The sequence below is a fragment of the Cupressus sempervirens genome, chromosome 10, assembly GCF_028749045.1.
Source record: "Cupressus sempervirens isolate cs-2001-9-10 chromosome 10, ASM2874904v1, whole genome shotgun sequence".
NCBI classification, from domain to species: Eukaryota; Viridiplantae; Streptophyta; class Pinopsida; order Cupressales; family Cupressaceae; genus Cupressus; species Cupressus sempervirens.
In genome coordinates, this window is record NC_143127.1 from 973,194,351 (window position 1) to 973,266,439 (window position 72,089).

Consider the following 72,089-nt stretch of genomic DNA (forward strand, 5'->3'; position numbering starts at 1 on the left):
CAAAGATCCTTCAAGGGTTTGGGTCCTTGAAGAGATAACCAACAACTATTTCTAGCTCCCAGATTAATATTTGTTTTAAATATTCAATCTTCATATATCCTCCCATATAGTGTCTATTTTACCTTTACCTCTTTTCCCAATGTGATACACACATCTTTAAGCAATGTGGGATAAAGCACTTTTTTGTCCTTTAGTCACTTAAATGAACATAGTACTTTTAAAATAAAGTGACAAGTTAAATGAACTTTTAAAGTCACTTAGCCAACAAACCATATAATTGTTAGGCATTAAAATAACTTTCCAAACAAACTTAGATAAGCATGTGCAATAGCTCATTGGAAAGCCCTTGACGAGAGGGTTCCAACCCAACACTGAGATATCATGAATACTGAGCTCTATTTACTTACTAAAAATAGTAAGCATCTAGACAACCTACCATAACTGCTCTGATGGGTCTAAAACTAGAAATGTCTAGGCCAAATCTCAAACTAAACCCCATAAAGAACTTTCTTGCCCCAAAACCTAGGTAAAGTGAGCTGGCAACACTGAGTTATAATGTCCTAGAAAAAGAGGACATTACAAAGCCTCCCTTCTCAAATATTGCTTGCCCTTAAGAAATCCACTCATATCTGTAAAAATCAAATGCCAAGACATCATACTCACCTCGAGAATGAGGTTCTACTCCTCAGTCGATATACTTGGCATGCATCTTCCCAAACTCAGAATGGTGAAATAGTATAATACAAATCAATGTGCCAAATAATTGAATGCCAAGATGCCAAGTCTCACTATAAATGGACACCAAATGCCATGTGTTGCTATCCTGTGTGCCAATACCCTTAGTTAGGATGAAAGCCTCCCTCCATGAGTGACCTTGTGAATCTCTACTATCAAGTGAAGATGGGAGCTCAACAATATACCAATATCGACCCCGAGATGATAGAAACCCAACTCTCCAACAAGATCCCTGATAAAAAGCAATACATAGGGATGCTCCACCTAGATTCCAAGTAAGAACTCATGCACTATCTGAGATACCATTGATCAACTCCTATAGTATCTGCACCACTGTACCAGTGTACCACTCCAACAATATCTGTACCAATGAAAATGGTAGATCCAACCAATCCGACTCCATCACTATATCACTCAGGTGGAAACAGAGTAATCCTAATCTCTAGAACTCTGATGTGTCAAAAGGGTGAAACACACAGATCATAGTCACAACATAATCCACTAGCTGTAAGGTAGTATTAACACTTGGATCCCCAATCAACCAATGCATAATGTCAAACTTGTCACCACCTAGATCCCAAAAAAATTGAACCCCACATCCATTCACCATATAGAGTGAAAAATACCTAGTAGCATCTATAACACAAAATCTCTCTATAGCTCATGCTAAACTCCCATGGATGTGATAACTAACCAAACCATCATGCCAACTGACACCATAGTCATCCTGTAACCATGTACCCATAGGAGAACTTTGTGACATAGAAGTAGCAAACTATGTTGGATACATATCAACATGATGTATAACTGATAGCTTTCCCTACAAGTAATCCCCCAAAAATAGCTGAGTTGGATGCTTGCATCCACTAATCCCACCTTCCAAAGATGGTGAATACCCATCCCACAAAGGATGATATAATTCTAGAACTAACCCACACCAATGAATCTTCAAGTCCTTTGTGCGTGGGTCAAAAGAAAAATGATGAGCACTCCTCACTATGTATTCACAGTAAAATGCTCCAACTTCTATGAATGGCTCATCATTAAAAATACTTGAATCAAGCAACTAATCCCTTTGACTCTAAAAATCAACAAGATGACATCCAAAATCAGCTGTATGGAATAAAGTGATAGGTTTGCTTCCAAGAGATGGAAACAAATCAACATGAGAGCTATACTCCCATCCAGATGACACTCTGTGAATGCCTTGTGTGGATGACAGATTAGCATCATCTACTACTTCACAACTCTCAGGAGAATCCACCATTGTGACACAAGAGCTACTAGTAAATTGTCTTGTATCAATTGTCACGGCACTAACCTCAGTAGAACTCAATACAACTAGTGGTTCTCTACTATTCTCCACCAAGATACTCATCCTAGCTAAAATATCTATGATAGATGTAACCACATCCCTACTGCAGGATATAAAATTCTTATCAACTACCTCTATATGTAACTCTAATATATCTGTAGTTGGTGGAGACTGTGCCAAACTCAACTCCTCTATAAGTTTCTCAATCTATAATTGTGACTCTTGAAGGGCCAATTGGGAACTCTACAAAGAGTTCATAGTCACCTTAAGCTCATGAGTGAGCTTATCAACCATCTCTTCATTTCCCTACAATGCAACATAACAAATATGATCCCACTCGAGAAGAAAATCTCTATCTGCAAGTAGTTGTAGGTAATTTTGCTTCATCATTCCAATCACTTGTTAGAGTACATGTATCTCTATAAGGGAAAAAACACTATCACCATGCTCATCTATCAAAGGAGTACTCCAACCATAGGTGGCCAACATTTGATGAGCAACATCAAAATGCTTAACGGTTGTGGCAACCATCCTGTCATTAACCTTTAATTGGCTTGCTAAATGATGATCCCCTTGTGATGAAATAACTCCACACAAAACTTCCAATTTGTCATCTGCACTGTGATATGAGGCTGAATCAATGTCACACACCATATAATAAACAACATCGTGTATGCTATCATCTAGGAACTCCTTAATATCTAGGGTTTTGTTGCTATGCACCTCATAGGATGGCTCAACTAACGAGGTAGAAGCTATTGATATAACAATATTTTCACACTCTTCCACTTCCAAGGTGGTTGTGTGTCCATCCACATCATGATTTTGGGATTCATTATCATCAAATAGATTTTTTGATTCATTTTCTAAGGTCTAATTTTTTCCCTCCATAAGGTCAGCTGTATGATGGTCACTAACTACTAGGAGTTCATCATAGAGGCTTCTAGATACTATAGCAACCTCTTATTCCTCTTTCCTTTTAGTAATATTATCAAGTTGATCAATGACTTCCTTATGTAAATTTTTGTACCTGGCCTCTATAAGGAGATCTCGAGCCAAATCATAGCATTTATTTCTTATCATATCCATCTTGTTTTGTAGCCCTAGCTAAAAGTCCATGTAATCAATGAAAGGAATTTCTTTTTGAAGCTTTGACAAGAATTTGTTATAATGATCGTACATTCTCCTTACTTTAGTTTTAATATCGAGTTGAAAGTCCATTTGATTCAACCCCCTTATTATTTTGGTTTTTGTGCTATAGGAATGCCCTTTTGATACAACTACTACTTTGAAAGGTAATGCATTGTTATAGATTAACACACACCATTGTAATGATCCTAGCTCGAATTTTGAGTTTCTATAATATTCTTTACTAGTCTGGAGTAAAATTTCTGAATTGGGTCTCAGGGTAATTTCATCAAAAAATTTATTAACAATCTAAATATACCTCTATAAATGATAAGGAAATTCATTCAGAGTCTATGACGCCCAGGATTATCACTTCCAGCTTGCAACCTACCCCCGAGTGGCCACTGTTGGTGATAATGCCAAGTCTACTCCAAAGAAGACCGTAGCTGCACTTCTATGATAACCTATTGTGAACTCTTGTACTATTGTGGACATGAAGAGAAATGGACAAGCCTGCAATCCACCTAAGTTGCTACTACATATGGATGGTAGTTGACTCTCAGTCTCAAAAAAATGTGAAGATCCTGTGCTTAGACTTTTGACTAGGGTAGTAATGCTTGCATCTATTCATATACCTGACATCTAAACTCCAACAAGGTGTACAATTGTTGTGAGTTGGAGGAGATACTGCTCAAATGTGACTCATTGTACTATCCTTGTTAATAATTTACTACTTACAACAATTATTCTATTCAATTTTTTATGCAAGCAACTTACTGGTATATTTGTGAACAGATGTAATCCTTCCTTACTATCATACCAGTATAATATCACTGTAATATCCCTTTCCACAAAATCAATTCTTGCTCCAATACACCAAGATAAAACTATGTAATAGTAGTACCAAACTTAGATAGAAGTATTTAAACACATATTTTGCAGAGGTTTATATCATAGGAGTAACATTTGAAATTTGAGTTATTAATAAACATTTTATAGATACCTCTCAACATGTGAAAGCCAATCACCATATAATAGGATTGCTAGTACCAAGGGAAAACTAAAAATACATCCCAAAACACATAAATATGAGAATGCACCTAAAGGTTATAGTCAGCTCTGATTTGAGACTCTCTGGTATGGTTTTTTGTTAGCAGGTATCTCTAGGCTATGAATTTCCACACTCCACGTGAGTTGCTGTAGCTTCCAACCATGTGCCTTGTCACACTCCACACATATAAACTTGGACTGCCCAAGCCCGAAAGTGGTAATAAGAAGGACACCCAAGTGGAAAGAATGTGTTCAACATGCAAATAGTATGAATAGATCTCTACTCACAGGCAATGGGAAATGGTGTCACTCACACTACACTCTGACTATGCCTTCCTCACATCTATCTTTCCATGTTTGAAGATCTCCTTCCACCATTTTTTTCATGCATACTAGCCAAAAACAACCCTGACTCAACCAGTTATCTGCCTGCCTATGGAAAGGTGATGTCGCCTGAAGGGTATCGTGGTTTGCAGCTCACGTTTCAGAACCACGACCTATTCAAGAAGACTGTCAGCGAAGTCCTAAGTGTGAATATCTTTATTGTCCATTGTCACCAAAATGCCATACACAGGTCAAATTCTTGTTTACTATTTGTGGGAAAAGATCAGGTTTGGGTTCAACAACTTCTAACTCACAACTGTGCTCTAAACCGAGTGGATATTCTGCCTGGGTATGAGAATATCTTGCTGAGAAATGACCCCGATGTGTTCCCAACATATTAAATTGTACAGGGACATTGAATGGTTACACTTCAACTAGGTAGAGTCTATTATTTTGCCCTCCTGTACACTCCTTTCCTAGAGCTAAGGCTGGAAATGATGTTCCTTACTGAAAACATAGATGTAGAATAGTAGACAAAAAAATCACCAAGCTAAAACCATATGCTCGTACCTTACTCTTATTTTATTTCATTGAACTTCTCTCATTATCGATTCTCTGGTACCTCATAACAAGAATATCCATGCTCTATAACTATAGTATTATTTCCTCCAATGCATATTAAGAAAACTTTGTCTTTTCATATCCAACCTTTTATCAAACCACAGTTTTGCAATGAATATCTTACCAAACAAAAAAATTCAATTTCTTGACCTCACAGGCTGGCAAGATACTATAGCTTTGATACCACTATAATATCCCTTTCAGGATATTTTACCAAAAAAATAGTGATAAAAAGTGTAGATTTAAATCCAAACAAGAAACCAATTTTTTGATACAAATTTTAGAACATTAAACAACTTTTAATCCATAGATTTGCATACAAAGAAACTTAGAACACTTATTTTATTTCTCCAATAATTAGAAAGGTACATATATAAATCAGGAGTTAACACAACAATCTGCCAAAATATGTTACTGTATTATATAACAACAATACAATAACATGCAACAATCTAAGTAATCCGAATCTTATACATAGAAATAACAGTAAGATTGGAATTATAAATAAACCTGTAAGAAGGCTAGGTTTGCATCCAACCTTCAAAGATCCTTCAAGGGTTTGGGTCCTCGAAGAGATAACCAACAATTGTTTCTAGCTCCAAGATTAATGTTTGTTTTAAATATTCAATCTTCATATATCCTTCCATGTAGAGTTTGTTGTACCATTACCTCTTTTCCCAATGTGATGCACGCATCTTTAAGCAATGTGGGATAAAGCACATTTTTGTCCTTTAGTCACTTAAATGAACATAGTACTTTTTAAATAAATTGACAAGTTAAATGAACTTTTAAAGTCACTTAGCCAGTAAACCATATAATCTTTAGGCATTAAAATAATTGACCAAATGAACTCAGATAAGCATGTGCAATAGCTTGTTGGAAAGCTCTTGATGAGACACTTCCAACTCAACACTGAGATATCACGAATACTAAGCTCTATTTACTTACTAAAAATAGTAAGCATCCAGACAACCTGCCATAACTGCTCTGATGGGTCTAAAATTGGAAATGTCTAGGCCAAATCTTGAACTAAACCCCATAAAGAACCTTCTTGCCTCGAAACCTGGGTGAAGTGAGCCTAAATTCTTCATAAATAAACTGCAAGGCAAGTAGGGTGGCACCACACTCAAATTTTAAAAATATGCCATCGATCTCAAAAAATTAGATGATCCAGGAACAAAGCTAGGGATGACTCATTTTCCACTTGCCAAGTTGGGAGTCAATGTAGTAAGCTTTCTCCACATAAGCTTTTCTTTTACTATTGGAAGCTTGGACAGGACCCACTAGCACTTGTGGATATGTGTCACCAAGTCGCTACATCACCATGCATAAAAAGTGAGTAGTTTGTTTATGTGACATAATGACATTCATTGATTCCACTTCAATCTGACGATATGCATTTGATCAGTGTTTCAATATGACTGTGGTGGGTGCCTCCTTTTCTTCCTTTGGTCGCTATGTCACTACCATTAAAAATGAGCAACTTTTCATAGCGACGCAATGCCCACCATTGATGTAAAATTGATCTGATGATGAGTAATCTACATTTATTTTACTTCAATTATGGTGGGTCCATGCATTCTTTCCCTTAGCCAGCATGTCATGTTAAATAAATAGTGTACAAATTTTGATGGTGACTTGGTGACAATCATTGATTAACTTTAATCCAATGGTCATGATGTTGGATACAATTGATTAATTGTGTGTTGTCTTTGATGTTACACAAATTTCATATCAATTGATAGATAATGCTTACCAAGCTCACTTGGTCAGTGAAGATAGTTTTCCTTATCTATCGAGCGTTCACAAGTTTACTCTGAATAGATGACAGTGTCTACCGAGCTCACTGAGTGTCAAAGGAATTGAGGAAGAAAAGATTATTAATCCAGCTCACTCGGTTAACAAAGGGAAAGTTGGTTAGAGTTAGTATTCACCAAGTTCACTTGGTTGCCAAAGGATTTTTACAAGTTTGTAGTATTAAGCAAGCCTTTATTGGTTAACATAAAGTATCATTCCAAAGTTAGTTTATATCGAGCAGGGCCAGCTTTAAAAGGATTTTTTGTGTTTTGGCATATGAAGCTTAATTACTTTATGTATTGGTTCTATCTGACTATGATGATGAATATTATTTATTATAATTTGAATTTGGGCCGACTTGACAATCTAAAAGGTATAAATAAAAGGTCAAGTTGAGATTTCTAGTGTGTGTAAGTGTGTTGATTGAAATAAGAAGAACAGAGAGGGAATGAACTTGAAGGATAAGCAGGTATCCTTGTGGAGTAGAAAAGTAATATTCAATAAAAAAGGATCAAATTTAATCATAAAAGAGATATGGATTCAGTAAATTAGTTGCATCACAATCAGGTCATTTCATTGTTACTCTCTAACCATTGTAGCAGTGATCTAATATCTCTTGATAGAGTTGGCTTAACAGCCAGTTGTAAATCCTCTAACAAGGTGGCAATTCCATTGAATTTTTTTAAGACCTCTTGCAAGACCACTCCTAGTAGGGTGATTAAATCTTCTAATAGGGTCACATCTAACAGTGTGTTTTGAAACCTTTAATAGGGTTGGCTCCTAATAGGGCTCACTTCATAAGAGTGAAAAATAGTAACTAGTTACATTGGTGGTTTTCCCCACATTGGGATTCCACGTTAAATCCTGGTGTCTCATGTGTTCATTTTATTTCTCTTATACTTTCAAGTTAATTACTATTAATGTTTTAAGATCTGCCAAAAGTAATTCACGCTCTGTATTTACAGAGTTACAACATTTTTGTGTGTTTACTAAGTAACAACAGTAATCAGTTTACTCAGTCCAAATTTTATTGTTGACATCTAAGGGATCTAGGATTTATTTTAGTGGTAACTGATTCACCCCACCACTCCTAGTTACTCATATATTTCCAACAATTGGTATCAGAGCTTTTGGTGCTTGCAGGATAGCTTTCAATGACCTAAGCTAAAGATCAAGATGTCTTACAAGAGAGAAATTCCAAAGCTAAATAGAGACAACTTTTCAACATGGTAGGGACTCATGAGACTTCATCTAGCCACCATTAGTGATTCAGGCTGCAAATACCTTGATGAAGAATACAAAACTCCTATTGGTACATTATCTATTAGAGATCTTGCTGAGAAAAAAGAACCATAACATCATGATGATTGATATTGCATTTGCTCTCATCTATGATGAATTTGATGAGATCAAAAATTGTAAAGCTACTTTTGATATGTGAAACAAGCTAAAGGACATCTATGGTGGTGATGACAATTTAAGGAGAGCCCAAACAGAGAAAGAAAGGATGAGAAGAAGAGCCCCAAGTATAAGGGAAAGAAGGAATCCAAAAGTCACAAATCCTTCAAAGACAAAGGTAAGAAGACTTTTTTTATGGTTAAAGATTCTAATAACAGTGAAGATGAGATAGTATACATTGTTGTAAATGATGAATCTGATGAAGAAGAAGATAAGATGGAACTTATCTCTCATGTTAGTAAAAATGATACATGGATCATAGATAGTGGATGTTCACATCATATGACTAGAGAAAAAACAAAATTTGAACACTTTGAACATTATGATGGAGGTAGTGTAAGCTTTGGAAATAATTAACCTTGTTGCATAAAAGGGAAAGGTCGCATATCATTAACCAATGAACTCGTATGTGACAATTCCTACTGGGTTGAAGGACTAAAACATAACCTACTAAGTGTAGCATAGCTAATCAACATTCAATTCATGTATGGCAAGGAAAGACAACTAGATGAAAAAGGGAATCTATTTGGATCAAGAAAAAAAATAAGAGGTTACCTATTTTATCTTGATCTTGGTAATTGCTCATATTTTATTGCTCAAATGGAAGAAAGTTGGTTATGGCACAAAAGACTTTGTCATGTAAACTTTGATAATATGGTAAAGATAAGAAAATTCACAAAAGTAAGAGGTATCCCTAGTTTGAAGAAACCAGATGTTGGTTTATGCAAAAATTGTCAGATTGGAAAAATGGAAAAGACTAGTTTTAAAAGCAAAAACTATCAATCTGAAGATGTCTTGGAAATTGTGCATACTAACTTATGTGGACCTATTGGAATAGAAATTTATAGAGGAGAAAAATTCTTTATTATTTTTGTTGATGACTATTTTAGAATGATGACTATTATGTATCTTAGAGAAAAGTCAGAAGCATTTGAGAAATTCAAGTGGTATCTAGCAAGAGTAGAAAAAGAAATAGGAAAAAGATTGAAATTCTTAAGATTAGAAAAAGGTAGTGAATTCATCTCCAATGAATTCAATAATTTTTTCATTGAAAGAGGAATCAAAAGGCAAGTATAAGTCCCTAGCACTCCTAAGTAGAATGGAATAGCTGAAAGAGGAAATAGATCCATCATGGATTGTGCAATGACTTTAATGATTGAAAAGAATGTTGCTATCAAATACTAGAAGGAAGCCATCATCACTACAGTTCATACTTTGAACCGAGTATAGTTGAAGAAGGATTTACATAAAACTCCTTATGAATTATGGTATGGCTACAAACCCAATGTAAGTTAACTAAAAGTATTTGGCAGTAAATGTTATATCTTGAAAGAGTCTAGAAAAGGCAAGTTTGATGTGAAAGGTGATTAAGGTATATTCTTAGAATATTCCTACAGAAGTAAGGCATATAAATATTTGAATTTGTCTACTCATAAAATCATAGAAAGTGCACATGTGAGAATTGAAAAGTTTGTAGAAAAGACTAAAGAAGAAAGCAAATGGGAACCAGAAGATTACAAAAGATTTCTTTACTTTGAACCTGATGCATTTCCAGGCATATCTAACTATAAGGAGATTTCACCTCTCAAGTCTTCCATAGCTACCTAGTTGCAAGAAGTACAAACCAAGTCACAAGGACTCGAGTCACATTCTAAAGCCACCAAGTCTAAATGACCCGACCTTGAAGTTGAAATTCAAAATGAAGACAATGAAATTCATTCAGAAGAAAAAGAACCTATATTGGCCAAGTATGTCAGAAGGCATCATGCACCTAATCATATTATTAGAGATAAATCATAAGGTACTATGACAAGAAGCAAATTGAAAGGTACATGTTTACTTGCTAATTTTGAACCTAGAAGTGTTAAGGATGCTATAGAAAATGAAAGTTGGATTGAAGCAATGAATGAAGAAATAGAACATATAGAAAAGAACAAAACTTAGACTCTTGTTCCTAGGCCTAAAAATAAAAATGTGATTGGAAAAAAATGGGTATTCAGAAATAAGCTAAATGAAGATGGACAAGTATCAATAAACAAAGCTAGATTAGTGTGTAAAGGGTATTCTCAAGAAGAAGGAATTGATTATGGTGAGACTTTTGCTCCTGTTGCAAGATTAGAAGGTGTTAGGACCCTACTTGCATATGCAACTCATAGAGGATTTAGAGTATATCAAATGGATGTTAAATTTGCATTCCTGAATGGAATTCTTGATGATGAAGTCTACATTGAACATCTAGAAGGTTTTGTTGATCTTGACAAAAGGGACATGGTCTATAAATTACACAAAGCACTGTATGGTCTCAAACAAGCTCTTAGAGACTGGTATGAAAAACTACATAACTACTTGATACAGATTAGTTTTCAGAGAACAAATGATAACAATAGTCTATACATCAAGGAAGGACCAGATAACAAAATTGTGTTGGCTCAAAAATATTTGTGGATGATACTCTATTTATAGGAAATGATGACCCATGCAAAGTATTTTAAGAATAAATGAACAAAGAGTTTGAGATGTCCATGTTTGGTAAAATAAAATTCTTTGTTGGATTGCAAATAAATTAGAACAAGAATGGTATCTATATCACTTAATCCAAGTATGTAAAAGAGATACTCAAAAAGTTTGGTATGAAAGATTCAAAACCAGTTGGTACCCCTATGTGTACTAGACTCAAGCTTACAAAAGATGATGACTCCAAAGAAGTAGATCATACCTTATACATATCAATGATTGGAAAATTATAGTATGTAGTTCACATAAGGCCTGATGTTGCCTTAGCTATTGGGATAGTGGCAAGATTCTCTCCTAAACTCAGAGAAAATCATATGATGACAATCAAAAGAATTTTGAGATATCTGAAAGGTACTAAGGAGTATGGCTTATGGTACAAACTTGGAGGAAACCTAGACCTAAAGGTATTCACTAATGCTGATTGGGCAAGAAATCTCGATAACAGAAAAAACACAAGTGGTGGAGCTTTCTTTCTTGGTAAAAGGTTGGTATCTTGGACAAGCAAGAAACAAAACTGCACATCCCAATCCACTGCAGAAGCAGAGTATGTAGTAGCAGTAGTGAATTGTTCTAACATTGTCTAGTTCAAACAATTGCTAGAAGGAATGAAAATTGAAATCAAAGAGCCAGTAGTCATGTATTGTGATAACACCAACATAATTAAAATATCAAAGAACCCAGTGATGCATTCCAAAACAAAGCACATTTCTATAAAATATCACTTTGTCAGAGAATTGGTGTAGGACAAAGAAATTAGATTGGAATATGTTCATACAAAAGAAAAAATTGTAGACATATTCGCCAAGCCATTACTTAAGGATGCATTCTTGTATCTAAGAGGTAAGGTAGGGGTCATTTCCTTATCTGAAGCTCACTAAATAAAGTTTAGTGATGCATCAACAAGAAATAAGTCAAAGATCAATCAATTGATGCAGTATAATCAAGAGAATATTGCATATGAATCAATACTCAAGGTACATTGATACAAATTTGGCATGTGTTTTCAAAGAGGGAGAAGTTTACTGTCATGTCTTTATCGTTCTAAAATTTTGTAGAGGGAGAAGTTTGAAAAGAAGGTATGCAAAGGAAGAATACAACATAAAGAAGAAGTTCTTATCTAAAATCAAAGAGGGAGAAACTTTTTGTCAAAGGGAGTCTTGTTCTCAAAATTTCATGGTGCTATGACATGTTGTGTTGCCATCAATGCCAAAGAGGGAGATTGTTGGATACAATTGATTAATTGTGTATTGTCTTTGATGTTACACAAATGTCATATCAATTGACAAAAAATGCTTACCAAGATCACTTGGTCAGTCAAGATATTTTTCCTTGTCTACCAAGTGTTCACAGGTTTACTCTAAACAAATGACAGTGTCTACAGAGCTCACTCAAGCATCGAAGGAATTGAGGTAGAAAAGAGTGTTAACCGAGCTCACTCAGTTAACTAAGGGAAAGTTGGTTAGAGTTAGTATTCACTAAGTTCACTTAGTTGCCAAAGGATTTCTACAAGTTTTTAGTGTTAACCAAGCCTATATTGCTTAACACAGAAAATCATTCCAAAGTTAGTTTCTATCAAGCAGGGTTGGCTTTTGAAGGATTTTTCTTGTTTTGGCATATGAAACTTAATTACTTTATGTATTGATTTTAGCCAACTATGATGATGAATATTAGTTATTATAATTTGAATTTGGGTCAACTTGACAATCTAGAAGGTATAAATAAAAGGTCAAGTTGAGAGTTCTAGTGTGTGCAAGTGTGTTGATTGAATTCAGAAGAAAAGAGAGGGAACATAATCGAAGGATAAGCAGGTATCCTTGTGGAGTAGAAAAGTAATATTCAATCAAGAAGGATCAAGTTTAAGTAGAAAAGAGATATGGATTCAACAAATCAGTTGCATCAAAATTAGGTCATTTCATTGTTACTATCTAACCATTGTAGTAGTGATCTAAAATCTCTTAACAGAGTTGGCTTAATAGCTAGTTGTAAAAACTCTAACAAGGTGGCAATTCCATTAAATTTTTTTAAGACTTCTTGCAAGGCCTCTCCTAGTAGGGTGATTAAATCCTCTAACAGGGTCACACATAATAGTATGTTTCGTAACCTTTAATACTGTTGGCTCCTAATAGGGCTCACTTTAGAAGAGTGAAAAATAGTAACTAGTCACATTGGTGATTTTTCTCAAATTGGATTTCCATGTTAAATTCTGGTGTCTCATGTGTTCATCTTATTTCTCTTATGCTTGCAAGTTAATTACTGTTAGTGTTTTAAGATTTGCCAAAAGTAATTCACACTCTGCATTTACTAAGTTATAGTATTTTTGTGTGTCAACTGAGTAATAGTAGTAATCAGTTTACTCAGTCCAAATTTTATTGTTGACATCTAAGGGATCTAGGATTTATTTTAGTGGTAATTGATTCCCCCCCCCCCCTCTCAGTTACTCCTATATTTCTAACACATGATTCTGTTGACCTGGTTTTTCACCATTCTTGTTTTGTACACTCAGCAGTGAAAAACCTTGACTATGTGCCTTGAAAATTTTGAAATTAGGTTAAGTCCCTAGGTAAAATCCATAAAAAAAACCCTAATGTTTTATCTTTTTTTACCCTAGTTTTTGAAAAATTTCAAAAATACTATTTCAAACTATTTTTAGGTGGGACATTTTACCCTAATGTTTAACTTATGCAAGGATGATTTCATTAATTTTTGTCAAAATCTTTTATATCCTTGTTTTTAGTCGCAATTATTTCAAATATTTTGTTAAAAATATTAACTGCAATACCTTTTGATCAACCGTTGATCTTGGTCAGATAAACAAAGGGTGCTTCCCCACAACACTGAAATGTAAAGTTTTTAAAGTGGGTAAGCACCTTTATGCCATGTAGCCCTTGCTGACAATGAAGTTTCAGTGAGTTGGAAAGTTTTTGATTTGTCAGAAGTTGGTTAGAACCTTTCTACAGAATTGTTAGTACCTTTAATACATGTTCTAAAATTCTTGCAATGTCATTGGTTGGTCTTTTAATGAAGGTATCACTTTATATTCAATTTTGGTGCACCGTTGATCTTGTCAAGATCAAAGGCTAGCACTTAATTGTATTAAGAAAATAAATGAGAATTAAACAATGCAAACGAGTGCCAACAAGACATGTAGCACAATGTGACATCATGGGCCCACCTGTTTAGAGGGTAATAATGACATATCTTCCATGGCAACTATCAGATGAGTTGGATTAAAGTGAAGTTTCTCATTGGTCATTCCTTCTAACTTGATGTTGTAAGGGTGTAAGATTTCATGATCATTGATCTATGTAAGATCCATGGTCGGCACTTACCCGTAATAAGAAATTGCTCGACTTTTAAACAATGCGGGCAAGCACCCTTGTGCCATGTGGCATAGTGGGACTAGATTCTCGGGAGATCGCTAAGTCATGTCATGTTGTAAGGCCATAAGAATTCAAGTGCATTCATTGGTTGAATCTAACCTGTATGCCAAGTTGGGAGTGATGATGTCATGGGCGTGAAAACTATAACAATTAAGATGGCAATCAAACTTGTCAAAGCATGATGGTTAAAAGGTATTATTTTATTGGTCAAATTGGATGATGGGACCATAAAAGATAGATTTTGACCCACCGTTGATCTTGGTTAGATCGACGAAGGGTGCTTGCACACATTAGGAAAATGCTCACTAGTTAAACAAAGCTAGGAAGCACCGGCCTAACGTGTGGAAAAGGTGATGTCAAGGACCCACTTTCTCAAAAGATAAAATGGGACTTGCTTGTGTGGAAGTTTGTCCTAAGGCACTGATTCACATGGAGAGTTCCTATTGGTCAATCCAACTTACTATGTATCATCAAAATACAATAATCCATGATTGTCAATTCAACTATGATCAAGGGTTAGCACTTACCTACAATTTCAAGGTGCAAGAAATTTAAGCAATGCGGGGAAGTGCTAACATGACATGTGGCAAAGTGGGACTAGTTGTGACCAAAGTGGGATGATGTGTGTGAGGTTGGAATATTTATTTATTCAGTTATATTACACTTTTGATCTGTTGCCATAATTTTTTTTTATTTCTCTTCCCCATTGATCTGGAGGAATATCAACGACCAACACTTGCCCACAATTTCAAAATGCAAGAAGTTTAAGCAATGCGAAAAAGCGCCTGTTTGACATGTGGCCAAATTTTTAAAGCAATAAAGCAATTCTACTTTTTGAATTAGGGTCATCCGATCTACTAAAATCAACGAATGAGATTCAAATTTGACAACAACATGGAAATAATGGCTAATGGAAGTTAATACTGCTCATAACTCATTCGTGTGATTTCAATGCCCTAATATAGTTCATGATCTCACCATTATTGAATCACCAAAGCACAAAATGTTATGAAAGCACAAAGAACTTCTGGAGCTAGGGCACATAAATTCTACCAGGTGATTCAATGAATTGCAGCAAAAATTCCATAGAAAAGAAGCACAAATTTGGCAGGTAAGAGATCTGTAACTCATAAAATTAAGTATTTGGTGTTGTAAAAGTTTGAATTTTCCAAGATGCCTTCAAGAAAGGAATTTTTTGGATAGACTGATTACCTTAAGAGGGCTATGCATGATGATTTTTGTCAAACAATTCCCACTATCTTTAAATGAAATAACTAAGGGAAGAAAGTTGATGCCTAAGAACCCTAGGGTAGTTGTAGCTAAGGGTTTCTATGATAGAGAAAATTGGGTAAGAGATGTGAAGGTTTCTATGGGAGGTCTAGAATTGTTTAAAAAATGATTTTCTAAGAGAAACCTTGACACCCTTTTGAGCAATGTTTGGGAATTTAACATTGGGAAACTAGTAGTACTTGGGGTTTTCTTTGACAGTGATCTACTTACTAATTTAGCTAAGAAGTATGATCATATTACTAGATTTGTGAAGAATTATGTTGGAGACAATCTTTTGAAGGTTTCTCCTGAACTGATTAGACCCTAATTGTGTTGTGCATGAGACCATTGACATGGATGACCTTTAGGAAAGGTATGATGCACAAAGGACATACCTAAGTACAATGCCTCTGTAATAAGATTTTGCTAGGATTGATACATTACCTTTGGTTGCAGCCCATACACCAAAACCATTAATGAGAAAAAAATTTAATCCTAGGGCTCAGGCATTATCTTTCACCCTGTGTAGAATTTTTGGGTTGAACGAGGAGAAACATATTAAAGGCTCTGTTGTTTTTATTATGGCTTAGACATTACAATTTGGAACGAGCAGTGTTCTTGATTTTTTCACTTTTCTTGCACAAGAAATTCATAATGGTTTGGTGGGAATATCACAAGGAAAGGTAAACAAACCCTTTTGTTGGTATTCATTGCTCATGCATATATGTCTGTTTAAAGAAGTTACTTTCTTCTCTAAGGGTATGGAGTTGGAAGTAACAAACGATGGAGAAAAGAATCCAATCAAGTTATGGAGTGTTGACATAACTTCAAAGGCCAGAGATTCCAATTTTGTGAGATTTGACAGATATTTTGCATCTAAGCTTAGACTGCTTTTGAGAGGAGATAGTCCTAAGATTCCACAATCACTATTAGAATTGGTCAGACCCAAGGACCATGCAAAGGGGATTTTGGTTAGTCATAACTAGGGGATATAATCCCATACAATGTTTCTATTGTGATCAGAGTATATGGTTTCCTAGGGAAACCTCATCTGCTACCTTTCCATGTGCCTTTGAAGATAGGGATAGTAGAATTATTATGACAAATTGGGACTATTGATGAAATAGATTTTCCCAAGAAAGGTACTTTCTTCCCGGTTGTTATTGTGGCACATGATATTCTTTTTGTGAGAAAGGGATGGAGACATCTCAGTTTATTTTTAGATAGGTACAACATGGTGGAGTCCCATGCAAGATTTATTGATCTAGAGGGATTTTATGATCTTTTAAGAGAAAGGAAAAAAGTTGCTTACATGACATAGCAGGCGTATTTTCCTGAAGATGTTATAAAAAATATTTTCTCTTTACAAGAGCATGAAGTTAGGAAAGAAAAATGGATAGTGTTTAGCAAAATGTTGGAATTCATCAATGCTTTTGACTCTACCTATGATCCTTTGAAAGATAAAAAATATTGGGGAGCCAAAATGCATGTGTTGATGAATAATTTTTTTGCAATAATGTAAAAAATGAATGAGAAAAAGGCTAAATGTGCCAAAACCTATCCAAATAGGGCTACAGAGGTATAGAGAAGAATAAACATCATAAACATAATAGCTCGTAGTCAATATACTTTGCAAAAGAGGGCAGGATATGTGATGGTGCAACATATACAACAAGCTCCCCATCATGAAATACCAAGGCCAGAGAGCCCATCTATAGTTAGTGCACCAAAAAGGAAAAAGTTAGAACAAGGATCCTCTTCTTGTGTAGAAGAGTACTCCCTAAGCCAAATCCCAATTTGGATAGATGATGAAGCATCCTTGAGGGAGTGACTTAGACAGATTGGTGAAGGGGATGTCATTTTTACCACCACAAACTTGGAAGCTGGAGAACCTCAAGAGCCTCCTGCCCCCTCCTTGGACCTTATAATTGTTGATTATCAAGGTAAGGAGATAGACCCAATCATTTCTCAAGCTTCTAAGAAGTTTACTAATGATGAAAATTTTGTTAAATCTAGGGCTTTTGCACAATTTTTGTGGAGGAAAAACATAGGAAATTTTGAGAAAGCATGTGAGAAAATAAAAGCAGAGCAATTTGGCAAACCAGATTTTATTATTCAGAAAGTGGTAAAAGCCAAAATTTTGAATGACTTTTCCCAATTCACAGCTGAGGTTGCAAGGCAATTGTCAAGGAGTCAGGGGTCCTAATTTTGCCAGATTGGGACATAGCTAATGCTATGATTTTTGATTCAATTAGAATAGAAAAAGATATACAATAAAAAATAGAGAAAGAAATACTATAGGCCCACAGGGGAGTCAAATTCAGTGATAACCACTAGGCCCTAGTAATCTGGTCAATTGAGAAGAGACACAAAACTAGAATGTAGGAAATCTCTAGTGCATAGCATACTGGTGCACTTATAGTATTTAGGGATGGTGAGGTTGATAGCAAACAAATTTTTGGAATGGCCCTAGAAATGATGAAATTCAGCACTGTGGTGTCTCGACAGGAAGAGGATAAGTTTGTGCAACTTAATGCTAGATTTGAAGAAGTTTTGAACACATATGAAGATAGGGGTAAGAAGATACAATCATTGGAAAACTAAGTATCTCAAATGGAAAAATAACTTGGAAAAAGGAAGGTGGGAGAATCTAATAGGCCCATAATTGTATATCCCGGGCCACCTATTGAAATATTTAAGTCAACTCCCATTATTGAGATACCAGACACCCTAGAGAGGCCTCAATTCTACACTGTAGAGGAATTTGAAGAAGAAAATAATAAATTGTATGCATTGCATGTAGAGTTGAAAAATTAATATGAAGAAAAAATAAGGCAGGAAATAATGTATTTAATAGATAGAATTGAATGGCGAACATTTTTTGACTAGTTGGCAAGGATTTCAGAAATCAGAGATGAATGAAAGGGAAATGAAAATAGAATGAAACCCATTGTAGAGAAGTGGACTAAAAGAAATAATGATATTACTCTTATGCATGTATCTATCATCTAGTTGTCATGTCATTAGATAGAGAAGATTTTTGGTTTATTAGATAATTTGGAGAATTTTGATGACAAATAGGATTCATTTTAGAAAAGAGTGATAATTTGTTTCTCCAAATATATAGCTGAAAATTTTGATTTATTTCCTAGTGCTCTAAAAATTGTTGATAAAATAAAGAAAAAGGAAGAGTGGAAAAAGGAATTGGATGAAATATTTTGTCAAAGAATAAATAATGTCATAAATGTAACTGGACATTTATTGTGGGCAATGACCAATGAGGAGTTGGTTAAAGTGAAGTTATTCTATAGTGCCATCAAAAAAGACTTTGTTGAAATAGAAGTAGTTGGAAATTCTTTATTAATTGTATAAAGGAAGATTTTAGATTTTGACTAGCCTGATGACACTATTTACAATGAGTGGAAGGAACAATTTTTGTCTACAAAATAGATGGTAGAAGGTGACGAGGCAAAAGAAGATGTAAATGTAACTATTACCTTAACAGTTAATGAGGAAGATAAGGAAAATCCTGAAGTTGAAGTAAGCCTACATGTAACTGAAGAAGACACATCACTTTCAAGCCTAATAGCCACTTATTCCAAAGATTTAGAATAATAAGAGAATCAAATCATAGAGCTTTATTATTCCAAGAGATGTAACAGGAAAAGGGCCTACCAAAAGAATGTAATGATGTATAAGTTTTTCTGTTATACATAATTTTGTCTTTTTGTGGGAGCATGTAAATATCTTTTATAAAAGAACACCTATCAGTTCACTACCCCTAAAGCTTGTTGCATCTCACATTATATAAGTAAGATTCCAGGGCTAGAGAATGGTCCGATTTCTAATGTATTTTTTAGTCTTATACTTAGGACATTTTCAATCTAGTTATTGAGCAAACTTTATGATGTATCTTCTCTACAAATTCTCTAAGAATACATTAATGCTGAGTGATCTTGGTGTTTCTTTCTAGATTCATTATGAGTTTACTACAATTGTATACAATTTTCAAGGAAAATTAATACAGATTTGAGTTGTCACCATATCAGTTCTTGTTGAATTTTGTCTCCTTTGTTGTTACCTTGTTATTATGAGATTGTGTGAGTAAAGCTTGTTCAATTGAATGCAATTTATTTAGGTTGTATGTCAATTCATTACTGCTATTAATTCAATGAATTAAGTAGAGGCTTTAATGAATTTGATGGGATTGCTATGCTAATAGAAAGGATGTCTGTAAAGATGAGTTCTAGTAAGAATTGCTGATAATATTTGTTGTAATGCAACAAATCAGATCCATAAGTTGCAGTAGACTCCGAGTCCCAATGGAATAGGCATTGATCAAATTAATTCAATCTGTATATAGACAGATCATAAATAAGTATCAAGTCTAAAATCACAATCAAATTCAGTTTACTTTTCTTAAAGATTTTCAAAGGTGGTCAGCACTTGTTTGCATGGAATGTTTTAGCCTTAGTTAGCTACTATTGCTAGAGATACTTGCAAACCTATAGAAGAATTGTGACCAAATCTACTATATGAGATGTATTTTATCTAAAATGTCAAAATCATGTATGTGTCTAAAGATAGAAGATGAGAATTAGAATGAAACTAATATAATTCTCATATAATAACATTTAGTTTTAAATCATCCCCTGGGTATACCCATCCTAGTTTTGTAGAGCTTGAAGAGTAGAAAACCATCCTTAGTTTTGTTGAAGTTGGGTCTGAATGGTTTGCACATGTAATTGTTAATAGGAATTGGCTCATATACTATATATATATATATATATATATATATATATATATATTTATAGATTTAAAAATTAAAAAAAAAAAAAACAAGAAGAGAAGATCCAACAATGAAAACCAGATCTTTGGCGTTGTTGGCCAACTACTTGTTGAAAACTGGGTAATCCAATGACTTGTAGTTGTTAGACTTCCTGGACGTGAAAACTGGTTCGCCGGCGCTTCCAGGCGACACTGGGTTAAAAACTGATTTTTCGGTGGTCTTGTGTCGTAATAAATTTAAAAATAAAAATAAAAAAATAAATAAAAGAAGAAAGAGCCAACCTTGCTGGTTGCAACAAGAGGTTTCCTTGCTCCTGTCGCCCTTTTTCTTTTCACGCCCATCCTTCTTGGTTGGATGCGGTAGGAGGTTTCTTCGATCCGGTAGCTCTGGCCCTTTTCAAATACTCGCCAACACTCTCCTTGCATGTGTCTCTATTCATGATCTTCTCTCTTAATGATCATTTTTTTTAAAATCTTTCTGTTGTAGGTTTCACGTGCTTCCTTCATTTTCCACATTGCTCCTTCATTTTTCTGGCAGAATTACTCCATATTTGGCTCATGCGGCATGGATATTGCTCCATCATTTTTTCGACATCGCCACTCCATCATTCCACTACTTTTTAGGGAGTTTTCTTACCCTTCTTTTTAGTTGTACTTCATTTTCTATTTTTCTATTTCTAGTTTTAGCACAAACGGGACGTTTTCTTGCCAAAGTTGGGGGGGTGTCGTACCTCCGCATTCCCATTAATTATTTCCATTCCTACCACTTTCTCCTCATAATTTATTCACATAGGTTGAAGCCCTAATTACCATTATTTTACCTCTACAATTTCCATTGAAATGACAAATTCTGATTAGCCCTCCATTCCTCTCTGTTTGCCCTTTTGAATTCAAACTTTTCTACTATCATGGGTGGAAAATGTAAGCGGTTTGAACCAGACTCCATGGACAAGCTATTGGCAGACAATGAGGCCTACAAGATTTTTTTCCATGCAGGATGGCATCAATCTTTCCGTTGGCTATAGGGTTATGACCTTACCATTGCTAAAGAATTCACCCATGCCTTTGATCAACACTCTGTGACAATACAAGGCATTACCTTTCCTGTGACGGCACAAACAGTGGCCACTATAACAGATCTTCCCCAAATTGGTGAACTATATTTTTCCAATGCCAATACACGGGTTACAGAATTAAAGACGGGCAGAACCAATTCCCTATAGCGCAATGAGTCCGTGGAGGTTGTTAAGGGACAAGGAGCTAGATGCGAAACCCTTCCTTTGCCATGGGATTCGGTAACCCAATTTATAGGTCAATACATTACCTGTGAAGGCCTCTTTAATTTTTTTCATGCACTTCATTTATGACTCATGCTTCATTTGAGGATAGGGCAACTGGTTAATCTTCTGTATTATTTGTATTACTCCTTGAAGATAGCTTGCACTCAGTTTAGAGAAGGTCATGAAAATTCCCTTGCACATCATGGTTTAATCAAGCTACTGGTCATAAATGGTCTTCAGCTCTAGGAAACCCCCATAGCATGGGATGCATTTATTGACCCTACATATAATGCCCCTCAAACCTAGAAAAAAGAAACTGAAACTATGATTGCGGAACAACCCTCTCCAGAACATGACCCAGAAAAAAACCTTGTTGCTAAATCTTTGCAAACACCCAAAAAGGGCTTACGCATTTCTTCTAGTACAAAAACACCTAGCCCCTCTCCAATCCATCATAATCTACCACGCTCTGCTAGCCACTTAGAAAACCTAGCCAATGTTGCTCAAGCTGCTACAGATGCTAAAGCTGAGGTTTTGACCAGTAGCTCTAATAAGAAATGAAAAGAAAAAATGGGTAGGGAACATCGCCGTCAAATCAGACATACGAAGAAATAGAGGAATGCACCATTCATAGAAAGTTTGTTAAACTCTGCTAATGAAGAAGATAATTCTCACAAAGGTGATACTATTGTAGACCAGTGTGACCCTCAAGATGAATTGGAAAATCCCAACACAAACAAGGAAGGAGAAATCCTTGAAAGTCAAGCCAATAAGGAACTTGAATGTGAACCCATAGAACAAATGAGCCCTGATAAGGCCATAGAATCTCCAAAGAACTATCTTGATCAAGACATAAATCAACAGACACTTGATGCAGGAGATGAATCTGAACTAGGTGCTGTATGGCAAGATGATATAGTGCAAAATACCATCCAAAGGGCTTATGAATAGGGTGAGGATCATTTAAAGGAAAATGTGCAAGAAAACTCTGAAACACCTCAAAAAGAACCCCTTCCAGGAATTGCTACAGGAAATACAGAGAGTTCTTGTCGCCCGGTGACATCACCGTCTTTGATTGTTCCTCAGTGGACTCCAAAGGGTCTATCGAGTGCCTTTAGTCCTCTTCTTGATCCTATTCCATTGACAATGGCAATACCAGACATTCCTATGGTTACTGTCAATGAATTTCTATATACTTTTATGCAACTTCAGAAGGAGCTTCAACAACTCAGATCCAGGGTTGCAGAACAAGATAACATTAACAGTCCAGCTATAGTTTCAAAAGAGTTCATGGAGCACCCTGACAGCAATATCCCACCTGGTTTGTATCCTATTTTTTGCATGAGGACATGCAAATCCTTCAGTTGGGGGGAGATGATGAGTCCTGATAGTGCCCTATTTTTATTAATCTTTTGCCTCATACATTCCCCACTTCTATGGCATAAAATTCCCTTTTTGCTAAACTATTGATAGGAAATTAGAATATTTAAGTACTTCTCTAAAGAGGGAAGAATAGTTCCTAAAAGTTATTTATTTTCTGAAAATAACATATTGTGACTAATGCTGCTATAGGAGTTGAGAAAGCTGAGGATGCGTAATCGGCCATTCAGCTGGAAGATCCATTTTGAAGATTGTTGTTTTGTTACACTAAGAAACTAGTTTCGAATGGCTCACCTTTGGCCATATGTTATTATAATTAGACTAATCCGGTGGATACTTTTAGTAAAAATTGAAGTGTCTTCAAATCTCCATATTTTTGCACCATTAGAAAGATCTCGACATCCTGATTCCAACGCAACTTGAACGGAGTGAAAAGGAGTCCGTTCGTGCAAGTTACACTTGGTCAAAGTTTTGGTCAACAGGTAGACCAGAGGGCTAGATAAGAGGAAAAATTAGACCATCTCAAAAATGGTCAACAAGATTTCAAATTAAAGATCTCATCACAAGTTTTCCAACGGCGCTAATTTCATCGAAAACGGACTTCATATGTGAAAGATATGTCAGTTTGAATTTTGGAGGTAAAAGTGTCATTTGAATCTTGATGACATCATCATTACATCATGGGACAAGTTTTAAAAAAAAAAATGAAAAAAAATATATATATATAAAAAGGGTTTTAATGAAGTTTGAACCCGTGACCTTTAACCTCCAAACCCAAGGTGGTGGCCGTTGTACCGCATATGGCTTTTAAAATATTTCTGCACAAAATTGTATATAATGTTACGAAGCCCGCAAGTCATCATAAAGAAGGTTGCCAGCGGGTTTGGAACCCTCGACCGGAGGCCAGCCTAAAATTAGAGCCTGCCGTTGCACCATTTGTGTAACTAAAGATTAAAAGGCGAGATATATTATTTAAACCTTATCCTGAAAATTGTCCAATTTAGAAAATAGTTAATTTGTTATGGGTAGTTCCCATTTTTAAACCCCAATTTGTTATAGCCGAATCTTGTAAAATGGCTAAGGGGTATTTTCAGAGGGTAAGCTCCTAAAAATAAAATAATTTGTTTTAGCCTATTATAGGCTAATTTCATGTATAAAAAGGGGGTTTAGGAAACTCTTAGGGGCATTCAGGCGGTGATAACAGGAGAACGTTTAAGAGATTTTTGAAGACTATTTTGCACGTCGAGGGCATGTTATGCTGATGTGTAAAAGGGAATACGTCTTGGTGCATTTGTAATTGATTTTGGAGATTAATTGGATCGGTCGTACTCTATTGGAGCCGACCCGAAGACGTAGTCACGTTTGTGGCGAACTCCGAAATCAAACTCTGTTTGCATCTTCTTTTCTTCTTCTCTCTCAATTTTGTTTCTCACCTTAAGTTTTGATTTCATTGATGGTAAATGTATTAAGACTTTTGCTAAGTTGTGATTTATTTAATTTGATTTTATTTAAGCATTCAATACTGCAAATAGTCTAGATCCTGTTTATAGATCAGTGGTATCAGACACCAGTTGACTATTATTGCAGTTGTTTTTTTTTTTGAATCTTAACAAGATCCAGGATTCAGAAGGGTGAAGGCAAGCTTGAAGAATTTAATCCTGAGATCAGGAAGCGAAGAACTTTTCCAAAGATGTCTGTTGCTGGAATGGAGGTTCTTGATGAGATCAGTGAGCAGGAATTTCGAAGAGCATTCCTCGAGATGAAGGCTAAGGTGGACATTCTTTTTCAGGAGAGACAAGAGCGGAAAGAATGTGAAGACAAGAAAGGGAAACATCATGGAGATGGTGACAAGAAATCAGATCCACCCTCTTCTTCTTCTCCTCCCTCTTCTCCTTCTTCTCCATCTTCTCCTCATTCTACTTCTTCTAATCCATTTAAGGGTGGATATAAGCCTAAGATCAAACTAGATGTAAAATTTGACTTACCTAAGTATTGTGATGAACTTAATGCTGAAAAATTGGATGATTGGATTCAGCAAGTAGAAGTTTACTGTAGAGTTCAAAACCTATTAGATGATTTTGATAGGATCCAATTAGTGACTCTTCGGTTAGGAGGAATGGCTTTAACCTAGTGGGAGAGTAAGACTAAGGCAGAAATGTCACTACATGGTAGAGTCAGTTTAACTTGGGCAGGGTTTGTTAATGCTCTTAAGAAGCAGTTTTATCCCCTAGAACATATGCAACAGTTAATGATGGACTGGCAAATGTTTAGGCAAGGGAAAGATCAAACCATCCAAGAGTACACCCATGAATTTAGGAAAAGGGATATTGCTTTGAATGTTCCTTTGTACACCCAGGATACGTTGTTGAAGTACATAGGGGGTCTGCATTCCTACCTTAGACATTCAATTTTGGTATTGAACCCTTGTAATTTGGATGAAGTGTCTATTCAAACTACACACTTAGAGTCAAGGGGTCAAGGATCCTTTATTGATAAGTTTGATAATGATAACTCTGTAAAGAAATCTTCTAAGGTTGTAGAGAGAGGGAAAGGAAAGAAGACAACTATAGTCAAGAAGGATGATAAACTTTCTTGCACTCATTGTGATAGGAAGGGTCATGATGAAGAGCATTGTTGGCAGTTGCATCCTGAACTAAAGCCTAAGTGGGCTAAAAAACGTGTTCAGAAATTGAAAGGTAAGGAGAAAGCCACAAATGTTGTTATGGATCTTGGTTCAGATTCAGATGATGAGACTAAGATAACAGCTATGGGTTTGAAAGGTAAAGCTCTTATTTCCAGTGTTTTTGTTGCTAGTTGTGCTTCTACTTCTACAGTTAATGATGTCTTAGAAGATAAGAAAAGGAATGAGTTGTTTCATTTAAGGGTTGTTACTAAGAACACTAAAATTGATGCACTCATAGATAGTGGTTCTCAAGTGAACTTGATTTCTGAAAGTGTTATAAAGAACTTGGGATTGAAAATTACATTACATAAGAAACCTTATCCACTAGGTTGGATTTGTGAAAATGATAAGTTGCAAGTAACAAGACAATGCACCTTAAGATTCACAATCACTAGTAAGTTTGTGGATGAAGTACAGTTTGATGTGGTTCCATTGGATATCTGTGGGATAGTGCTTGGTAGCCCTTATCTTTATGACAGAAAAGCAATTTTCTACAGGGAAAAGAATCATTATCACTTATTTAAAGATGGCATTCAATATATTGTACATTCTCACAAGATTAAGACTGATCATTCTTTTGCAAATACAGGGAAATTAAAGAGGGTAATTAATGCAAGTAAAGAGTTAACTCTTATGTCTGTCAGTACAGGTGGTTCTACACTTGAACTTGGAGTAGCTAACCAGGGTCAGATGTTGCAGGATGCACCCACAATACAACATGAGGGAATGATGATTGAAAGCATTGATGGTTCCTTGGGTAAAGATGTTCCTGTTGTTAAGGATCGATATGTTGTTGACTTATTCTCTTTCATTTCTGCATTATTGTTCAGCTTGATGCTAGTCAATGTTTGTTGGTTAGTGGCTACGAAAACTAATGTAGATGCTTATGGAAGTGATAGAATAATGTTTATGATCAACAATGTTGTTGCAGTCTTTATTGTGCTTGTGAGCTAGGTATTTAGATGTACAGATGATACACGACAAGTGGGGAGACCAAGTCCTCACTTTATGTCAGAATAAATGTCACTTTTGGAGGTCCAAAAGGTCTTCAGTGGGGAGGCCTGATCTGGTGGATACTTTTAGTAAAAATTGAAGTGTCTTCAAATCTCCAAATTTTTGCACCATTAGAAAGATCTTGACATCCTGATTCCAACGCAACTTGAACGGAGTGAAAAGGAGTCCGTTCGTGCAAATTACGCTTGGTCAAAGTTTTGGTCAACAGGCAGACCAGAGGGCTAGATAAGAGGAAAAATCAGACCATCTCAAAAATGGTCAACAATAGATTTCAAATTAAAGATCTCATCACAAGTTTTCCAACGGCGCTGGTTTGATCGAAAACGGACTTCATATTTGAAAGATATGGTAGTTTGAATTTTGGAGGTAAAAGTGTCATTTGAATCTTGATGACATCATCATTATGTCATGGGACAAGTTTTAAAAAAAAAAATGAAAAAAAATATATATATATAAAAAGGGTTTTAATGAAGTTTGAACCCGTGACCTTTAACCTCCAAACCCAAGGTGGTGGCCGTTGTACCGCATATGGCTTTTAAAATATTTCTGCACAAAATTGTATATAATGTTACGAAGCCCGCAAGTCGTCATAAAGAAGGTTGCCGACGGGTTTGGAACCCCTGACTGGAAGCCAGCCTAAAATTAGAGCCTATCGTTGCACCATTTGCATAACTAAAGATGAAAATGTGAGATATATTATTTAAACCTTATCCTGAAAACCGTCCAGTTTAGAAAATAGTTAATTTGTTATGGGTAGTTCCCATTTTTAAACCCCAATTTGTTATAGCCGAATCTTGTAAAATGGCTAAGGGCTATTTTCAGAGGGTAAGCTCCTAAAAATAAAATAATTTGTTTTAGCCTATTATAGGCTAATTTCATGTATAAAAAGGGGGTTTAGGAAACTCTTAGGGGCATTCAGGTGGTGAGAATAGGAGAACGTTTAAGAGATTTTTGAAGACTATTCTGCACGTCGAGGGCATGTTATGCTGATGTGTAAAAGGCAATACATCTTGGTGCATTTGTAATTGATTTTGGAGATTAATTGGATCAATCGTACTCTATTGGAGCCGACTCGGAGACGTAGTCACGTTTGTGGCGAGCTCCGAAATCAAACTCTGTTTGCATCTTCTTTTCTTCTTCTCTCTCAATTTTGTTTCTCACCTTAAGTTTTGATTTCATTGATGGTCTAGATCCTGTTTATAGATCATAGATTGTTGTATACATTGTTATATATGGCCTGCGGCCAAAACAAACTATTGTCTATGTTTGGGAAACAAGCCAGCGGCCATTCAAGTTAGTTGTCAATATGGTTAAACACTTTAGATTATATAAGAAAATGTGAATCAAAAGACTCATGAGTGATAATATATGAAATTCCCTATTTTTGCATCATTTCTAAAATATTGAATTGAGAACGCAGAACTCCTGTAGCAGCCAGTTTTAAGTTAGTTCTCACCCTGCGTACCGGAGGAGGGCCCCCTCTTGGGAAACTTGGTGAGATTAGTGCAGTTTATTTTGTAGGTATTTTCATTGTTTGATTTCGTGTGTTCCTTTCAAGTTTTAAATTGTATGCATTTTCAAGAAGTCTGCTATATATTTGATTGAATCTATACAGAGCTTGTCGATTGATTATCAATTCAGTTGTCTGATGAAGTAATTGGTTGTGATAAGTTATAAAGAAATTGTTTGATATTATCCCAGCATTACATAAATCTATTACTGTTCACCACATTCCTCCTACCGCCTACATTCATCCTTAATACTCACAATATCATTTGTTCTATTCCCCTTACTATATCGCTTTAGTCCTTGAGCTAAAATACTCCCAATATTCATAACCTCCTGTCGCCATCCATGTTATTCTCTGCCTTCTTTATCATACTTCCTACCACATTCATCATACTCTTTGTTGCATTGTATTAAAACTAGTTAGTTAAAAACCTCCTATCGCTACCATACTTCCTGTCGCAGTTGAGTAGATTATAATCTTTAATTAAACCAACCTCCAATCAGACAACAACTTTTGCAATAAGCATTCATTGAGAATAATTATCTAAAAGAGTGTGATTAATTACTTACAGGTGCGTTAATAAATACATTGTTTAATTGTTAAAAGGTGTGAACTTTAGATGAATTTAATTGATTTATAAAAAGTATTGTTTGGATCTTAAAACTCATTTTGTAGCAGATGTGTGGTGTGTTTGACTTTTAATTGCTTTGTGTTTAAAGTTCATTTGTAGTAATTTGATTCTTAATTACTTTGTGTTCATTTGTAGTAAATGTGTGGTAGTTTAATTTATTACTAAGCAGTAATTTGCATTCACAAAACCATTGATTTATTACTTTCACCCCTTGAGAAAATAGCCGTTATATCTCTCACGAGTTTACGAATCCTGGATTGACATTTGTAAGGATAATTTCAATTGAATTATATCCATAAAAGGCTATCCCAGTGAACCTCAGTTGTACCCAACATTGAGCGTTTTGTTGTTCAGTAGTTTTAAAACACCAACAGATTCTTCATGTGCTCTTTGCTTTGAGTATGGTTCCATGTCACATGTAACTTGAAAATATTCTAACAAGTTGGAAAATCATATAATATTTTAATCCTTTCTATAACATCATAAAACTGAGCCTCGTTGTGTTTCGTCTTTTTCAGTAAGGCACTATGTCACTACCGGTGGAAAACAAGGATTTTTCGATCGTGACATTGTGACCTCCCATATTTCTTATAGACCTTGGTGCATAAAACACACACATTCTTAAATGATGCCAATGTGTGAAGGTAATTACGTGGCTTATTACTGATGAAGGAAATATTTGGGACCCACCTTTTGGAATTTTTGCCACATTCCCCTTTTCCTCAAGGCACTATGTCGCTACTGGTGGGATTCCTTCATTTTCCAATTACAATGTAGCAGTCTTCTTAAGGCTTTTGAAATTTTGGTACTGAGAAAAATCTCCACATTTCCACCATTATTACTACAATAAATGCTTCTAACAAAGAATTAAAGTCACACTACCACTTTAACAATAGGGAACATTTCAATGCCCGTCTGTTTTGTAATCTCCTACCTTTTTTAATTTCCAGCAAGGAACTATATTGCTACTAGAAGGGTTCTTGTATTTTCTGGTCGTGACATAGTGACCTATTGGAAAATACCAAAACCTAGTGATGCAAATTGTAACATATTCCAGCTAGTCCCTTCTCCAGTACTGATAGTTCTGACATCAACCATACTGCCAAAAAGTTTGGAACAATTAAAAACTCGATGCCCACTTTCTACTTTACAACACCGTCCTTCTATTTTGCAATGGTCGCTATGTCAAATAGGCTAAGATCCTCACATTTTCTTTATGTGACATAATGACCACTGTAGATCTTGCAAAGATCTAATGGTGTAAATAACTTTGGGAAAAAGAAGCGAAAAAGTGAAAACTTAAATAGATCCTGAAAGAATATTCCAATTTCAAAATAACTACCTGCCCAATAAATATTTTAAAAGCACAAGACCTAACGTGTTTATTTGGGACACAAAACTTATTCTAGTAGGTTTTCACATAGGGTTAAAAAAATTCAAAATCAGAAAACCAAACCCTAATAAGCAGGATATAGAACTTATTTGATTTTTTACACCTAATTTTTAGGAAGATTTTACTTAGTGAAAAATTAGACCAATAGTACCAGTGTCCTTGTTTTGATCTTTTCATTCCACTCAATTTCTTCATTCATTGCTTGTCTCTAGTCCTCATTCTCCAAAGAATCTTTTATAGATTTGGGCTCAAACTCACAAAGTAAACATATATAGATTTTGAGTCTTTTTCTTGTCATAACACTATATTATTTATCTCTAATAATTTTCTTAGGTGCATGATGTCTTCTCAAATATCTTGCTAGTACAGGTTCTTTCCTTCTCTCTTCTTCAATAGGTTCACCTTGAAAAATGATTTCAATCTCATTTTCTCTATCTTGTTCATGCTTTGGTTCATGTTCAACTTGCTCAGCATTATCATCCTGATGTTCGACTCTCTCTATTTGTGATTCAACATCATTTTGCTATTGCTCGACACCCACAGTCTATTGCTCAACAACTAACTATTGTAGCTTGATATTCCTAGTTTGTTGTTGATTTGTAACTTTGTTCTCTTGTTTAGGTGATGTACTAGAAGCACCATCATTCACATAAATGAATGTATTTTAGTCTTCAAATTCTATTTTGCATTCAACTTCATTTTTTTTGCATATTCATATACTTTAACATTTGCACTTTCCACAACTTTGTTAGTGTTAAAGTTCAAACACTTATAAGCTTTTCTCTTGGTGGAATAACCTAGGAATATGCCTTCATCACTTTTAGCATCAAGATTTCTATTTCTATTATCTTTAAGTATATATAATTTGCTTCTAAAAAAATAAAAATACTTTACATTTGGTGCATATCCATACCATAATTCAAAAGGTGTAACATTTGTGCCTTTCTTGACTTGTACTCTGTTCAAATTATAAACTACTATACTTACATATTCTCTCTAATATTTACATCACACATTTTTCTCCATCATCAATGTTCTAGCATAATCCATGATTGATCTATTTCTCCTCTTATCTATTCTATTTTGAGGAGGGTCCTAGGTGTTGACATGTGTCTTTTGATTCCTCTATCATTGCAGAATATGTTAAATTCATTGGAAATGAATTCATCACCTCTATCAGATTCTAAGAACTTCAAACTCTTTCATGTCTCCTTTTCAAATCTAGCCAAATACCACTTAAATAACTAAAAAACATCATATTTTTCTTTAAGAAATATCACAATCATCATTCTAGAGTAGTCATCAAAAAATAAAATGAAGTATTTGTCTCCACAATAGGTCCACATAAATCAGTATGAACCAATTCCAAAATATCATCAGATGAATATGTCTTCCTCTTCAAAATGGACTTTGTCATTTTTCCCAATTGACATTGGAAAAACCTTATTAGGTTTCTTCAGTTTTAGAAAACCTCTCACTCTTTTCATCTTACTAATGCTAATCAAGTTGTCAAAATTTACACAACATAACATCTTGTGCACTAACCAAGTATCTTCATATTGCGCAAACAAACATGCATCACCAGAAAAATCTAGATGGAAAAAGTTACCTCTTGTTTGATCACCAATTCCAATCAGTTCACCATCAACATCAAATATCTTTTTCTTTCTGTGATACAATTCAAACACATAACATTATTAGGTTTCTTCAGTTTTAGAAAACCTCTCACTCTTTTCATCTTACTAATGCTAATCAAGTTGTCAAAATTTACACAACATAACATCTTGTGCACTAACCAAGTATCTTCATATTGTGCAAATAAACATGCATCAGCAGAAAAATCTAGATGGAACAAGTTACCTCTTGTTTGATCACCAATTTCAACCAGTTCACCATCAACACCAAATATATTTTTCTTTCTATGATAGAATTCAACTCTGTAACCTAATTTTTTAAACTACAAAATACTCAACAAATTATAGTTGAGACCTTCAACCTAATAAACATTGTCACAATCGACCTTATCAGCTAGTTGTATTAATCCTTTATCTTTCACAAAACATGGTACATAATTAGCAAATTTAATACAACCACCCTTGTATGGTCCAATGTTCTCAAATTTAACATTTTCACCAGTCATGTGATTTGAACAACCAATATCAATTATCCACCTATCACTTTTAGTCACATATAAAATAATGTAGTTTCCTCATCTTCATCAGAATGTTCTTTCATAGCAACATAGACTACTTCATCATTACTTTCAGAATCATTATCAGTTTCTTCTTCAACAATGTAACAAGATTTCTTACCTTTTTCTTTGTAGTCCTTGTTTCTCTTGTTGTCTTGGTCATCTCTTCTCTCTTTGTACTTGCTTAATTTCTCTCTTATCATCCTTGTCTACTTTTTCAAGACATCTTGCAACAACATAACCAACTTTGTTGCATAAAAAATAGATTATAGGAAGTTTACCTTTGTATTTCCCTTTGCCTCTTGGAAATCTTCTAGCCATTGGTGCTTCAAACTCATAAAGTTCATTATCAAAAGTATTACTATCACTTTTAACATATTTTCCTCTTCCTTTCTTACTAAGGACTAATTATGATTTAAAAGAAGATTCAACAAAAGTAGGGGTGAAATTATCTCAGAAGCAACAATCCTACCAATCACACCTTCTAGAGTTAGGTCATTACCTAGATTACATCTCAATTCTTATATTTTAGAAACCCTAATAGCATACATAAGAAGTAAATTTCTCAATACCTTGCTGATTATAGTGTCATCATCAATCTTTCTATTGGTACCTCTTATAGAATTTACAACCTCTTTGATTCTTTCATAGTACTAGACTATATTTTCACCTTCTATCATTCTCATTTCATCAAACTTACCTCTCAAGATCTTTGATTTTGCTCTCAGGACATTCTTGTCTCCTCCATAGATGGTTTCCAGTGTATCTGACATTTTTTTATCATTCTTGTAGGTTTTAATGTCATCAAAATCGACATATCTTAGAGCTTATGCATGTTGGAAATGTAAGAGCAGTAACTAAGAGGGGAGGGGTGAATCAGTTACCACAAAAAAAATTCTTTTTCCTTAGATGTCAATACAAATTTTTATTGATCATGCAAAACCAGATAACCTGGTTAACACTATAATAATACTGATGCTCGGTTAACAAAACAATCTTAAGATTTATTAAACTATTTTATCCTTTAGTAACTTAGCTGTAGAAACATAAAGAATAAGTAAATTGCATGAACAAAGATGACACCAAGATTTAATGTGGAAACCCAATTTGGGAAAAACCACCTTGCAACTAGTCACAATAATTTTCACTCTTCTGAAGTGAGCCTTGTTAGGAGCCAATCCTATTAAAGGTTATATAACATACTGCTAAGTATGACACTATTAGAGGATTTGGACTACCCTATTAGGAGTGTCCTAGTTAGAGGTTTTCAAACACTTCGATCATGAAATGTCACCTTGTTAGAGGATTTTTAAAAATGACTATTAAGTCAACTTTGTTAAGAGATTTCTTTACCACTATAATAGTTAGAAAGAAACAAAATTTTGACCTGATTTATGGAGAAACTATTTTTGTAGATTCAAATCTCCATTCTGGCTTGACCTCTGGATCCTTCCTGATCAAATTTTTTTTGCAGCTTATCTTCCACACTTTCCTTCCCTTCCTTTTTCCTTTGCTCACACATCCATCTTTTTCATATTCTTCTTGTTATGATTTATCTTCACAACTTGACCTTTATTATATATCATAAGATAGGAAATGTTACGTTGAATACCCTTTCAAAACATCAATAAACATCCAAATAGTTAGCCTCAAATAATAAAACATTTTACAATTTCAATCTATTGTCACTGGGTCAACACTGGAATTAAATACTTAGTTGACACTATTAAATCTTCGTTTCCCAACCAAATGGTTAATAGTAATCTCCTTTGATTCCCAACCACTCGATCAATGTAGATCTCCTTTGATGCCTGACCACTCGATCATCAATACTATAAGTTGGTACCCTTTCATTAACCAACTACTTAGTTAATACTAACATTTGTGTAAACATCAATGACAATATACAATTGATGAATTATTTCCAACAAAATCCCTCTATGGAATTTATGGTAACACAACATGTCAACATAAGCCAATAAAAGTATGAGAAATTATATAATATTTTCAGTTTTGTTATGATTCTCATCCAAACTAGCTCCCTCTCAGATTTTGCTAGGATTTTCTCTACTTCTTTCATGTCACTTCTCTTCTATCATTTTCTCCCTCTTAGCTATACACTCCATCATCAAGAATTATCCTTAATCTCATTAATACTGAACTATTCACAATCTTCCATGTTACTCTTCCATGTTGACACTAAAATTTCCCTCTTCAACATCAATTGCCAAAGCATACAAACATATGAAATTACAATGTACCTTTTGTACTAATTCATATGCAATATGGTCTACATTTCACCACATCAACTTGATTGATCTTCAATGGATCTTGGTTGATGCCACGCTATATTTTGCTTTAGTGAGCATCAGATAGGGGAATAACTCCTAATTTACCTATTAGATACATAAATGCATCCTTAGGTAAAGATTTGGTAAATATATCTACTATCTACTACTTGGCATTCAAATATTCCAATCTCACCTCTTTCTCTTGAACTAGTTCCCATAGGAAATGATATTTGATTGCATTGTGTTTTGTCTTTGAGTGCATCACTAGATTTTTAGATATATTGATTGCACTTGTGTTATCACAATAAATAACCACTAGTTCCTTGATTTCTTCCTTTATTCATAACATCAATTCTTTTATCTACATTATATTAGAACAATTATATTTCTTTCTTGTCCAAGACACTAGCGTCTTTCCAAGAAAGAATGCTTCCTACCCAATCTACATTAATAAAGGCTCTTAACTCAATATTTTCTCCTTTCTTGTACCATAGCCTATAGTCTTCAATTCCTTTTAGATATCTCAAAATTATTTTAACTTCCATAATGTGATTTTATTTAGGATTAGTAAACAATCTTTCAACTATGCCAAATGCCAATACAATATCAGGTCTTGTGTGAACCACATACTACAGTTTCCCAATTATTGATCTATAAGTAATTTGATTTACCTCCTTTGAATCATCATTCTTTGAGATATTATGTCCAATAGATATAGGTGATCCAACTAGTTTGAAATCTTCCATTCCAAATATTTTCAATGTTTCCTTGATGTATTTTGATTGAGTAATGAATATCTCATCTTTCATCTGATTAACTTGTTGACCCACAAAAAATTCAATTTTTCCAAACATAGATATTTCAAATTCTTTCTTCATTTCTTTAGAAAATGATTTACATAAGTTATCATGTCCTATAAATAAGATATCATCTACAAATATTTTTGCAAGCAATATCTTGTCCTATGGTCCTTCCTTGATATACAATTTTCTATTATCATTTGTCTTCTCCAAAACAATTTTTACTAGATATCCATGAAGTCTTTCAGACCATGCTCTAGGAGCTTTCTTTAATCCATATAAGGCTTTATGAAGTTTACATACCATATTTCTTTGGCTTGGATCTATAAAACCTTCAAGTTGTTCAATGTAAACTTCTTCCTCTAAGACTTCATTCAAGAAAGATGATTTGACATCCATCTAATATACTTTGAATCACTTTTGTGCTCCATATGCTAGAAGTGTTCATACTCCTTCAAGTCTTGCAACAAGGGAAAATGTTTCCCCATAATCAATACCTTCTTCTTGAGCACAACATTTTTGTACAAGTCTTTCCTTGTTCCTTTTCACTTCTTGTTTCTCATTCATTTTGTTTTTGAATATCCATTTTATACCAATCACATTTTTTGTTGGACTAATCACCAGCCTTCCCCTTCAGGATTTGTGACATGGTTTAACCACTTCTTGTGTTCTATAAGTCTAGTGGTTGTATTGCACATTAACAAGTTGATCTTTTTGTGCAACGACAACTCTAGATTGTAACAAGTGGTATTAGAGCTTGGTCATAGGTTTGAATCTCCTCAAGTAACACTAAGGGGGGAATTGTTGGACTAATCACCATCCTTCCCCTTCAGGATTTGTGACATGGTTTGACCACCTCCTATGTTCTATAAGTCTAGTGCTTGTATTAGGTATTAATAGGTTGATCTTTTGGTGCAACGACAACTCTATCTTGTAACATTTTTATGCTTGGGTCTAGGAACAAGAGACCAAGTTTTATTATTCTCTATTTACTCAATCTCTTCATTCATAGCTTCTATCAAAATTTTATTTTCTAAAGCATCTTTTATCGATCTAGGCTCAACTTCACTAAGTAAACATGTACCTTTTAATTTATTCCTCATCAATATGCCTTCTATCTCTCCAATTATTTTATCAGGAGTATGATTCCTTCTGATAAATTTTGCAAGCCTTGGATCTTTCTTACTTAATTTTGAACTTGGTTCAATTGATTCTCCAAGATCTTCATCCTTTTTCTCAAGTTCCTTTGGCTGATTTGGTTGTAACTCAGGTAGTACTACCTATAACTCAGGTTGTACTACCTGGGGTTGTAACTTAGGTTGAAATAATTGCGACTTGGGTGTCTTTGTGTATGAGTTTTATTGAACTACCAATGAATTTCTAGGTGCACTTGGTTACTGATTAACTTCAACCTTTTGAGGTAAGGTTTCAGGTTTCTCTTCATAATAGAAATTTTTTCTATAATATTCAAGCTCTTTGTTGCTCTATTCTTCACTTCTTTCTACAAACTCATCAAATTTCACATGTGTACTTTCTATGACTTTGTGAGTAGTAAGATTCAGACATTTGCATACCTTGCTTTTATTGGAGTACCCTAGGAATATTCCTTCATCACTTTTTGCATCAAGCTTTCCTTTCCTTACATCTTTTAAGATATAACATTTGCTTCCAAATACTCTAAGATAACAAACATTAGGCTTATACCCATACCATAATTCACAAAGTGCTTTTTTTGTACCTTTCTTCAATTGAACTCAATTCAATGTATGAACTATTCTACTCATTTCTTCTCTCCATTATTTTGGTGCAACATTCTTTTTTGTCAATAATTGTCTTGCACATTCCATGATGAATCTGTTCCTCTTTCATTGTAGGATTCTGATGAGGGCACAATCCAAGACAAAAATGAACACAACAGTAAAGGGGAAATATTATTATTAGAAATGATATGATTCTGCACTTAGTACAACAAAAATAGACTCCATGACATGCACTATGGGCTTACAATGTCATCAGATTCTGGAGAAAACCCTTCTCATAGTACTTTCTGCCAAACTCCACCAAAAAATTCCTTTACAATGCTAGAAGTGATCTTAAGTAACCTAAATTAGGTTTAGGATTAGGAATACATTTTAGAATATGCCATTTGGAATCCACTAAAAAAATAGAAGGTTATAGAAAACAGGTTAGAAGTCGGTGTAAAATTAGAAAAATCTAGAAATAGTAGTCCAACTTCCAGGAGGCATAAGTTTTGATCCGGGACTCTTATTGAGAAATTGTTTACATTTGTAGAAAGATATCCAAGTGATCTATATCCCTTTTGACTAGCCTTGCTCATCCCCCATTTTTTGGGCCTATACAAGGCCATTTAGTGCCTCAAATCTTACTTTAAAGTGCTCTTAGGAGGATTCTAGGCAACTTAAAACTGCAATAACTTTCAAATCGTAAAGCCTTTTGACCTAATTTTTTTTTGGAGTTCTTTAAATTACAATTATAATCATCCCTCCAACTTACACCCTCTAAATCATCATAATTATGGGTCAATTATAATATAACCTATTTTCTAGATTGGCACATATCCCAAGGTGCTCAAAAACTCTAACCCAAAAAACCAATTGTGGAACTATGAGAGATGGAATCTCTATTTGACCCAAATGGGTATCCAAAAATGAAAACACTTTAATAGAAACTAACACTAAGCATACTTTTGGGTGATATAGGATTGCCCTTACACCATTGGATGCTCCTACATCAAACACCTAGGGTAGATTGAAAAGTGACCCTATTACTTTATAACTCATAGAGGAAAATCCAAATGGGCAACCTCTATTGTGGATATCCAAGTTGAGTCTTCTATTGGTCATCCTTTCCACTTCACCAGGTATTCTTCATACTGCCTATTTCTAGTACTTTGGCCCACATGACTATCCTGAATTTCTTCAATCTCTCCCTTCGTAGAAGTAGGAATTGGACATATCTCTAGCATCAACTCTTCATATACACCATCATCATGATATTCTATTAATTCTACAATATTGAAAATAGGAGAAATGTGAATCCTATCTGGAAACTCCACCTCATATGCATTTCCTGAGTCATGTTTCTTCAAAATTTTGCATGGGCCAAATTTTTTCATCTTCAGCTTGTTGTAGGTACCCACTAGAAATCATTCCTTCCTCAAATATACCATAACTTGATCTCCAACTTCGAACTCCTTATGTCTCCTCTTTTGATTTTCTCTAGCCTTATACTGTAGGTTCATCTTGATAATATGTGCTCGCACCTCCTCATGTAGGTTCTTGACATGTTTAGCAAAGTCTTCTACCTCAACACTTGTCATCTCCCCTTGTTCCATCTTCCTTAGCTTTGGTGCAGTCCTTGGACTACTCCCATACACAATTTGGAATGATGATTTATGAGTGCTCCTATTCATAGAATTATTGTAAGAAAATTTTGCTTGTTGTAGAATCAAATCCCATCCTTTGGGTTTATCTCCTACTAAACACCTCAAAAAATTTCTCAAACTTCTATTCACTACTTTTGTTTGTCCATCAGTCTATGGATAATTTGTAGAACTAAGCTTCAATTATATCTTTAACTTCTTTTACAAAGTACTCTAGAAATATCCAACAAATTTAGTATCTTTGTCAGAAACAATACTTTTTGGGAGACCATGTAGCCTCACCACCTCTCTGAAAAACAAATTTACAATATGCACTACATAATGAGTCTTGTGGCATGGAATGAAATGTGCCATCTTGGAGAACCTATCAACCACCACAAATACTAAGTCATTACCCCTTTGTGTCCTTGGCAATCCAAGAACAAAATCCATACTTATGTCCTCCCAAGGCTTCAATGGAATAGGTAATGGCTAATAGAGTACAATATTTTGACTAAATCCTTTGGTTGTTTGACATACTTGACAACTTTGCACAAACTTCTTTACATCCTATGATAATTGAGGCCAAAAATAATGCTCTTTAATAATAGCAATGATCTTATATTGACCAAAGTGTCTTTCCATCCCTCCATGTGCTTCTCCTTGATCAAGTTCTCCCTCATGGAACTCCTTGGAATACACAATTGACTTCCCTTGAACAACATACCATCCTAAATCATGTATTCTAGCCACCTAGTCCTATCTAGAGTAACAAGTTCTTTACAAGCCTTCCAAGCCTCTAGAAAGTTAGGATCCTTAGGGTACAAATTCTTGAGCTCATCAAACCCAACCACTTCAACCTTCATTACTATCAACAACAATTGTCTCCTACTTAATGCATCTGCAACCCTATTAGACCTCCCGCTTCTATGTTTTAATACAAATCTATAGCTTTGCATGAAATCTACCCATTTTAAATGTCTCTAATTCAATTTACCTTGGCTATTTAGGTACTACAATGCCTAGTGATTAGTATACAAAAAAAATTCTTTTAGAAACAAATAATGCCTTCATTTCTTTAACGCTTGAACTATTGCATAGAAATCTTTATCATAAATAGAATACTTCTTCTTTGCATCATTCAATTTTTCACTGAAATAGGCAATAGGTTTATCTTCTTGGCTCAACACAGCCCCAATAGCACTGCCACTAGCATCATAATCCACCTGGAATACTTTGTTGAAATTGGGAAGTGCCAACAAATTTTTCTCTATCACCTTCTTCTACAGCAATTCAAAACTCTTGGAAACTCCTATAGTTCACTTGAACACTTTTCTATCTCCCTTCATTGTTCTAGTTAAGGGTGCACATATACTACTAAAATTCCTAATGAATTTCTTGTAAAAACTAGCCAAACCATGGAATGACCTCACCTTAGTGGAAGACCTTGGAGTAGGCCATTCCAAGATGACCTTCACCTTCTCTGGGTCCATTTTGAGACCCTCAGCTCATACAACAAACCCCAAATAGACTAACTCCCTTTTGACAAAGCTACACTTCTTCAAATTAATCGACAATTTCTCTTCCCTCAACCTTTCAAGGACACTACAAATGTGCAATAAATGTTCATCCAAAGACTTATTGAAAATCAAAATATCATCCAGATTGACAATAAAAAATTTTCCTAAAATATTTTTTAGTACCTCATTCATAAGTCACACGAAGGTGCTTCACACATTGGCCAGTCCAAAGGGCATGACTAACCAGTCATATAGAATCTCTTTCATTTGGAATGTAGTTTTCCATTCATCTCCCTCTCATATCCATATCTGGTGATAACCACTCTTTAGATCTATCTTTGTGAAGTATTGAATTCCACTCAAACAATCGATAAGATGAACCATTCTTGGCAAAGGAAATTGACACTTGATGGTTATTCTATTTATAGCCAAAGAGTCTATATACATTCTCCACTCTCCATCCTTCTTTGGTGCTAGCACTATAGGTACTGCACGTGGACTCAAGCTCTCTCAAATTAAACCTTTCCTCAACAACTCCTAAACTTGTTTGTTTAGCTCCTTAGTCTCATTATGAGTCATCCTATGAGCAGCCTTGTTAGGCAACCTAGCTCTAGGGACTAAATCTATTTGATGACTAATTTTCCTTATTAGCAACAACCCTTCTAGAACATTATTAGTTATGACATCTCCATAATCACTCAATAGACCTAAAACTTCAAGTGGAATTTCACTACTACCTTCCTTATCCTTTCTAGGAGTTAAAGCATAACACATATGCTGATGTTTCATGTCATCCAAAAAAAATATTCCATCAACAAGACATACCCTAGAACTACTACATACCTTTTGACCCTCCTTTATCAAGGGCTTCAATTTGTGGCGAACTTCATCCTTTGTTAGAGAGTATGCATTTGCATGACCATCATGTATAGCATGCCTATCAAACTGCCATATCCTTTCCAATAATAAATGGAAGACATCCATTGGAATGATGTCATAGAGAGCCTTGTCATGGTGAATCCCAATCTTAAATTTTACCAAACATTGCTCACTAACCAAGACCTTATGATCATCCTGCACCGAAGAAATCCGATAGGGTTGGGTATGTTTCTCCCTCTTGAGCTTTAGGACCATCTCCTCTAACACCAAGTTGTCAGTGCTTCCACCATCAGCAATCAAATCACAATATTTACCCTCACACTTTCTCTTGGTATGAAATAAAATCCTCCTTTGTCCAAGTACAATCTCATCACTTAGTAAGACCCTTTCATTAACTAGAACCTCTCCTCTTTTTGCATCCTCTGAATGTGATGACTGTGCATCATCATCCACATGAGCAACCCTTGCTTGACCATTAGCTATCTTATCTGTCCTTCCTTGGCATTGAGGGTATTCAAAGGCATGATGACCTTTTTCATTACAATGAAAATATGTACCACAGAAGCCTCCTCTTCCTGAACCTTGTCCACGTCCTCTACCTCTTCCTCTCTAATATCCAAAGTTTTGACCCACCAATACCCCTTCCTCCTTGATTGTGCCCTCTTTACCTTCCATCAAACTTTTTGTTTAGCTTCTCCTCAACTCACAAGGGAAACTAGTAAGCCTCTTTAATGCTAGTCATTCTAACCAGACTTAACTCCTCCTAAATGCTAGATCTTAACCCATTAAGGTAATGAGAAACCTTCTCCTTGTTTATTTCTACATGCCCCACCCTAATAAGGACTCAATAAAATTCCTCTATGTATTCCTAGATAGATTTTCCCACTTTTTTTAACCCTTTCATCTTTTTGAACAAATCAAGCTTGTAATAACTAGGTTTGAACTGCTTCTTTAGTTTGTCCACTATGTGATCCCATCTTATGATTTTCTCCTTTCCTCTTCTATTTCTTTCCAACTGAATCTCTTGCCACTAGATTTTGGCATGGCCTTTCATTTTGGCCTTCAAAAACTTAACTATATCAAGTTCCCCAATATCCTCATAGTAAAAATATTCCTCCAACTCATTGATCCACTCAATCAACTCATTCGGGTTTAGATTTCCCAAAAATATGCTGACATCAATTTTAAGTCTTTTTCCAAGCTTTGAAAATGGCCCTAAAAAGCCTCTCCTCTGCTTGGTTTAGGACTTCTCCATCTCCTTCCCCTTCCTACCCAATATTTCCTTCTTCTTTATTTTCTTCCTCACTTTCGTCACCTACGGCAACATTCATCCCTCTACAAATCTCCTCCTACAATGCCTAGACTTGTCTTTGGAGGGCTCTAACCTCACAAGTAAAAACTCTATCCCTTCTTCCATACTCTCTTTGTGGAGGCATCTTCTTGTATCAAAACCCACAATCACATAGTCCTGGTGTAAACTACCTCATAGTCGGTGCTCTGTCTACACACCTAAAGAAACCAACTCTGATACCACTTGATGAGGGCACAATCCAAGACAAAAATGAACACAACAAGAAAGGGGAAATATTATTATTAGAAATGATATGATTTTGCATTTAGTACAACAAAAATAGACTCCATGATATGCCTTATGGTCTTACAATGTCATCAGATTCTAGAGAAAATCCTTCTCATTGTACCTTCTCCCAAACTCCACCAAAAACTACCTTTATAATTCTAGAAGTGACCTTAAGTTGTTAGATACAATTGTCTAATTGTGTGTTGTCTTTTATGTCACACAAATGTCATATTAGTTGTCAATTAGTGCTTACCAAGCTCACTTGGTCTGCAAGACATTTTTCCTTGTCTACCAAGCATTTTTGAAGTTTACTCTATGATGACAACATCTACTGAGCGCACTTAGGCATCAAAGGAAATTATGGCAGAAAATAATGTTAATCGAGTTAACATGGTTAACAAAGGAAAGTTGGACAAGAGCTAGTACTAACTGAGTTCACTTGGTTACCAAATGATTTTTGCAAGTTTGCAGTGTTAACCATGCTTCTATTGGTTAACACAAAAAATTGTCTCAGAACCAATGTTTACCAAGTAGGGCCGACTACTAAAGGATTTTGTTGTTTTGGCATGAGAAGCTTAATTATTTTAAGTATTATTTCTAGCTATCTATGATGATGAATATTGGTGATTGTAATTTGTATTGAGTGAACTTGACAATCTAGATTATATAAATAAAAGGTCAAGTTGAGATTTCAAGTGTATGTGCAAGTGTATTGATTGAATTAAGAAGGAAAGAGTGGGAACAAACTTGAAGGATAAGAAGATATCCTTGTGGAGCAGAAAAGTGTTATTTGATCAAGAAGAATCAAGTATGAACCAGAGTAGAGATTTGTAATCAAAAATTCAGTTGCATCACAATCAAGTCATTTCATTGGTACTCTCTAACCATTGTAGCATTGATCTAAAATCATTTAACAGAGTTGGTTTAACAACCAGTTATAAATCCTCTAACAAGGTGATAGTTCCATTGAAGTGTTTTAAGACCTTATGCAAGGCCACTCCTAATAGAGTAATTAAATACTCTAATAGGGTCACACTTAATAGTGTGTTTTGTAACCTTTAACAAGGTTGGCTTCGAACAAGGCTCACTTTAGAAGAGTGAAAAATAGTAACTAGTTACATTGGTAGTTTTTTCCATATTGGGTTTCTACATTAAATATGGTGTCTCATATGTTCATGTTATTTCTCTTATGATTACAAAATTAATTACTATTAATGTTGTAAGATCTGCTAAAAGTAATTCACACTCTACATTTACCAAGTTACATCATTTTTTTGTGTTTACTAAGTAATAGCAGCAATTAGTTTTCTAAGTCTAAATTTTATTGTTCACATCTAAGGGATCTGGGATTTATTTTAGTGATAAATGATTCACCACCCTCTTAGTTACTTCTTCTATATTTCCAACAATTGGTATCAGAGCTTTTGGTGCTTGCAGGGAAGGTTTCAAAGACCTAAGCTAAAGATCAGGATGTCTTAAAAGAGAGAGATTCCAAACCTACACTAAGACAACTTTTCACCATGTTAGGGACTCATGAGACTTCATCTGGCCACTACTAGTGATTCAGCCTTGAAATACCTTGATCAAGAATACAAAACTCCTACTGGTACATTATCTGTTGGAGATCTTGCTAAGAAAAAGAACCGTAACATCATGATGATTGATATTGCATCTGCTCTTAGGAATATGAAACTCCTTTTGATATGTGGAACAAGATAAAGGACATCTTTGGTGGTGATGACAATGTAAGGAGAACCAAATCAGGTCTTAGAGGACCATTTGATCATATGAGAATGGGAGAAGATGAAAATGTTACCAAATATGTGGAAGGAATCAAAGCTAGTGTCAGTGCAATCAGAGCTTCTAGAGGATAAATCAAGGAAGAAACTATTGTAAGTAAAGTTCTCAAAACATTTCTTCCTATCTATGCAATTAGATTATCTACTATTAAAGAAAAGAGATGTGATCCAAATCACAAGTTAAGTTTGGATGCCTTGGTAGGAAGATTGACAACTTTTGAGCTAGAAAACTTTGACAATTATGTTCTAGCTTTCAAAAATATTGAGTCTGCATTTGAAGCCAAACTTTCACTCAAAGAGAAAGGTAAGAAAATAAAGGACATTCAATTAGAAAGTTAAGAGGAAATAGAGAAAAGTTCTAATAGTGATCTTAAAGTTGTTGAAGCTTTACTTGCAAAGAAATATTCTAGAGGAAGAGGAAAGTACAAAGGTAAAGTTCCCCTAATCTTTTTTTCATATGAAAAAATTGGTGATATTGCTACTAGGTGCCATACAAAGAGAGCAAGGATGAGAAGAAGAGTTACAAGTAAAAAGGAAAAAAGGATTTCAAAAATCACAAATCATATAAGGAAAAAGGTAAGAAGACTTGTTTTATGGCTAAGGATTTCGATAAGAGTGAGGATGAGATGATATACATTGTTGTAAAATATGTATCTAGTGAAGAAGAAGATAAGATGACACTTATCTCTCATGTTAATAAAAATGACACATGGATCATAGATAGTGGCTGTTCACATCACATGAAAAAATTTGAACATTTTGAACACTATGGTGGAGGTAGTGTAAGGTTTGGAAACAATGAACCTTGTTGCATAAAAGGGAAAGGTCGAATCTCATTAACCAAATAACTTGTATGTGATGATGCCTACTAGGTTGAAGGACTGAAACATAATTTTCTAAGTTTATCATAGCTAATCAACATTGGATTCAAGGTAGAATTCATGCATGGTAAGGCAAGACTACTGGATGACAAAGGGAATCTGATTAGATTAGGCAAACAAGCAAAAGGTAACCTATTTGATCTTGATCATTGCTCTTGTTTTATTGCTCAAATGGAAGAAAGTTGGTTATGGCACAGAAGATTATGTCATGTAAATTTTGATAATATGGTCAAGATAAGAAAATTCAAAAAAGTAAGAGGTGTCCCTAGTTTGAATAAACTAGATGTTGGTTTATGCAAAAATTGTTAGATTGGCAAAATGGGAAAGACTCATTTTAAGAGCAAAAACTATCAATTTAAAGATGTCTTGGAAATTGTTCATATTGACATATGTGGACCCATTAGAATAGAAATTTTTAGTGGAGAAAAATTCTTTATTCTTTTTGTTGATGACTACTCTAGAATGATGATTGTTATGTATCTTAGAGAAAAATCAGAAGCATTTGAGAAATTCAAATGGTATCTAGCAAGAGTAGAAAAATAAACTGGAAAAAGATTGAAATGCTTAAGATCAGACAGAGGTGGTGAATTCATCTCCAATGAATTCAATAACTTTTGCATTGAAAGAGGAATTAAAAGATAGGTATCAACCCCTAGTAATCCTGAGCACAATGGAATAGATGAAAGAAGAAACAGATCCATCATGGATTGTGCAAGGACTTTGATGATTGAAAAGAATGTTGCTATCAAATATTGGAAGGAGGCCATTAGCATTGTAGTTCATACTTTGAACTGAGTATAGTTGAAGAAGGCCTCACACAAAACTCCCTATGATTTATGGTATGGCTACAAACGCAATGTAAGTTATCTAAAAGTATTTGACAGTAAATGTTATATCTTGAAAGAGTCTAGAAGAGAAAAGTTTGATGTGAAAGGTGATGAAGGTATATTCTTAGGATATTCTTGCAGAAGTAAGGCATATAGATGTTTGAATTTATCTACTCATAAAATCATAGAAAGTGCACATGTGAGTTTGCAAAAAAGACTGAAGAAGAAAGAAAAAGAGCACCAAAAGATTATCGAAGAATTTTCTACTTCGAACCTGATACATTGCTAGGCACATCTAACAATAAGGAGACTTCACCTCTCAAGTCTTAAATAGCTATCAAGGTGCAAGAAGTACAAACCAAGTCACAAGGACCCGAGTCACATTCTGAAGCTACTAAGTCAATGCCTCCCAAGTCTAAACAATGCAAGCTAGAAGTTGAAATTCAAAATGAAGACAATACAATTCATTCAAAAGGTAAAGAACCTATATTGGCCAAGTATGTTAGAAGGCATCATGCACCTGATCAGATTATTGGAGATAAATCAAAAGGTAATATGACAAGAAGTAAGCTAAAAGGTACATGTTTACTTGTTGATTTTGAACCTAGAGGTGTTAAAGATGCATTGGAAAATAAAAGTTGGATTGAGGCTATGAATGAAGAAATAGAACAAATAGAAAAGAACAAAAACTTGGACCCTTGTTCCTAGGCCTAAAGATAAAAATGTGATTTGAACAAAATGGGTATTTAAAAATAAGTTGAATGAATATGGACAAGTATCAAGAAACAAAGCTAGATTAGTGTGAAAAGGCTATTCTCAAGAAGAAGGAATTGATTATGGTGAGACTTTTTCTCTTGTTGCAAGATTAGAAGGTGTTAGGATCTTACTTGCATATGCTACTCACAAAGGATTCACAATATATCAGATGGATGTTAAATATACATTTCTTAATGGTATTCTTAATGAAGAAGTCTACATTAAACAACTGGAAGGTTTTTTTGATCCAACCAAAAAGGACATGGTCTGCAATTGACACAAAGCATTGTATTTTCTGAAACAAGCTCCTAGAGCATGGTATGAAAGGTTACATAACTACCTTATACAGATTGTTTTTCAGAGAAAAAATGATAATAGTAGTTTGTATATCAAGGAAGGACTAGATAACAAGATTGTATTGGCAGAGATATTTGTGAATGATACTATATTTATAGGGAATGATGATCTATGCAAAGAATTTTCTGAACAAATGAACAAAGAGTTTGAGATGTCCATGTTTGGTGAGATAAAATTCTTTGTTGGATTGCAGATACAACAAAACAAGAATGGTATCTACATTACTCAATCTAAGTATATCAAGGAGATACTCAAGAAGTTTGGAATTGAAGATTTAAAACCAGTTGGAACCCCTATATGTACTAGACCAAAGCTTACCAAAAATTATGATTCCAAAGAGGTAGATTAGACCTTATATAGATCAATGATTGGAAAATTATAGTATGTAGTTCACACAAGGCCTGATATTGCTTTAGCAGTTGAGATAGTGGCAAGATTCTCAGCTAAACCCAAAGAAAATCATATGATGACAATCAAAAGAATTTTGAGATATTTGAAAGGCATTGAAGACTATGAATAATGGTACAAACTTGGAGGAAACTTAGACCTAAAGGTATTTATTGATGCTAATTGGGAAGGAAATCTTGATGATAGAAAAAGCAAAGTGGTGGAGCATTCTTTCTTGGTAAAAAGTTGGTATCTTGGACAAGCAAGAAGCAAAACTGCACATCCCAATCTACAGCAAAAGTAGAATATGTAGTAGCAACAATAAATTATTCTAACATTGTTTGTTTTAGAAAATTTTTGGAAGGCATGAAGGTTGAGATCAAAGAACCAGTTGCCATGTTTTGTGATAATATCAGTGCAATTAAGATATCAAAGAACTCAGTGATGCATTCCAAAACTAAGCACATTGCTACAAAATATCATTTTGTTAGAGAATTAGTGCAGGACAAAGAAATAAGATTGGAATATGTTCATACAAAAGAATAGATTGCAGACATATTCACCAAGCCATTACCTAAGGATGCATTCCTATATATAAGAGGTAAGTTAGGGGTCATTCCCCTATCTGAAGCTCACTAAATAAAGTTTTAGTGATGCATCGACCAGAACCAAGTTGAATATCAATTAGTTGATGCAACATAGTCAAGAGAATATTGCATATGAATCAGTACTCAATGTACATTGATACTAATTTGATATGTCTTGTCTTTGGCATGTGTTGTCAAATAGGGAGAAGATTATTGTCATATCTTTCTGAAATTTGTTTATATCTTTCTAAGCGAGAAGTATACAGTCATAGAAGTTATGTAATTCCTTCACAAAGGGAGATTACTACATGAAAGAAGAAATTTTTGATGGAAAATATAAAAGGGAGAAAATTTCTATCAAAGAAAGTCTTGTTCTCAAATTTCATTGTGCTATGACATGTTGTGTTGCCATCAATGCCAAAGAGGGAGATTTTTGGATACAATTGTCTAATTGTGTGTTGTCTTTGATGTCACACAAATGTCATATCAGTTGCCAATTAGTGCTTACATAGTTTTTCTTTTCTACCAAGTATTCTTGAAGTTTACTCTACGAAGACAGTGTCTACCGAGCTCACTCGGGCATTGAAGGAAATTATGGCAGAAAGTAGTGTTAACCGAGTTCACATGGTTAGCAAAGGAAAGTTGGACAAGAGCTCATGCTAACTGAGTTCACTTGGTTACCAAATTATTTTTGCAAGTTTGCAGTGTTAATCGAGCTTCTATTGGTTAACACAAGAAATCATCTCAGAACCAGTGTTTACCAAGCAAGGTCGACTACTAAAGGATTTTGTTGTTTTGGCATGAGAAGCTTAATTTTTTAAAGTATTATTTCTAGCTAACTATGATGATGAATATTGGTGATTTTAATTTGTATTAAACCAACTTGACAATCTGGATGATATAAATAAAAGGTCAAGTCGAGATGTCAAGTGTGCGTGCAAGTGTATTGATTGAATTGAGAAGGAAAGAGTGGGAGTGAACTTGAAGGATAAGCAGATATCCTTGTGGAGCAGAAAAGTGTTATTTGATCAAGAAGGATCAAGTATGAACCAAAGTAGAGATCTATAATCAAAAATTCAGTTGCATCACAATCAGGTCATTTCATTGTTACTCTCTAACCATTGTAGTAGTGATCTAAAATCTCTTAACAAAGTTGGTTTAACAGATAGTTGTAAATCCTCTAACAAGGTGACAGTTCCATTGAATTGTATTAAGACCTCTTGCAAGGCCACTCCTAATAGGGTGATTAAATCCTCTAACAATGTCACACCTAACAATGTGTTTTGTAACCTTTAATAGGGTTGGCTCCCACTAGGGCTCACTTGAGAAGAGTGAAAAACAGTAACTAGTTACATTGGTGGTTTTTCCCATATTGGGTTTCCACATTAAATTTGGTGTCTCATGTGTTCATGTTATTTCTCTTATGCTTGTAAAATTAATTACTATTAATGTTGTAAGATCTACTAAAAGAAATTCACACTTTGTATTTACCAAGTTAGAACATTTTCTATGTGTTTATCGAGTAACAACAACAATCAGTTTTCTAAATATAAATTTTATTGTTGACATCTAAGGGATCTAGGATTTATTTTACTGGTAACTAATTCACCCCACCTCTTATTTACTCCTATATTTCCAACATAAGTAACCCGAATTAGGTTTAGGATTAGGAATACATTTTATAATATGCCATTTGGCATCCACTGCCAAAATAGAAGGTTCTAGAAAACATGTCAGAAGTTTGTGTAAAATTAGAAGAATCTAGAAATGGTAGTCCAACTTCTAAGAGATATAACTTTTGATCCAGGACTTTGATTATCAAACTATTTACATTTTTGGAAAGCTCTCCAAGTGCTCTATAGTCTTATTGATAGATTTTCTCATCCCCCATTTTTTAGGCCTGTACAAGGCCATTTAGTGCCTCAAATCTGACTTTGAAGTTCTCTTAGGAGGCCTCCAGGAAACTTAAAACTGCAATAACTTTCAAACCGTAAAGCCTTTTGACTTGATTCTTTTTTTGGAGTGCTTTGAATTAAAAGTATAATCATCCCTCCAACTTACACCCTCTAACTCATCTTAGTTATGGCTCAATTACAATATAACCTATTTTCTACATTGGCATGTACCCCAAGGTGCTCAAAAACTCTAACCCAGAAAACCAATAGTGGAACTATGAGAGTTGGAATTTCTATTTGACCCAAATGGTTATCCAGAAATGAAAACACTTTAAATAGAAACTAACACTAAGCATATTTTTGGGTGATACAGGATTGCCCTTACACCATTAGATGCTCCTGCATTAGATTCATTGAATTCATTTGAGATGAATTCTCCTCCTCTATATGATCACATTCATTTTAGATTCTTCCTTATTTCTTTCTCAACTCTAGCCAAAAACCATTTGAAATCTTGAAAAGCATCATATTTATCCTTCAAAAATATTATAGTCATCATTCTAGAATAATCATCATCAACAAATAAAATGAAATATATATCTCCACAATAACTTTCTATACCAATTGGCCAACAAAGATCTATGTCAACTAGCTCTAAAACTTCTTTAGAATTTTAGGACTTTCTTTTGAGACATCTTTTTCTCATATTTCCAATTTGACATTGTTTGCACATGCGCACCTCAGGTTTCTTCAGATAAGGTATGCCTCTTACTCTATTATTCTTGCTTATGATGATCAGGTTATCAAAGTTAACATAATACATTCTTTTTGGCCATAGACAATTTTTTTCAACTTGAGCTATCAAATAAGAACTTTCATTGAGATCTAGGTAAAACAAATTTCTTTTGTCTAATTGTCAGTTCTAACTAGTTTTTCTTTCCCATTCAATAGTTTATCTTTTCCATTCATGAATTCAACTTTGTATCCTATATTGTTCAACTATACTACACTGAGTATATTATGTCATAATCCTTCAACCCAAACTGCATTATCACATTTGATTTCATTAGTTAATGTTATGATTACTTTTCCCTTTTCATAACATGGTTTCTTAATTTTCAAACTTAGTTTTATCACCAGTCATATGATGAGAATGACTATCTATGATCCATGTATCATTTTTTATAACATGAGAGATAAGTTTCATCTTTTCATTTTTCTCATCATCTAATTCATCTTTAAAAATAATATATACTACTTCATCTTCATCATCATCACTATTAGAATCTTTTACAATGTAACCTGATTTCTTACCTTTGCCTTGGTAATCGTTGTAGTTTTTGAAGTCTTTCCTGCCTTTGAACTTGTTGAACTTCTTTTCATCTTTATCTTCTTTGTTTGGACACCTTGCAACTATGTGGCTAACTTCTTAACATGAGAAACAAATCAATAGAATCTTTCCTCTAAATTTTTCTTTTTCTTTTACTACCCTTTTTGCTAGGTGATCTTCAATGACTTCAATATCTTCATCTGATTCATCTTCTTCTTCACTATCAATTTGTTTTCCTTTTAAGTTCCCTCATTTTCTACCAAGGGTTAGTTTAGCTTTGAATTTAGATTCAAGATTTTTAGAAGAAGGAGCATAATTTTCAAAGTTATCCAAATAAAAAATAGTCAATCTTCCCACAAAAGTATCTAGAGTTAAGTCATGTGTAGGATTGCATCTCATCTCTTGAATAGATAAAACTCTAATTGGATAAATAGGAAGAAGAGTTCTTAGTAACTTGTTGATTACTATCTCATCATCAATTTTATCTCCTGCATCTCTGATTGCACTTATACAATCTTTGATCCTTTCACTATATTGAGCAATGTTCGCACCTTGTTTCATTTTCAATCGATCAAACTTTCCTCTTAAACTTTCTACCTTATCTCTCTGCATATTTTTGTCAGCTCCAAAGACTTTCTTCAACTTTTCCCACATGTCAAATGTAGTAGGACAATCCTTAACTTCATCAAATTTAGAATAGTTCAAAGAGGATACAATATCAATCATCATAATATTGTGATCCTTTGATTCTTTTATTTGCTTCATAGTCATAGGCTTGGGTGGTGTCACATATTTGTTCTCAAGGTAGAATACACCAACATCATTGATGCTTTACATATGAAGCCTCATCAACTCATGCCATATTGAAAATTTTTATTTGATAATTTTAGGGATCTCCCTTCTGTTGGACATTATGATCTTTAGCTTAGGTCTTTAAAACCTTTTTTTGTAAGTGCCAATTGCTCTGATACCAATTGTTGGAAATGTAAGTGGAGTAATTGAGAGGAATGAGGTGAATCAGTTACCACAAAAATAAATCCTTTTCCATTAGATGGCAATCCAAACTTTTACTGATCATGCAAAATTGGATAGCTCGGTTAACACTATAATAATACGGATGCTTGGTTAACAAAGCAATATTAAGATTTATTAAACTATTTTATCCTTTATAAGTTGGTTTTAGAAAGATTAAGCAAAAGTAAATTGCATGAACATAGGTGACACCAAGATTTAGCATGGAAACCAATTTGGAAAAAATTGTCTTGCAACTAGTCACAATAATTTTCACTCTTATGAAGTGAGCCCTATTAGGAGCCAACGATGTTAAAGGTTACAAAACATACTACTAAGTATAACCTTGTTAGAGGATTTAGATCACCATGTTAGGAGTGGCCTAGTTATAGGTCTTCAAATACTTCAATCATGAAATGTGACATTGTTAGAGGATTTTACGAAATGACTGTTAAGTCAACTATGCTAAGAGATTTCTTTACTACTACAATGGTTAGAAAGCAACAACTATTTGACCTGATTTATGACAACTATTTTTGCAAATTTAGATCTCTATTTTGGCTTGACCTTTGGGTCCTTGTTGATTGGATGTTTCTTTGCAACTTATCTTCCACACTTTCCTGCTCTGCCTTTTGCCTTCTCTCACACATCCATCTTTTTCATATTATTCTTGTTACACTTTATCCCCACAACTTGACCTTTCTTATATATCATTAGATAGGAAAATTTGGCTTGAATACCCTTTGAAAACATCAATAAACATCCAAATATTTAGCCTCAAATAATAAAAAATTTTACAATTTCAATTTTTTGTCACTCAGTCAACACTAGAACTGAACACTTAGTTGACACTATGACTTCTTCATTTCCCAACCACTCGGTCAATACATATCTCCTTTAACACTTGACCACTTGGTCAATAATACAAGTAGGTACCCTTTCATTAACCAACTACTTGGCTACTACTGGAAAGTCTTCATTACTCAACTATTCAGTTAATAGTGAGATATACAAGGTTAATACTGCAAATTCTATATTGCTCAGTTAATAATATAAATAACAATATACAATTAATGAATTATTTCCAACAATGTAATCACCAACATAGCTTGGTTTTGTTCTTTCTTCTCTTTCAGTTGATGAGCTATAAGAGGAACTATTATTATCTCCACATATGCATTTTCCACAAAATTTGTTGCACCTTCTCCAATTCTTTCTAGATGTAGCCTCATCAAACTTTTCCATATAGGGAAGTTCTCTTTGTTCAACCTTGGCACCTAACTTTTGTACATAATGATCTTTAGCTTCAAGTACCTTCAAAATTTTCTAAATACAAGAACCAATGCTCTGATACCAATTGTTAGAATATTTAGAATAACTAAGAGGGATCAGCTATCTAAGGTTTAGATGTACCAATTGAAAAAACAAACACTTAAATAAATTCAAATCTCAACATTTGTTAGCTTGACCTCTATAGTATACTTTCAGTAAACATAAACTAGTAGCTCACTATCCTAAATATAATAGACTTATAGAATATAAACATTAATAGTAAAATACCATAAATAACATCCACACAATTTTGACACTAGGATTTAACGTAGAAACCCAATTTGGGAAAAACCACTAGTAACATTTCACCAAATATTCACTCTTTTGAAGTGAACTTTGCTAGGAGCCAACTCTATTAAATGTGACCTTGTTAAAGGATTTAATCACCCTATTAGGAGTGGCCTTGTTAGAAGACTTTAGAACATTCTTTTAGAATGCTAACTTGATTTAAATGATTTACATATGACTATTAGGTTAACCTTGATAAAATTATTTCAAATTGACATAATGGTTAGAAAGTAATAGTAGGTTTTGATCTAACAAATACAACTCACTTTGAAAATACAGATCTTAGTTTGGTTCATAAGTTGATCCATTGACAGGCCTCCATTGTCATCTCAGTCTCTGATTGGCTTGGCAACACTATAAAGAATCACACTTCTCCTCTTCTCAACTCTTCTTAGTCTTCTGTTTAAGTTCGCTAGTGAATAGCATCGACAACTACTCTAAAATTTGACAAATCTTTAAGGTCAGCTCTTGTACCTTCTTAAATAGGTAATTCTAATATTTCTTCACTTAAACTCCATTGTAGATCTTAGGGCTATGATTAGATTCAACACATACAATGAATCTATCCACCTTCTTGTTCATCCTCTTCATTTTTAGAAACTTCTTCATGAATCCTTACATAGAAATGTGCAAACACATTTTTTCTTGATTTAAATGTTCTAGTTCATCCATCCTTATCTTCAAAAATCTTTCCATATTTCAAGAAATCAACTCTATCAGTTGGAATTTATGATTTCTCATAAACTCTCAAAATGTCGTCCCTCAGCCAACACTATGTTCTGACACTCGATCATCACTAAGTTACTTATTCACTACTAGATTTCTTGTTTAGCACATATACTATCACTTGGTCAATATTGGCTCTCTGTCAATAGTATTTCTATTCAACACTTATTGTGGCTTGGTCGACACTAGCATCACTCGGCATATACTTTAAGCTTCTTAATCTTCTACTTTATTGCTTGGTCAAGCCTATGCATTTGGTCAATATTTTATCACTTATTTAGGACTTTAGTACAACTATCTTCTCCACTTATAAAATGATTTATATAATCACTTTATCTTGTCAAAGTCTAACTAATCAAGTGTCCATTTGTAGTTTTCTCTTCATTAATCAAACTTTCCTCTAGGTGCTTTTTCTATGACCAACTTCTCAATCCTCTTCATCAATCAAATAGATATGACACTCAGATTAGATAGCAAACTATCTCACCAATAATGTTTGACATCAATGACAATATAACAATTGTTCCAATTGTAGTTTCCAATAGGTATTGACTATGGAGAGACATTTCCCCCTATTGCAAGATTGGAAGGGGTGAAAACTCTGCTTGCATATTTTTCTTACAAAAAAATTAAAGTGTACCATATGGATGTCAACTCTGCATTTCTAAATTTAATTTTGGAAGAGAAGGTCTACATTGAACAACCTAAATGATTTTTTGACCCTAACAAAAGTGATATGGTATTTAAGTTGCACAAAGCTTTGTATGGATTAAAGAAAGCCCCTAGATCATGGTTTGAAAGATTGCATACATATTTGGTGAATATTGGTTTACTTGAGCACTAAATTTGAATAACGGATAGTTTTGGCTGAGATATTTGTTGATGATATCATATTTGGAGGGAAGGATGCATTGTGTAAGTCATTGTAGATCAAATGAGGAAAGAGTTTGAGATCTCTATGTTTGGATAGAATTATATTTTTTGTTGGCTTGCAAGTGTACCAAAAAAATAAATGTATCACATTACTCAATCAAAATATATCAAGGAGATATTGAAAACTTTTGGTATGGAAGATTCAAGACCAATTGGAACACTAATTGCTCCTAGACATAAACTTTCAAAGAATGATGATTGTACTGATGTGAACTAGACCTTGAATAGATCAATGATTAGAAAGTTGCAATATGTTGTTCATATTATATTGGATATTGCACTAGCAATTGGGATTGTTGCAAAAAAAATTGTGAATCCTAACGAGAATCATATGATGGCTTCAAAAATAATACCGAGATATCTAAAAGGAACATATAATTATGGATTATATTACAAGAAGAATAAAAATTTGGAATTGGAAGTATATACTGATGTGGATTGGGCTGGAAATGTTGATTATAGAAAGAGTACAAGTGATGGAGCTATTGGGACTAAAAATTGCGTGGTCAATTTTGAGTACCATTGAGAAATTCAAGCCCTATAAACACCTTTTAAATGCATATGTACTTGATTGTAACTTTGAACCCTGTGAGGTGTTTAATGCTTCTAGCACCTTTCATTCAGTATCTTAATGTGTTCCATGAAGTTAAATTGACATTTTGAGTCATCTCGTGAAGTCCTATTATGAGCTAGTGTCAAATCTGCATTTTGCTCAAGTGTCAAACAACGACAGAAGCCTATGTTTGCAATTGAATATCTCGCACCCAAAAATGTCTCATGATTCACCACTTTGGAATTATTTAGTGTCCATATCCGAGAACCTATGTTTTATATTTCAAATTTTTTCGAGTCCGTTTGGCTAGGTTTTGAATCCCTCAAAATTTGTAGTTTACTATTTTCATGCATTTGCAAATTGTGCAAAATTTTGGGAAGCCCTGTTTGATGAGTTATAACTTTTGACTAGTTGACTAAAATGCTAAATTTCCTTTGGCATTACATTGTAGACATCAGAGACTTCTTATGTTTCAAGTTTTAGCTCATGATGAATCTGTTTGATTAGTTTTTAAACATGATTCCAAACACAATTTCTAAAGTTTTACTTGTGTCAGCATTTGCAGATTGTTTGGTACCCCTGTTCATGATGTATAACTTGAGATCCATGATTGGTAAGATTAAATGGATTGTACCACTATTTTTTCCTCCAAAAATACGTTAAGTGTGCCAATTTTCACATCTTGACAAATCCATTTGCACACTTTTCCAAGTCCATTCCATTTGCAAAAATCATTTTTCTGCCATTGTTTCCAATCTGCAAATTCCAAGTAACCCACTTTGACTACTTTCCATTTGCATCTTGTTATTCATCATGAGCCAAAATCCCATATTTATACTCACCTCATGATAGAGAACCAATGCCCCGAGTTTCGATCTCCCAAGTGTCCATTTGCCTAGTTTTCAAAGCCAAATTTGAACCTAGCTTATTGCTTTCTGACATGTTTATCTACAGGTGATTTTAAGAGGTCAACTTTGATAGTCAATATCCTTTGACTAGGAATTTTTCATAGGACAAGATTCAAAAGGGTGCAAGAGAGCAGAGCAAAGAATCAATGTGTCAGTTTTTAGAGCCTAGTTAGGTGTTTGGGTCAGTTTTTAAGGCCAGTCAAAGGACCTCCTAACACAAAAATGACAGTTTGCAAATTAATGATAAGATGAGTTTTAATGATCTTTTAGTGCTCGAAATTGGTCTTAATCAATTTTAGATAGTCAATGGATTAGTTTGGTAGTTCAGTTGTATGAAAGCAAAAAAAAATTTAGTTAGACCCACTTTGGGGCCCGACTAATTATACCAGAATGATAAGAATTTCCATCTAGATACTGCCAGTTAGAGTTTCATAATTGTATCATTGATAAATCAGAGATTGTCATGACTAGATACTCAGGTTATTGTTGGTTCTTCTAATGGTTCTTTGTGTTAATCCTGATCCAAGAGACATACACAAGACTATTGGTACCCTAGAATATAGTGTCGAGGCCAAGTGCATTGTCTAATGTTCCAGCTCCCTTTTGAAAGAAAAAGTCTTCTCTCAAGGCATTGATTCTATAGTTTTGCGAGCATGTATTGTGGAAATGAAATCGTATATTTTGAAGTTTCAAGTTGATAATAATGTTATGCTCTTGCACTAGTGTCACTGTTACAAGAAGTTCAAATGCTATTAATGCAACCACTCTATGGGAGAATCTAGGAACCCAACACCACAAAAGTGAGATATGCCTTCTATCTTAAGAAGTGAGTATTTTCTTCGTTGCAAGAGGTGGAAGCATCTCCTAAGGCTTTGTGTTGAAATGACATAAACAACTAATGATGTTCATTGGCCACGAATAAGTTGAAACAACAATACGAAGTGGCCCAATTTATGGCCTTTGCTTCTCTTTGGATTGACTTAACAAATATTTTTTCTTGAGAATTCATATCTCTAAGTGTGTGACAGGCCTTCATTTCCAATTTTACTAAATACTCTTTCAAAAGCTTCAATTTCCATGAAAGCAGTGGGCAGTGGGTTAATTTAAAATTTGGGAAATTGTAGAGTAGACCCGAAGTAAAGTAGGGCATTTTAAAAGATGAAAGTTGCACATCAATACACCTATTGATAACATAATTCAGTAGCACTCCAGTAGAGTTGTGCTCTATATCCAAAATGGCCTTCTCTATCTCCAGCAAAGGTAATTGAAAAAGGTCAAAAGATGGGTATTTGTTTGTGAAATCTGGCACAACCATGTCTGTTGGAAATGATATGTCTTGCTGGGGAGTTTAAATTTTTTGAAGAAAGCCACACATGTAGTAAAGTCAGAGGCTACCCATGCATAAGGAATAGAGGGAGCCCATGTAGGGGAGGCATTAAAGGAAATGCATAAGGAGCTCCCATGTGAAACAAATAAAGATGGTCAAAGGGCAATGTCAAATAGGAATAGGGGAACATATAAAAGGAAAGTTGCAGTGAAAAGCAAACTCTCATGCCAATAAATAGAACATCCATGCAGAAAAAGACAAATACTAGTGCATAAAAAAGGGAACAGGGGAGCCAACTAAGAGCCCATGCAAGGCATGTAAGGTGGGAGATCACACAAGTTGTTAAAGGCATATGAAAATGCTTTCATAGCAACCCATAGGCACATAGAGGAATTCAATGCATCAATTAAGGAAGCCACATCATGTTAAAGATCTGTAGCTATTTGGGAAATCACTTTAAAACAAATCAAAGCTGCCAGTAAATGGGGAATTAAATACAAGCCCATGTATGAGAATTGGCATGGAGGCAGAAGATTAGAGATAGAAGCCACTTGTAAAAGTCTGAACACACAATTGGAGGCACCAAAAAAAAAAGACAATAGTTTTAGTGAGGAAGGTGTTCAGAGCTTGCAGAGCAAGAGGCACACATCTGAATGTTTTGTATAATGCATAGGCCACTCTCAAAGTTTCCTGAGAGGTTGAGTTCATTAAACTAGGGTATTCGTATGTATGATAGGAAAAGAACCTTGAGGGATTAATCCCACATTGCGTGGGCAAAGGACCATTTTACCTTTTATATACTTTTACACATAGAATGATTGTCTTAAAGGACACACCCTTTTAAAAGGGGCAAGTGCACGCAGGTGGGCTCGGATGACAGTAGTTGGATGCTATCAAAGCAATAAATTTTGAAGGAATATACCCCAGAAAGAGATGACATCAATGGAATGAGCCACCGAAAAAGTCAAAAATCTGAGAAATCGCAACCTTACTAGCTGGAAAATCTGGGATTTTTTGGCTAGCGACATAATGAATCGCCAAAAAACTCAAAAATCTAGTGAAAACATAAAATGCAACATGTGTCCCAATTCCAATACAGTTGATAAACTAGTCAGTGACAAGTGGCGACCAGAGAGCTTATGCAGTAAGGAGGAGATGATGTGGCAATCATCAGACCAATCACAAGGTGCCATGTGGCATGAGTCCAAGGTAGTGTTGTGGTCTCCACAACACATGCCCCATTCCTAGTGAGGAATGGGGACCCCCTACTTTTTTTTTTTACTCCTAGACTTACAGTTCGAGAGTCAAGAGAAGAAAAGTTTTGTTAGACATTAGAATTTAAAGAGTCAAAAGGTCAAAAAAAAATTGAAAAAATAACAAAAATTGAAAAAATTGAAAAACAAAAAAAAATTAGAAAACTCGAAAAAATTTACAAAAAACAATTAAAAAAAATTTGTGCGCACTCATTTATACGCTGCGTGCACGTGCCAATTTGCATTGGGTGCACACGTCACCATTGGCGCATTTGCGCAACAATTGGCTGCGCATGGATGCACATTGGCATCACATGCACCAATGTGCACACCACGCACGCGCCGCGTACGCTAATGCGCATGCTGCGCATGCACACATTGTGTGCATTGCGTGTGCTAATGTGCACACCACGCGTGCTCACATTGTGTGCGTCGCATGTGCCAATGTGCATGCCATGCACACACACATTGTGTGCGCCATGCATGCAAATTACCATAGGTGTCATGTGCACGAATGTGTGCACCGCGCATGCGCGACCATAGGCACTGCATGTGTGCCACATTTGCGCCACCTTGCGCCGCACATGCTAAATTGTGCTATGCACGCCAAGCTCACTCCGCGTGCCACCTTGCACTACACATCACTAAACTCACTGCACCACTCCTCATGCACACACACCACACACCTCCTCACAACACACTTTGATGCACGTGCACCACCAAGCTTACTTTACACGAGTGCCGCACCTCCCATTCACCTGCAGTTTTGTTTGAGTAGCTAGTGTGTCTTAATTATGCTTTGTCGACTCACTGGACTAATGTTTGCTTCTTTTTGTAGGTAAAAGAGGTATCCTTAACTTGTCAAGGTCATAACTTTTGATTTGGAGCTCAGAATTCAGAACCACTTACACCGTTGGAAAGAAGAACTGAAGATCTAATTTCAGTCCCTAAAATAGTGAGCCTTCAACTGCCCAATTTTAGGGATTGATGAAAGTTTCAACTTAAAATTTTGAGCATAAGACCTCCGAAAAAGCCATTTAAAAACACCTAGAAAAATTTGTGAAAAATTATGAAAAAGTTTCAAATATTTGATCATCTGGATCACTTGGTTTCTCATCGGGAAGGATAGGGTAGTTTGAGAGAAGACAAAGGTCGAAGATATAGAGGTTGGACACATGAAGTGGAATAGGTTCCTCATCTTATGCAGCTATTAATGGCAAGATTCAACATAGGTGCCTTAGGATTTTAGATCAAAGAAGCAGAAGAAGTTCAAGTTTATGAAAGTGATTGGCTATAAAGAGGGTATAAATCATCAAAATGGGCAAAGAATATATACAAAAAGTTATCTAAAACCCCATTTGAGAAAAATCGAGAAACTATTTTCAAAATTAACAACTTTGATTTTTTGGTGATTTGAGCTATTGAGGTGCGTAGGTCTGCAGGTATGCAGTTCTGCATTTTTTGAGCTTCTTAGGTACGTAGGTCCACAGCTCGGCATTTTTGAGCTTAGTAGGTACGCAGGTCTGTAGCTCTGCATTTTTTAGCTTTACAACTCCGCAATTCAGAGGTGCGATGACAGTTGACTGCTAGTTCCAAAAATAGCACTTTCCATGCATCAAGAGCGCATTCTGATGGCAAGTTAACTCTGACACATTCCTAGTGAAGGGCTAGTTTCCATTTTTGACACCTCCATGCACTTTCACTTCAATTAATGGCTTCCTTCTATTTTCTCTCTCATGCTTTCATTATTTTTGTCATGTAAAGGGCTCATGCATTCGAATAATGAGTAAAATATGGATGGAGTTACTCTAAGCACCAGTTAGATTGTCATTTTGTATATATTTAGTTTGTTTAAATGTTTTAAAAGCATTTTATTCCATCAAGATATCTCTCACTCTCAATACAAATTGAGGAGAAAATTTCTTATAAATACCCCATTGTAAAATGTAAGAAAGGTTGTTGTTATTATGCAAAAAAATTATGCTTTTGGTGTTAGCATTCAGAGTGTAGTATTCTTTCTTGAATGTGTCATTGTTTTGTGGATTTTTATTCATGAGATTGTGATTGACCCAAAGCTTTATTGCATTGTTTCTGGTTGCGTGATCTTTTAGTTCTAGTGTTTGCTATAGATATATGAATTCCATTGACGTAACAAGCTTGAGAAGAAATCACCCAATTGTGTCTACATAGCTTTTTGTCTTGCATGAGCATACTTTCTGTGGCCTTGCAATTTGATGAAGAGTGAAACATCATTCGATTTGTTAAAGATTCTCACCGACGATTGCATCAATGGATTCTAGGAAGCGTTGATCTTGTTTTCATTGGTTTCTTACTGATTTCTTCAAAGGTTTAACTCACAGCATGTTGTGTCGTATAGCTTATGTCTGTTTAGGAATTTCAATTTCAAGTCATTTGATTTCACGTTATTTTGCTTTCAGTTTCGTTATTTTCTTTACTAACCCCCTGTTAGAATAGGACCTCATAGTAGCTGCATTGTTAGAGTTGCATTCATTGAAAAATAGAAAATTCAAAAATAAATACAAAAAATATTGTTCTTTTGGTGTGATATTTTGAGACAGCGAACAAATTTACTTCAATTTTGAGATAAAAGAGTTTTTAGAACTAGCAAAGGCCTCCTTACGAACACTCACATTTATCTTCTACTAAGCAAATTTTGGTACGTCGCAAGACAAATACTGAACCTTGGAGCGGATCCTTAAAAATATTTGCTTTTTAAGAGAGGAATTACACTATGGATTCTTGTCGTTGACCTTGTGCAAAATGAATGCCCAACAGGTAAGTCATGATGTGGCGAGTAGATATTTCAAATGCACCAGAGGGTCGTTACTATGTTGCTAAGAGGAAGTTGCTCAACCATTAATATAGCAACATAGCGAATATGATGTGGTGAGATGAGGTGGAATGATGATGTGGTAGTGACAAGGGAAAATCAAGTGATGTCATATGGTGCCAGTTGTGCAAGTTCGAGCCAATCACATGATGACATGTGGCAGGATGGTCAAACTAAGTTTGACTCGGATGGAGAATGGTGGGAAAATTTTAGAAACATAAATTTTAATATTTTATTATTTTTCCTTCAATGTGCAGGTCATTCAAATAAAGTTTGAAACTTTAATATAGTTTAAACTTTGGTAAAAGTTTAATTTTTTGCAAAATGCCATAGAGCCATGGAGCAGAGGCCTGATTTTCAAATGGCCATAACGAGAGCATTTTTTATTGAAAATGGGTGCTCCAATATACCACCAAAATTGGGAAGATCTAAATTTTCCAAATATGAGGTCATTTTTTGCACAGGTTCTCACTAGTTTGTGCTATAAGCCAATTTGTAAATTTTGGGGCGTTCTCAACAAAATGAGTGTTTTTCATCATTGAGCATCAGAGTTGGCTAAAGGATAGATATGAGGGCTTGGTGAAATGTGAAAGTGAAGAAAATCAATTCTAAGATTTTTTCTTGGCTTCTCAAGGTCATATAATTGATTTTTTTTTTCACTTTTTACTTTGAGTTCAAATTTGACATCAGAGATCAGTTATCTTTTCTACCAAATTTCTGAGATATTTGATGCCTTTGAGAGGTAAAATAGAAGGATTTGATTTTGGCAGTTGAAGAGAGAAGGTACAGAGATGAGCTTCTTGAAGGGGAATTCTGAAGGGACACATGTCAATTGCAAATTTGATCTGGGAATTGCCCTCTTCATACATATTCTTTCTTCTTCTCTGAAAAAGGTTGTTGGTTGGTTTTCATTTTCTAGTTCCAGGAGCTTTGTTGAGGCTGTGAAAGCCACACACCCAGCATTCTCTCTTGTATTGAACATTAGTTTAAGTTTTTATGCAGATGGTTCTTATTTGATTAGGTGATTTGTGAATTGTTTCTATACATCTTTTCATGGATTTGTCTCAAGGAGATAAATAAGAACAACAAAGGGTTTCAAATTCAGTCTAAATCTTGTCTCCTGCTCATGGATATGTAATCCTTTCTAATTTATGAACCAAGAGCATAAATTAAGTTGCATTTCTTTTTAGAATGTATGTGGTTAAAATGTCTTGTTGGTGGAACAAAGAGCCATGTAATTGCTTGGTGTTTATCACAGGGTTTGCAGATTTCATGATGGGATTATTTGAGTATGAGATTCAAATTTGAAGCAAATGTCTATTCATAAGGTGAAAGATAGATCAGGGATCTTGATATAGGAATTATGTCATAGATTTCAATGAGATGTATGATTGTAATTCATTCAATTTTCCAAAAGATAAGGCACTGATCAGAGATAGGATCATTAGGTTTTGCTATTCATACCTGGGTCTTGCTGATATCAACATATTAAATCAATTTTCCCTTTTATGTTGAAAGCTATTCAAAGTTTAACCCGCACTTAGCTTGCTAGTTTCATGAGTCATGTTATTAGTTGTTTCATGCTCATGATTTCTCGATTAAGAATAGAAGATTTAGGGGATTCATCTTCTTTTCTAGATCCTGATTATGCTTATTGCACTGGTCACATAGTTAGATCTTAAGAGGTTCACATGCCTAGGTTTTGCAAAGCCTAAAGTGAAGAAGGAGTGTAGCCATATAGTTGGCCCAGGTTCTTGGTGAATTGTGTCCATTATTGGAGATAGCTGCCCATAGATGCATTATTGCCTTGCATACCTGGTTATTAAAACTCTATTAAATTAGGAGCCAACAAAATGGCAACTTTGTTGGGGACTTTCATATAGAAAGAACTAAAATATCTGGCATGAAACATATTGGATATAGCATATATATACCAGGAGGTGTTTCTTATTTGCTTGCTACAGTTTCATGTTCCCCAGTGTTCTTATTCATTGACAACAGAAGTTTGATTGAATTGAATAATTTGTAGTATCAAAGTCATCTGGCATTTTGATATGTTGCTGTTAGAATTTAGAGTTAATGTCATATTATTTCACATTGTCAAGAGTATTGAATTTCTAAGTATTATATAAAATTTCAAATACCTATTGTAAATTTTGGACCAACTTGTTATGTTTTGCAAGATTGGTAAACCTTTTCTCACTAAGTAAGTGGCGACTCAAAGTCATATCTCTGCACTAGTGCTTCATGAATGTGAAGGTATTATGATGGAAACAATAGTTAGAATGCTGATTTGAAGAATTCATCCCAAGTTCTTGACAGTGGGTGAAAGAATTAGATGAGATGCAGTGCAAGTGTTAATAAATCCAGATAAGATTTTGAATCTGCTATTATTTGCAGCATTGAAGTAGTTGTAGGCATCCATATTAAAAGGTATTCTCCACTTTCATGTTTTTTCATTTACATGAAATTAGGATTTACAAAAGTCTCTCCATCAAATGGTTTATAGCATTAAATAGGAGAATGGTTTAGTACAATTCAACATACTTTGTGAATGGTAGATTCAGTGAAAGTGTTTTGTATTTTGAAGTATGTTTGAAGTTGAAATTGGTAGAAGATTTCCAAATCTCCTGCAAGTTATAAATACTAAAAGTGTTTTATGATGAATGATTTTTAAGTTTGAAGAATGTCGAGTTTCATTTCATCAAGTATGCAACTAGTTAGTGAAATTTTTAGATCTATTTTTACCAAGTGGTATATGCCATTAAGTTTTGATGGTATTCATGGTTTCCTAAATACTATGCCTTATAAGCTCAGAAAGTATTTGCCTAAGTTTGGTGCGAAGCATGAAAAGTCAGCTAACCATCATGTTCAGTTATTCAATGACTTGGTTGGTGATTTTGAAATTGCTCATGAAGATGCTCGGATGAAGTTGTTTGTTCAGACTTTAGAAGATGATGCTAGGGATTGATTTTTGTTTTTATCAACATACTCAATTTCATCTTGGGATGAATTACTTTCAGCCTTCATGATGTAGTTTAGGGAAAGAGTAAGCATCTCTGATTATTTTGATAAGTTTTTGAATATCCAAGTCAAGAATAGTGAGTTAGTTCCTAAATTCAATATCAGATTTGCAAAATTGTTGAATGACATTCCTGAAAGTTATAATCTGAATGATCAAGTGTGTTTAGTGGTTTATCTTGGTGCTTTTGATAAGAAGATGAGTTACTTATTAAGAGATAAGGAGCCTAAGACTTTGCATTAGGCTTTTATGATAGCAATGGAGATTGAAAATAACATGAAATATGGATTGACTAAGACTCACTTTTTGTAGAAGGTTTGCTAGCAAGATGAGGTTCAAAGAAGAAATCAATGTCATGTAAAATGTTCAAATCCAGATCAGCAAGTAGGTACCCCTATTGTAGTAGATGGTTTTGTTGAAAATTCAAAATTAAAAACATGTGTAGATGAGGTTGCTTTGTTGCAAAGAAAAGATGATTCCATTCTTTCTGAATTTAACATATTAAATCAATGAGATGTACAATTGTAATTCATTCAATTGCCCAATAGATAAGGCACTGATCAGAGATAGGATCATTAGGTTTTGTTTTTCATACCTGGGTCTTGCTAATATCTGGGTCTTGCTAATATCAACATATTAAATCAATTTTCCCTTTTATGTTGAAAGCTATTTAAAGTTTAACCCTCACTTAGCTTGCCAATTTCATGAGTAATGTTATTAGTTGTTTCATGCTTGTGATTTCTCGGTTAAGAATAAAAGATTTAGGGGTTTCATCTACTTTTCTAGATCCTAATTATGCTTACTGCACTGGTCAGATAGTCAAATCTTAAGAGGTTCACCTGCCTAGATTTTGCAGAGCTTGAAGTGAAGAAGGAGTGTAGCCTTATAGTTGGCCGAGGGTCTTGGTGAATTGTGTCCATTATTGGAGATAGCTATTCATAGATGCATTATTGCCTTACATACCTAGTTATTAAAACTCTATTAAATCAGGAGCCAATAGGAGCTTTCTTTATAGGAAAGAGACTAGTTTCATGGATAAGAAAGAAGCAAAAATGCATCTACCAATCTACAACAAAAGTTGTTGCACAATTAAATTGTTCTAACATAGTGTGGATTAATCAAATGTTGAAAGGTATAAAGGAAGACATCACTAAAACTACTATCATATTTTGTGATAACACAAATTCTATAAACATATCTAAAAATATTGTGATGGATACTAAGACCAAGCATGATGCTATCAAGTATCATTACTTGAGAAAGTTGGTACAAGACAAAGAAGTGAGGTTGGAGTATGTGAATACAAAGAAAACTTATAGCTAATATATTCAAAAAATATTTAACTAAGTATGCACATGAATATCTAAGATGTAAATTAGGGGTTATTCCCCTAACTAAGGCTACTTAAGCTGAGATCTAGCTTTACATCAAATGTTTTGATCAGAATATCTTACAAGTTGATGCAAACGATAACACTTTAGTAACCACCTAAAGTTGTGAAGTGAGAAGAAAAAGATATTGAATTAGTCATAAGAAAGATGATAGAAGAATAACCTAGTTTTGAGAACTAACCAAGATATAACTACATATTGAAGATGTATGAGACAACATTAACTGAAGATATTGAAGTATATTGCTGATACTTAGTATTGAAGTTTCTTTGGCATTTTTGTCAAAGAGGGATAAGTTTAGGTAGTTACCATCAATATAGTGCAGAGAGAGAGAGAGAGAGAGAGAGAGAGAGAGAGAGAGAGAGAGAGAGAGAGAGAGAGAGAGAGAGAGAGAGAGAGAGAGAGAGAGTATATAGTTACAATAGAAACATGAGTAAGGAGGAAGAAGTTCAGTGATTACCATCTAAGAGGGATAGATTTTCTAATCAACAATGATGGTGAGATTATGAAGTAAAGATAAAGAGGTGTTTTTATCAATAGAGATAGTAAATAAGTTCAAAAGATGTATATCAAAGAGGTGAGATTATGAATTAGAAAGAAAGAGGTGTTTCCATCAAGAGAGTCAATGAAGAAGTTTATAATATGCATATCAAAGAGGGAGATCCATGTGTTGTTATAACTAGAGATGTTGTAACTAGAGGTATTTCATATCAAATCTATATGGATAAGAATAAAAATGAAAATAAGGATATTTTTGAAGATCTGATACTGAACACAAAGGGAGTTTATTGAAGCAAATCAAGTGGACACTTGACATACTTTTTGGATTGCATGGTAACTTGAGGTATTGCCATCAATGCCAAAGAGGGAGATTGTTGGAAACTATAATTAGAACAACTGTTATGTTTTTATTGATGTCAAACCTTGTTCTTGAGATAATTGCTACTTGAGTAGAGTGCTATATCAAGATGATTGATGAAGAGGATTTGAGAAGAAGAGATAACAATAGGAATTAGTGGAAAGGTTAGGTTATGTTGAATTATAATAGGCACTTGATCATTTGAACTTTGACAAGATAATATGTTGTTTAATCACAACACTAAGTGGAGAAGATAGTTGTGTTGAATCCTAGAAGAGATGATCAATGAAGAGAAAATACTTAGGCTTGACCAAGATTCAAAGAAGAAGATTAAGGAACTTATAGTTGAAGTTGTGTTGTGCCAGTGTCAACCGAGAGAACAATAGAAGACCTTAAAATTTAGTGTTGACTGAGTGCCAGTAAAAGATAGAGTATCACAAAAGTTAGACCAAGTGCCAATAAAAGGACCGATTAAAAATATTGTAAGATGAGCAAGACAATTTAGTAATAACCAAGTTATCTAGTGATGACTGAGGCTAAGTAACACAATGTTGGTTGAGTGACAACATTTTATAGTTTGTGAAGAAATTGAAATTCCTTGCCAACATAGTTAAAATCTTGGAATATGGAAAGCATGTTGAAGATAAGGATTGATGAGATGGAACACTTAGTGCAAGGTAAACTATGTTTGAGAATTTCTATGTATGGATTCAAAGAGAAGTTTTGAGAAGTTTATAGAAGCTTAAGGAAAAAAATAAAAAGATGGAAGGATTCAATAGATGTGACCTAAACCTAAGATCAGTGGTGGTGTTATAGTGGAAAAATATCAAGCTACTTATTTAAGGAGGCATAAGGGTTAATCTATAGAGGTTGGAAGAGGCTAACAAACTTGGAAAGGTTGGAGCAGTTGTTGATTATGTCAATTGGTGAATTTGAGCTGAAAATTGAACAATGAAGTGTTGAGGATAAGAGTGATTGCTTGAAGGGTTGCCAAGAGAATCAATAATGGAGATGATAATGGAGGTTAGCCAATGAATCAACTATTAAACCAAATTTATTATATATATATTTGCAAAGTGAGTTGTATTTATTCACATCAACCTGTTGTTACTTTCTAACCATTGTATCAGTTGAAATCCTTTACTCAATGTTAACCTAATAATCATTTATAAATCCTTAAATCAAGGTGATATTCTAATGAAATATTCTTAAGTCCCTTAACAAGGCCACTCCTAAAAAGATGATTAAATCCTTTAAAAAATTCACACCTAACAATGAGTATTGTAACCTTTTACAGGGTTGGGTCTTAATAGAGATCACTTCAAAAGAGTGAGAATTTAATGATATATTGCTTATGATTTTTTTCCAAATTGGGTTTCCACATTAAATTGTGGTGTCTTATGTGTGTAGATGTTATTTGAGAGTTTTTACTATTAATGTTTTACATTCTACAAGTTTCTTATTATTGGGACAATGGACTACAAGTTTATGTCACTAATAAGTTTCTATAGAGACCAAGTGGATTAGATGTTAGATCTAAGTTGTCTGAAGAGTTGAAAAGTTTAATTGGTACATCTAGATCTAAGGATAACCAATTCACCCCACCACTCAATTATTATAAATCTTTCTAACAATCTTGCATTACCCGAAAATATTTCCTTTATGTTTTTTTAATAAGGGTTGTCTCAGTCTAGATATGTTGTCTATGGAGGCTTTCTAATTAGTAATTAGGTCATACAATCTTTGAACATCCTAATTTCAGTGGTGGAGGTTCATCTTGGATATATTAGCCTACTAATCGAGGCTCAATGCCATATCATGAGTATTCATAAAGTTATTGTATATTTTTGGTGTGCACTTTTGGCAAAAAAACTCCATGCTTAGTATTGAAGGCATTAGAGGCTTTAGATGGGCCCCAAAATGAGGCCAATTGGAACTTTCATAGATTAGGCCTTGTAGATTAGAAGATGAGTATTCTAGAATGGGGTAATAATAGCCAATTTGGTCAATGGTTCACAAGTTGTGGTCTTCCAAAGTTTGGCCAACTAAAATTTCCAAAATAAATGTCATAATTTTTTTGAGTTGACTAAATATGTAATTTTAGTGTTGGTCAAACTCAAGGGTTAAGGTTTGATGTTTAGAAACTTCTCATGCAGTAAAAAATTCCCTATAGAAGGAGTGCCCCCGTAGATTGTCTAGGAGAACTCTGGGTGATAGTTCACATCTCTATCCATCTCTATCTTGAAAATTATTGTAAGGAAGGTGCCCATGTGAGTTTACATATTGTATTTCAAAATTTTGTAAATTCGCATTTGCAACAATATTAAGAAACCCATATTTTGTTCTTCCAAATTGTTTATTTATTTGTTTTTTATTAAGGAAAATTGGATTTAACAGGGCCCTAAAACCCATATAATAAAAGGAACAGTCATAAAAGATCACTTAAAGTAGCAACAATAACTAAAAAAAAATCAAAGAAACATCTCCCTACAAAATGACAGGAGCCAATGAAAAGCTAAGGAGAAAGGACAAAAAGCCAGGCCACCCAAAAAAGCTAGGGCACTCAAGAAATCTCTCTTAACATTTTAGTTGCATTAATTTCAAGCTCTAAAAGTCTTCCTACTACCTCCTTCATTTCTGAATGCTCTTTATCAAGATTTGGAGTATCCTTTTTCCTTATGTTGGATCTTGTGTGCTTCCCAGAGCAATTCTCCAGGGTCTTTTCCTTGGAGTTGTGGGAGGTCAGATCCTCATCCTTGTTAGTTCTTTGGTCCTCCATATTATTGTTAAGGATCTTGAGGTTTTCATTGGCTTCCTTAAGGATATTTTAGCTTTGTTCCACAATGATCCTCATGAAGCTTTCCATAATTTCATCCCTTTTTGTAACTTCCTGCACCTTGTCATCCTTGATCTTTTCTTCTTCAGCGATTCTGTTCTCCAGGCTATAGTTTTCTCTTTCAAGGCTGCACACCTTATACTTAAGGCCTTGGAGTTCATTGAAGATCCATTTAGTAGTATAAAAATTGTTAACCACACTTTTCTTAGCATTGTTGATGACGTCCATATCCGGGTGCTCCATAGCAATGTCACTGAAAATAATCAAGGCCGGATTGATTAATTGCTCCATTAGAATTTTTACTTCATCATTCTCTTTTACTTGAGTTCTAATTAGTTCTCTATTTAACCCCATCTTGGCTGAGGTGGTTTCAAAATTTCTCCATACAACCTTTTTGTCTCTACCAGTAATCAAGCACTTGTATCAGCTGGTGCCAAAATCCTCAAAGCCTTGATTTTGATCATCCCTCTCACTACCTTCCAACACATCCCCCTTGACCCCTTTTTTCTATTTCTTGGCTTTAGGATGTTTTCTTTTTTGACCCCTGACAGTATTCTTAGAATCCTCTCTATTTTTTAGCATTTTTATAGTGATGGTTTTCTTTCCATTTTTCCTCTCCAAACCCTCCTCTTCTATATTCTCCTCTACACCTTCATCACTCTTCCCCTATGTCCTTTCCTTTATCCCCTTCATTATACTCCCTATTAGAGGAGGAATCAAGGTCATGCTTGGGTTGAGGAGTGGTATCTCTTTTATTTTCCTGTCTGGTGTTGTGTTTCCTAGAGCCTCTCTATGGAGTATCATCCTTATCTAATTCAATGTACATGTCTTAGCTATCTTCAGTGTCTGATGGCAGATAGTTATCTTCTAACTCTTTCGAGTCCTCTTTGTCCTTCTTCCCATCCTTTTTAGGTGTAATTTGTTTTCCAATTGTCCTAGCTTTGAAGAATTCATAAATTAAAAGTAAAAGCCCCTCATGGAGCACAGGATTCCTAGTGTGCTTCTCCTAATAATCATTTATCTTGTCATTCATTGAAGAGTAAAGATAAAAGGGGATAGAAATTTTGG